Raw genomic sequence first — 60,368 nt, 5'->3', positions numbered from 1 at the left:
GATCTCGGCTTCAGGAGGCCGCAAGCAGCGCAGGTAGGGAAGCATGTAGGATCTTCGGTACAGCCATCTGTCTATCATGACGTACTTGGCTGCCTGGCGATCTACCCTCCTGGCGGCGTTGCGGTCTGCGGGGAGGGTTCCGTGTAGTAGGAAGCTCACGAGTGGATCAATCCAGCTCGGTCTGCTTGGGCGACAGGAGCGACCTCCTATGCCCCCCGGAGAATGCTAGGCCGAGGTAAGTCCTCTATGTACACAGTTCTCATGGTGTTGTCACTAGTGCTGGCTAGCCGGGACAGGGCGTCGGCCTCAGCGTTCTCTGACCTCGGGATTTGCTTGATGAAGTGTGACTGGAAGCTAAGCAGAACCTCTTTTACCTTTGCCAAGTAAGCGATAATAGTTGGCTCGCGGGCTTCGTATTCCCCTGTAACTTGGTTGACCACAAGCTGGGAATCGTTGCAGGTAACTATGTGTTTTGCCTTTACCTCTTGTAGCAGGGCTAGCCCTGCTATCAACACCTCGTATTCTGCCTCATTGTTGGATGCCGCAAACTCGAAGCGTAGCGCGTACTCCAGTTTCATGCCACTCGGACCATGGAGAACTACACCGGCTCCGCTGCCCTACTGATTTGAGGAGCCATCTACGTGAAGGATCCAGGGCTCTTCATCCCAGCTCACGCTCGGCCTAACTAGGAGAGATACCAAACTGGGTGCAACCTTACGGGGCTCGGACTCAACCGGCCTGGGAGCACCGAGCTCACCCGAACTGGGAGCTTTGTGCTCAACCGGGCTGAGGACCTCGGAGTTGAATGTGCATTCTGCAACAAAATCCACCAAGGCTTGGGCTTTGATAGCAGTTCGTGGCTTGTACAGAAGGTCGTACTCACTAAGTTCGATGGCCCACTTCGTCAATCGACTAGAGACCTCAGGCCTGAGTAATACTTGCCTCAAGGGTTTGTCGGTGAGGACGATGATGGTATGGGCTTGGACATACGGACGGAGTTTGCGAGCCGCAATGACCAGCGCATAGGCTAGCTTTTCTATCTCTGGATATCTCATTTCTGCTCCTTGCATTATTTTACTAACATAGTAGATGGGTTGTTGGACCCGATCTGTTTTCTTTACCAGTACTGAACTGACCACTGCCGAGAGGTACAGTTCTAAAACATCGCCCTCTTCGGGCTGGGTTAAAACTGGGATACTGGAAAGGTATCTTTTGAGTTCGTCAAATGCGAGCTGGCATTCCGGGTTCCACTCAAACCCTTTGCTTTTCATTGCCTTGAAGAAGGGCAAGCAACGGTCTGCTGATTTAGACATAAAATGACTCAGAGCGGCTATTCTGTCGTTTAATCTCTAAATCTCTTTTACTTTTCGGGGTGGTCTCATATCTAGGATGGATTTTATCTTGTCTAGGTTGGCCTCAACACCACGCCAGTTGACGATGTACCCTAGGAGTTTACCAGAGGTGACACCGAAGACACACTTGTTTGGGTTTAGTTTCATGCTAAATTGACACATAATTTGAAAGACGGAATGCAAGTCTTGTATTAATTCATGCGAAAACGGTGTCTTGACGACCATGTCTTCTACATAGTACTCTATCTTTGTGCCAATTAAGGATTGAAACAGCTTATTCACAAGCCTTTGAAAGGTTGCCCCATCATTTTTTAGTCCGAAGGGCATAACCTTGTAGTAGTACAGGCCGAACTCGGTTATGAAGGCGGTTTTTTTCTCGTCGGACGGGTCCATCCTGATTTGGTTGTAGCCCGAGTAGGCATCCAGGAAGCTTAGCAACTCGTGTCCCAAGGTCACATCCACTAGGCAGTCAATCCTGGGGAGGGGAAAGCAATCTTTTGGGCAAGCTCAGTTTAGGTCGGTGTAGTTGATGCACATGCACCACTTGTCGTTTGTGTTTTTTACCAGAATGGGGTTGGCTACCTAGCTCGGGTAATGAACTTACCTTATGAAGTCTGCTGCGAGGAGCTTCTCGACCTCCTCATCGACCGCCCTCCAGCTTTCTGGGGCTAAGTTGCGTTTCTTCTATCTAATGGGTCTAACTATAGGGTCAATACTGAGCTTGTGAGTTATGAGCTTAGGGTCTATGCCGGGCATTTCCGCCGCAGACCAAGCGAAAACATCTAAGTTATTGAGTAATAAGTGTACCAGTTCGAATGGCAAGGGTTCCTCCAGGGATGCTCCGACCTGAAGTGATTTGGCGGGGTCTTCTACCGAGACAGAGATAGGAATAGTTTCCTCCGTTGGTGCAGCTCACTCCTCGTTCTATTCCACCGGTCGCTCCAGTTTGAGGTCGCCAGTTACCTTGGCTTTTCCCTTGAGGGCAGCGACGTAGCACTTGTGGGACTCGAACTGGTCGCCCCGTACTACCCCAATGCTGAAGTCCATTGGGAACTTTATGGCCAAATATTAAGTAGACACCACGACCTTTAAAGCATGGGTGATTGGCCGACCTACTATGGCATTGTAGGGGGAGGGGGTCGCAACCACCAAAAAATCGTGACTAAGTCTTACCGTACTAGGCCACGTGCCGACTTCCATGGATACTGTGACCTTTCTCAGGGGTCTGACTTCTTCTCCATTGAAGCCGACCAACGGGGTGTTCGTAGGTTTCAAGTCATTCTCTCGGAACTGGAGTTTGTCGAAGGCTGCTTTAAAAAGAATGTCTGTCGAACTGCCGGAGTCAACGAGTATGCATCGGACTTTGAAGTCGTTGATCTTTACCTTTATGACAAGTGCATCATCGTGGGGGTAGTGGACTCGCGTGCATCGTCTTTGGTGAAGAATATGGGGTCTTCCATCCTAGGCCACTTTGGGGAATTTTGTTCTTCTCTGGCGGCCTCCCAGGTTGATTCCCGAGTTGCTGCTGAGGTGCATCCTGCTACGATCCATCCTCCAATGATCACGTGGATTGTTCCCCGAACTGGTCTTTCCTCCGGGGGCTGCTTCTGCGGTTCGGTTGGTCGACTGCTGGACTCGGGAGCATCTCTGTTGTGCTCTCCCTACCGACCTGTCTTATTACTATTATTGTTATTATTATTATGCTGTACAAAATTTCTTAGGTACCCGCGACAGATAAGTTCTTCTATCTTGTCGCGGAGATTATTACAATGTCCGGTGCTATGGCCGTGGTCTCTATGAAAACTGAAGTACAAGTTTTTATTCCTCTCGTTCGGGTTTCCCTTCAGACGAGGTGGCCATTTCGCGTACGGGGCGTCTTTGATCGTCATTAAGATCTCGGCCCACTTTGCATTTAAGGGCGTGTGGTCCGTCCGACCTGCTAAGGGAGCTCGAAACGGTTAGCTTGGCTTCATCCCCCGAGGTGGGTCTTTCTTTCTCCTGTCATCTGGGTTGGAGGGCTCGCCTTCCCTCTTCCTTTTTTCGATCCCGCTTTCAGTCCTTTGATTGATCTCCTCCTCTGTTCTTATGAATTTTTCCACAAGCTTGAGGAATTCAGCTACGGTCGCAGTCTGGTTGACTACCATGTGCCACTTGAACTCATTGTGTGTCACACCCCTCTTGGCTGTCGTGGGATGTACCGCGGTGTCTAGGCACGATATCTGTAAGCACGCGCCATTGAACCATTTGATATAGCCTCGGATGGATTCACCTTCCCTCTGGACTATCCCGAGGAGACTCTCCTCGGTTCGGGGACATTGCTTGCTAGTAACAAAGTGTGCGGTGAAGACTTGCACAAACTGGGTCCAGCTCCTTATTGACCCGGGGGCCAGGTTCCTGTACCAGGTGTGGGCAACTCCTCTGAAGGTGGTGGTGAAGGCCACGCACATGCAAGACTCGCTGGCCCTTGCCAGGTGCATCTGGGACTAGAAAGCATCGACATGGTCACTGGAGTCAAAGGACCCATCATATTTGTCTAGTGGGGGGAGTTTGAAGTCCTTGGGCATGGGAACAACGAGGAGTTCTGATGACAGGGGGGAAGGGATTGAAAGAATAGGAGCAACCTTTACCTCATCCGAGCTTTCTTCTTCTTTACCTCGGAGCTCGGGCAAGACGCGGGTGGTAGTTCGACGACTTTGTTGGCACCTCCGCTGATGCTTGGAAGGCCTGGTATTGGCACTGTTGGCCTCGGTGTTGCCAAGCTCAATGGGTCTGAACTGCTGGTGGTAGTCCATAGCTAGGACGCCGAATTGGTTCTCTGCGAGTGGGAGACCAAACTTAGAGTGCCAAGGTGCCAACTTGATTGGCTGGGAGGTTCCTGATCTACCGACGAAATGCGAGGCAGGGGTAGTTAGTCTTTCCCTCCTGCTCAGGGATGAGGCCTGGCTTCTGGAGGGGTTCTACAGTTGAGAAGCTTCCCCTCAGCGAAGGCGCCCGCCCTGAGGAGAGGGCTTGACCGGCTTGATAGCAGGGTGCCGAGGTGGGAGCTGTGGTTGGTTTAGAGGTAGTTGGGGGAACTGCTGTTGGTAGTGATACTGAGAAATGTGGTGTAGTACTTGCTACTGATGGAGTTGATGTTGCTGGAACTGTTGCATTTGGGCTTGCATGGCCCGCATGCATTGCATCAAGTCATCAAGCTGATTCTGGCTGGTCGCCATAGGGACAACGGTTGGTTTGACGAAGGTTGTCTCGATAGGGAGGGGAAGGGGAACACTCATAGGGGCCACCATGCTTGACGCATTGAGACTAGGGATTCCATCCGTCGAGAAGGGGACGGTGAATTGTCCGATGCATATAGTGGTGGCTGAAGGTGTTCCCCTACAGCATTCAAGTCGGCGTTGTGCCTATTGCTGCTGGAGGAAGCCATGGAAGCTAAGGTTTCTTTGAGAGAGAGAGAATTAAACGTTAGGGGAGGCTTTTTGAAGTCTTCCCACAGACGACACTAAATGATGATGCGCAATCCGATCAGTCATAGCTACCAGTCACCTTGCCTTTGACAGAGCTGGAGATGCCCGAAACAAGGAAGAAACTAGAGATTTACGGGGAGGAATCCAGTAGGCCACTCCGAAACTCAAGTTATTACTCTTGAGGAGGCAAGGAAAACAATGGGTTTCAAGACTAGAGAGCACAAAAATCACATACCTCCTTCTTTGGGGGAAGGGAGCCTTTTATAATCACCCTGGTACACTCACTCCCATACCTCTACCAGATTGGGTATCATCACCTCTGCCAAATCGGGTGTCATCACCTCTGCCAAATGCCAGTTCGACTATCATAACCTCTGCCAGGTGCCAGTTCGGGTGTCATAACCATCACTGTCTTCCTTGTCAGGGCCATCTCTGCCATGCCTGAGATGGTGGTGGCAGGTGGTCGTTGGAGGGCGACTGTCATGTGTCGGACCCCTAATCAGTCAAGTGCACTGCCTCTGTGTACGGGCTTCCTTGGCGTCAAGTACGGTTTTTCAGTCAGGCGACTTGGAGCCGAAGTGGTGTGCGAGGTGAAGTCTTGAGTTCAAATAGAAGTGTGGCCCAAACTGCCCTGAGGTGGGTTAGCTCGGGTTTTTGCCCTTCGCGCTCCTTGTAAGGCTCAGAGCCTCTAAGGGAGAGCTCGGGTTCTTCCCTGGGGAGCTCGGGTCATGGGTTCCTTTTTTGGGGGAGCTCGGGGCTCCTTTTCTTGGAGCTCGGGTTGTGGGCCCGCTGCCATGCTGAGCTGGCGCTCCTGCCAGGTCACTCTCGGTTGCTTCCACCTATCGCACGACCAAGGGGTCGGGCCAAACCTCCCTCCATCAACAAGTAAATTAGCCCATTGACTAAACTTTCCCCCTTCCACTTTAGGAAAAACAAACATGGCCTTAGCCTTACTTTAACAGAGAATTGAGGATGGCAATTTTGCCATCCTAGTGGGGTATCTGTACCGTATTAGGCTAAATCCTACCCTTTTTAATCTGCATAGTGTTGGAAAGCATATAAATTTTATGTACTAAGTGTTGAATTTAATAATATTTTGAACTTGATGTAAAGGATAATTGATATTTTATGTGTTTTATACATGTTTTACAAAACACTTCTGAACTTGCCCCATTGCAAAGGCTTTGAATTTTGACCATTGAACATGTAAGGCCATAGTGATATTTTATTTAGTTTAACTAGATAAGATGTCTGTTCATTGTGGAACCAATCATAATATTCCACAATAGTAATAAATTCATGGGCCCGTGCAGATTTCATGTATTTTATTACCGTCAATGGAAAATTATCATCGGTTCCACATCGTACTGAACATTCCGCTAATCCTTCTTCCGTGATATTGGGTTAGTCAATTCCAACTTTATAAACCAGATATAACCGAGCCTTGTTAGACTTAGCGCCCGTTTGGTGCATCCATTTGGGAAGATCTTTTGGTAGTTTTGACAATCAAAAGATGCATTGAGCTTTTGTATGAAGATCTGAGTAGCGTGAAGCACGTTTGGAAAATGCATGTCTTTCCGCGCGAGAATAAAACGCAGAAGATGCAAGAAGCTTCATTTGGAGCTTCCCAAAATCAACCCAAAATAGACTTTTTGAGTCTTTTTGGCATTCCGTCTTTTAACAACTAAATCTTTCATATGCCAAATGGAAATAGACTAAAAATTGATTTTTTCTGGCTTGTAAACAACTAAAAGACCACACGAAAAGATATGCCAAACGTGACAGCTTGTGTATACGAAAGATATTGTTCTTCCCTTTTTTCCTTGCATTCGTTCTTTACACTGAATAAGTATATATATACAGCCCTATTCTATCTTTCCTTGTTGTACACAAACTACCCCTAAGGTAAGAATTATCCCTTGGATTAAGGGATGACTAACTACGGTCATGATAAGAATTGTCCCTTGAATTAAGGGATATTCTTCTAGTTTGACATCTCACACCAATACTCCCCCTCACGTTGGCGCGTACAAATCTTGGATGCCCAACTTGCCAAGTGAGCTGTAGAAGTTTTTACTGGATACAATTTTTGTAAGTATATCTACTAGTTGGTCTTCAGACTTGACAAAAGGAAATCAAATGATCTTATCTTCGATATTTTGTTTGATGAAATTCCGGTCCACCTCCACATGCTTTGTTCGATCATGTTGGACAGGATTATGAGAGATATCTATGGCAGCCTTGTTATCACAGAATAGGTCCATCTCAGAGGTTGGGGAGAAACCGATTTCCATCATTAATCTTCTAAGCTAGAGAAGCTCGCAAAGACCTTTAGCCATTCCCCAAAACTCAACTTCAGCACTTGATAAGGCCACCATCTTTTGTTTTCTGCTTCTCCATGTAACAAGATTCCCACCGACAAATGTAAAGTACCCCGAGGTGGATTTTCTATCCAAGATATTTCTAGCCCAATCTGCGTCTATATTGCCTTCAATCTTTAGATGATTATTCTTTGAGAACATTAGTCATGATCTAGCAATATACCTTGCCTTGATCTAAGGTGTATTTCTGTTGAGACAGAAATATACCTTGCCTTGATCTAGCAACTTCAATTCCTAGAAAATATTTGAGCCTTCCCAAGTTCTTCATTTCAAACTCAGTTGCCAATTGCTTTTAAAGTGTTGTCATTTCTCCTGAATCATTTTTTGTGATAATCATGTCATCCACATATATTGTTAAGGTTGTTACCTTCCCTTGTCGGTGCTTTAGAAATAGTGTATGGTCTGAGTTGCTTTGTTGAAACCCATATTTCTTCATTGCAAGACTAAACCGCCCAAACCATACCCACGATGATTGTTTTAGTCCATATAGGGCTCGCTGTAGTTTACACACAACTTTGGTCTTGGAATTCGCTGTGTAACCAGGTGGGATGTCCATGTATACCTCCTCTTCAAGATCACCATGGAGGAAAGTGTTCTTTACATCGAACTGGTGCAGTGGCCAATCAAGGTTTGCTGCAAGAGATAATAAAACTCTTAACCATATTCAATTTGGTCATTGGTGAGAATGTCTCTTGATAATCTATGCCATGTGTCTGGGTATAATATTTCGCGACCAGCCTCACTTTGTATCTCTCGATCGACCCATCCACCTTGTATTTAATGGAAAATACCCACTTACACCTTACAAGTCTTTTCCCTTCGAGCAAGGTGACAAGAGTCCATGTTTTGTTCTTCAATAGTGCCTTCATTTCTTCCTGTATGGCCTGAGTTCATTTCGGGTTTGTCGAAGCTTCTTGAACACTGGTGGGAATATGATTTTAAGATAATTCTCGCACAAATGTTTTGAAAGGTTTGGAGAGTTTCTTTGTTGATACATAATTGGCAATTGGATACTTTGACCTCCGATTCTCAATATCTGGAGAATATCTATTTGGCGGTTTGCCACGATTATGCCTGAAAGGTAAAGTGTAACCAACAGAAGTATTCATATCATTAGAGCTTGAAGGTGTAGTAGAAGATTTTACCTCAGGAGTGTTCTCATTTGCTTCAGGAATATTCTCAGGAGATGGGTCTTCAGGTACTGTGGAGGTTGGGGTCTCTATTTCTGCTGGAAGTGGCGATGTAGATGTTTCTGGTGTTGTAGATGCTCTCTTGAAACTATATCAGTTGTAAAAGGTTCCTCATTCACCACCATTTCTGGTCTGGAGTGTTTCGTATTATCCACCATTTTTGTTGAAGCACTATTATTCAGCCAGTCGGGTAGAAACCAATTTTGTTCTTCAGTCTGACTCTCCCCCTGAAGAGAAGAATTGGATTCGGAAGGAGAGTAGAATGTTTCAGATTCCAAAAAAGTGACATCCATGGTAACATAGGTGTGTTGGGTGGCTAGATCATAACATCAGTATCCTTTCTGATGTAATGCATACCCTAAAAATAAGCATCGAATTTCACGTGGATCAAGTTTTATGTGTTGACTTTTATGCAGATGTACAAATGCCACACAACCAAAAACTCGATGTGGAATCATCAACACGGTTGGTAGAGAGACATGTGATGAAAGAACTTGTAATAGTGTCTTAGAATGTAAGACTCGTGATGGAATTTGGTTAAGGAGGTGCACAGCAGTAGCAACAGCATTAGCCCAATGTCGGTTAGGTACATGTGCTCAAAGTAACAAAGCACAAGCAGTTTCGAGTATGTGCCGATTCTTTCTCTCAGCAATGCCATTTTGCTGCGAAGTCTGTGGATATGAAGTCTCATGAAGTAGTCCATGAATCCGGAAATAATCTTGAAACCGTCGATTCATATATTCCCCACCGTTATTAGACCTGAGAACCTAAATTTTAGCTGAGAACTGAGTCTTCACCATCATATGAAAAGATTGAAATACAGTCAACACTTCATCTTTATGTTTCAGCAAATATAACCATGTCATGCGAGTGCAGTTATCAACAAAGATTACAAACCAACGAAACCCAGGCACCATAGTTACCAAGGATGGCCCCCACACATCCGAGTGAATTAAAGCAAATGGAACTTTACTTTTATTCATACTTAAAGGATAGATAGTTCTATGACTCTTCGCTAAGATGCAAGTGCTACATTGAAAATCACGAGGCTACATATCTGTAAATAAATATGGAAATAAATGTTTCATGTAACCAAATAAAGGATGTCCCAACCGGCGATGCCAGATCCAAATCTATTGCTTTTTGGTGTTACCTTGATGATGTGCATGATGTGCTTGACCCATACTAAGATCATCCATGTAGTAGAGCCCCCCCCCCCCCTCCTAGTACCACACCCAATTATCTCCTTGGTGAGAATATCCTGAAGAAGACAAAAAGTAGGATAGATGAGCACAACACAATTTAGATCAGTGGAAATTTGGCTAACATATAGTAATTTATGGGAGAGAGAGGGAACAAGCAAAGTGTTATTTAAGGATATTGCAGGTGACAAGGTCACAGTGCCTGCTCCTATGACTGGAGATACAACCCCATTGGCATTAGCAATTGTAGTCCGTCTTGGTGGTGAAGTTTTTGAAAAATCAGTAGCATCATAGGTCATGTGGTCAATAGCCCCCGAGTCAAGTATCCATGCATTGCTATCAACAGTGTTATGGGAAAGATTGTTCCTGAGTCTGAGAGGAGTACGTCTCCTTGTTACCTGAGGCTGTTACCATCGCAGCCTTACCACCAGTATTAGCCTTGTCTTGACATTTTCGAGCTTGGAGTTCATGCCACCAGTCGGTGTAGCCATGTAGTTTGAAGCAATTCTCCCGGGTATGTTTCGAGTTACCACAATGAGAACACTTAGTTCCATCAGAAGATGTTCATGATTTAGAGGACATACCAGATATTCCGTTGCTCAAAGAAAGAGAGCCCGTTGAGGATGAAGTAGGTTGTCCAGTTTTAACACTTTTGGAGGCCAAAACAGATCCTGGAGTTTCAGTATTATTACCGGTGATCATGACCTTTTGCCGAATAGCTTCCCTACGAACCTGTGCGTATGCTTATTCAACAGTGGGAAACGGATGCATTTAGAGTACATCTGCTCGAATCTTGTCAAGTCTGTCATCAAGGCCATCCAAGAAAATATATACTCTCTCTTCTTGAAGAATATTATTATAACGTTGAATATCTGCAACACACTCCATTGGATTTGGACAATGAAAATCAATTTCACGCCACAAACCTTGGAGATCATTATAATATTTTTCAAGAGATCCTCCAGACTGTCACAAGCGGGTCACATGGCGTCGGAGATCGTATACTTGCGAGGTATTACTGCCATCAAAGTAAGTAGTAGTAACAGAATCCCACACCATCTTTGATGAAAGGAATCGAATAAAGTTACTGATTAAGGATATGTCCATGGAGTTAATTAACCAGCCCTTGACAATAGCGTTGTTCGTGCGCCATCTCCAAAAGGTTGGGTCAGTTTGAGGAGGATGGGGAAGCTCGCCATTAATATATCCCAATTTGTCTTTGCCGAAGATATACATCTCAACAACTTAGGACCAAAGAGCATAGTTGGTGCCATCCACCTTGATGCCAATCGGAGCCGCGTGAGTCTCTGTAGTTGAGATCGGTCTGTGCAGGATTTCAACCATTCTGGTAGTCAATTCGGTGAGGGTAGGGTTGGATCGTTGTTCCCCAAAAGGATCTGATGTTTCTAAATCGGACATGGTTGTATCTGCTGAAAGGCGTCCTTGCTAATGGCGTCTCAGTGTCCAACAGACCCTGAGGTCATAGATTGGCTGGCCAAGCTTAAAGGTGCAGTATATGATGTGGAGGTCGTGGTGGATGATTTCGCTACAAAAACATCAGAACAAAGGTACGCAATAATCTTGCAAGAATAAAGGAGAAGAAGAGAGGACACTCACTCCTGCGTAGCTGCATCTGATGTTACTGGAAGGAATGAAGAGAAAGAGTATATAATAAAATTGTTGAAGATGCCACGACCCAAGAGGCCACCCAGGATAATGGAGAGAGGCTTCCCTTTTGGGTAATTTTCAAACCTCGTCTTCAGCATATACTCGATGTTATTCGGATTGGCTGTAATTGTGTTTTTGAGCAAATGGACATGGATGGTCTTGCTAGGAGACTTCTTGAGGAGATGGGTATACCGGTTGCAGAGATTGTCGAATTCAATCGACCAACTCGCAGTGAGATAACTTAATCATCCATCGTCTAGCAAGGAAAAGCAGTGGCGTCTGATGCAGTTTTCGTAATGAAGAAGCTTCTGAAGAGCACTGGGAAAGCGGCTTGGATTACAGGAACGACGTTTCTGATCTTGGTGGTTCCTATTAGGATCGAGAGCAGCAGATGAATGAGCTCGAAATGCAAAAGACAAGGTAGACGAATTGGTCACAGATCGATATGCTCTGATACCATAATAGCTTGTATATACAAAAGATATTGTTCTTCCCTTTTTTTCTTGCATTCGTTATTTACACTAATGAGTATATATATATCCAACTCTATTCAATCTTTCCTTGTGGTATACAAACTATCCCGGTAAGAATTATCCTTTGGATTAAGGAATGACTAACTACAGTCATGATAAGAATTGTCCCTTGAATTAAGGGATATTCTTCTAGTTTGACAGCTCACGCAATAAAACGGACCCTTAAAAGAGGCTGAAGTAATCACACTATTCCGCATGTTAGTGGGTGGGACAAAATCTGAACATTTGATGGAAATGGAGTCACGTGGCACAACTGATTAGGAGTCCCTTAACCTAGGATATTCTAGAGGCAGAGAGAGAGAGGGAAAGAGAGAGAGAACAAGTAGCCAAGTAGAAGTCTCTACAGTCTACACCCCTGGAATAGTGTTCGGTGTTGGCAAATTGCTATGGTGGGCCACGAGTGAAAGAGGTCTTATGTGGCGTATCATCACTCCATGAAAGCCATGGTGGCCATGAAAGAGGCGGGCATTATCAGATAAAGGGCTAATAGCTATGTGACATCATGGCTTAGGCAAATCCAATTAAGAGTGGGACCCCACTCAATTGACCCCCCTCTTATCTCAAGTAACAAGTGGAGGATGAGGAGGAAGGAACAACTTGCGGTAATTAAAGTAGAAAAGCTTGGAAATGATTTGAGTTGAGACACTGAAAAGCAGGTGAGATGGCCTTGAACAAGGAACCAAATTAAGCCGGCAACTTAAGATGCTCAGTTCTCACATATTCACCCACTTGCTGAGTAAGTATATCCGATAACTGATGTGCTCCCACCATCACCACCACTAATAAAAAGGAATTAAGCGACTAATTTATTCTTTTTCTTTTTGTGTGACCCGTGAGAGAGACTGAGAGAGAAGACTGAAGACTGAAGATTGGGAATTTATTAATTTCTTAGTCTTTGATGCACAAGGCATACGTGAAGGATAAAAAAAAAGAGTTGAGGACGGCTGAAAACCGAAAACACGAACGAAGCAGAATTGTCGTTCGTTCCATTTTTTTATTTTTTATTTTTTGAGGAAACTATTGGAACCACGCTAACGATGACGACATATCTCGGCCTCTCGGGTCCTGCTTGTCTCTATCTCTTTAGCAAAGTACGCTTTACCTGGAATACCAGTAACTTAAACGGTACCAGCCATGTTTCATAAATCATACATTCGAGTTTCCACGTGTCTAGATATAAACTCCCAGAAAAAGCAAGCCACGTGGCACGTTCTGAGGGCTTCGTGAGATTATGGGCTCATCAGAACCATCAAATCCATGGGCTTCGCAATAAGGCTTCCATCCTCGGTGCACTGCATCTCCTACAATTCAATTACCCATTGGAAGCTTATCCTTTTCCATCGGACGGTCAGAATCGTCAGTCGATTCAATGCATAATATAATATTGCTTAGCATGAAAGCATAACCACTAAAAAACACGCGCAAACGCCAAATGATCAAAGTCATAAAGTGGGGCGGGTCCACTTTCCGCAACTTGAGTAATGCCCTGACTCCTAACGACCGTCCAATGTCCAAACGCTCAATAGTACCCAAAACAGGAGATACCAACCCACTTCCTTACACGAGAAAAAAGCATTACACGCCGATGAATCGTCGCCGATGGCGGCTGGGCGAGTTCGGTTCGGAGAATTCGGACACCTCAACTTTTCTCTCGTCGAAGAAAACATTCCACGTGGAACAGCGGATACCCTCCGGTTTTTAACTTTTTCTTGCAAGTCGGCGGCCCCGCTGGACCCACGTTTCACCGTGGCCCGCCTTTCTGCTGCCACAGCAAAAATACAGTAACACTTCACAGAGAAAAGGAATGATACAATGTAACAGCAAAGACACAGATGAACGTGAATCTCGTTTATTCCATATTTTCATTCCATTTATAGACAAATCTATCATTGCGTAGTCATCCCTAGTCACAAAATATATTTACATTTAATCCACTATCAAAACTTAGGTATATATATTTTCCTTTTAGGTACCTGTAGATCAACCTAATTACTTTTAACTCCTTACATCCCTTTTTATTTTCTCTAATTTTCCAACTTTTTCAGTTTTTCTATTGTAGACTGTTTCTATATACAACAGAGAGAGAGAGAGAGTCTTCACATCAGGTCCCAACACCGGCTTCCTTAGTGCTGTTGGGCTCCCACAGAGTTAAGAGAAAGTGTGAAAGCCTAAAAGAGGGGTGCTACATTTTAGTATTTATAATTTACTGCGTATTCCTGGATATTTCAGTAATTAACTGATACTATCCTACTAATACTGTGTACTGACTAGTAATTCTAATATTCTATGATAAGTCCTCCGAAAGGGGCTCTGTGGGGAATTCCCTTTCTCCGCCTCGCAGTTCTGTAATTTGCGACCGTTGGTGGAGGTGTGGGAGGGGTGAAGCTCCGGACTTTGGACTTCTGGTGATCATGGCTGCTGCTACTGTACGAGTCTTCTGAGTCCGAGGCTGTCGCCGGCGATCGCTTCTTCTTCTGGAAGCTCTTGGAAGTTCCGACAATCTGGAAACCAATATGCAAACTATGCCAATTTAATTTTACATTTAATGGTTTAATCGAACAATGGGCGACAATAGGAAATTCTGATTCCTCGACTATTAAATAGATATCTCCCGGAATTTAATTGAAAGAAATGGTGTATTGTGGTGTTTACCTTGCAGCCAAGAGAACAGAATCGGAAGGCATCAAGGAGGCTCCGCTCGCAGACCTCGCAGGTGTTAGTTACCCCTTTGCCCGGCCTGGGCTGAGGACGTTCGTTCAAGAACACAACTCGGGCGCTGTTGATAATGTAGGTCTGAACACCGCTAATGTCCAAGACCTTCTGAATCTCAGAAACCCTAATCACGTCGTGGTAAGACGACCTTCGAATCTATAAAGAAGAACCGAGAAACCAGAGCACCCTCATCAAAAGCTAGCAATTTTATGGTGGGAGATAACAACGAAGACCCAATGAAGGTAAAATATTTAGGACATATATACGAAGAGAAGACAGAACTCCATCGAGATTACAACTCATAGATTCTATAAGTGACGAGATGTACCTGAATCGCTCTGTGGTCCTTGTGATAAGCCAGGCAAAGAGAACAGAGAGCCCCATTCATGCAATCCAAGCAATACATATTGCATTCACTCTTGTGGGAATCAGCATGGAGCTTGCATTGAACAAAGAAAGGAGTTTGGAGGAGAGGGCGCAACCATTGTGGCCACACGTTATCATCGTCTTCTGGACCTCCAGCTCCCTGATTCCATTGAAGAAGCAGAGCAAGTCAAGCAAACTACTAAACAAATCAACTGAAAAACCAAAGCAACAGCAATGACACTTCGACGTCATTAGTAGAAGAACAGGTATAATGATCATGTGCTTACCATGATTCTTCTGTTCTTGGGTTTGATTTCTTTGACCGTGGATTCTTGATTATCGAACGCCAGTTTGGAGATGCGGAATTGCAGATGCTCTGTTCAGTCTAAGATTTCAGAGAGAGAGAGAGGTGAGGAGAGCTGGAGAGGAAACTAGGAGAGAGATGGACAGATTGGTGTGAGGTCTCAAGGATTAGAGCGGGGAGAAGTGGTGGGAAGGGTTCTTGTAATGGTGGTAGATGGCGTCGGATGGTTTTGGTTTGGGGTCGTTCTTATCCGCTTAAAGTCATCACCCGAACCTAACTCCGAACCCAAACCTCAGATACGTTGATTGCAAGCAACCGACCTCTATGTTTCTTTCTTCCTACTTTCTTTTCTTAATCCTACCTCCTTATCGAATTATTAAATAATTACCGTCTTACGTTTTATTTTGGAATGAAAATTCAACCAAACCAAAAATTAACAGGAATATGAACCTACACTATAAGAGTGGGGCCCAGTATCTCTAAACTAAACAAAATGACCAAAATGACATCAATTCTTAATTTTTTTCGTTTGCGAGTAATTCAACCGATTAATACGGTCTCGGTCTGTTAGTAAACCATACCTGTAATTATGGTGGAGAGACAGCCTGATGAATCACAACCATTCAAATCAAACGAGGGCCCACACCAATAAAATCTGACACTGTTTGCTAAATTCAACATCATTAGATTGGACGGCTGCGGTTCATCTGTTGACTTGTTCACTACATAGAGATAGAGGTCATCTGTGTCACCGTCCTCTAACGTAACGCCCATGACCATTAAATGCTAGTTAAAACGACCCAATTTTATGTGACTGAGAGAATCTTTGAGCCCAAACCATGAAACCAGCCAAAAACAACGCCTTGGAATTTCCCGAACCAAGCCGGGTATGTGCAGCACACTGTTCTCTCCTATTTCCTGCATATGCCAACTTTTTTAGCGGCTATTGGTGTTATAAATACGACGTGTATAGAAAGTATAAAGTCTTGTTTGCTTTACACATTAAAGTTGAAATTCTTGACAAGTTTCTGCATTGACTCTCAGCTCACCATGAGAAATTTTAATGAAATAATTTCCTAACAACAATATTTATTTTATTGTAACGTGACCAAGAAAAAATAATTGCAGGTGTTTCTGGAATTTGGATCAATGATCAAGAAGAAATCAATGGTCCAAAGTTTCAGATTGAAAGCTATATATATTTTCTTGTATTTGAATCCAATGAGGCCTAAGGAATGTGTTTAAGCCGACCAAGAAGGATTGAATATGTATGGGTTTGGAATTACCAAATTTGATGGACAATTATTACTGAGTAAGCTAGCAGTAGATGGTTTTTGCCCAAGTTAGCTCACAGAATTTAGCTAAAGATGGATCTCTGATAATTTTTCATTTCCATATTTGAATTAAAAGTAAGGCTCCTTTGATTCGTGGGAATAAAAGTTTAGAATCCGAATTGAAATGAATTATTCTAATTACAATTGCTTGGTTGGACAGAATCAGAATTCTATTCTGATTTTTGGAGGAATGACATAAAACATTCTAATTCCAAATTATTTCAATTCCAACTGCAAACCAAACGAACCCCAACATAGATTACACCGGTCTTTAAACTGATTTTCCAATACAACAAAACACTGAGAAATTTGCTTGAATAGATATGATGGCTTTGATATTACTCAGAAAGGTAACTTGAAGCAACCCATGTGCCTGTTGACCCACCCTAATATATACATTAATTGATAAAAGAAAATATACGAAAAGAAAAGAAAGATTTCTTTTCAGTTGTTTTGTGGAGTGGGTTATTCAATGTTCACTCAACCTGGACCAACAAGGAGACATCAATTGACAAAGCAGGGATTCAACTAGGGTTTTTTATCACAGTAAAGACTAAAGAGGATCAAGATAATCCGATACTGGATTAGAAGGATGAGATGATAATGGCAATTTAGGATGTCGTCTATCGTTTTATTGTTAAAAAATTAAAATACCTGATACAGGCCTCATAGCATCCTTTATTTCCAGATAACGACTTCTAAGAGTTCTACATTTTTCACATGGAGCCAAAACAGATCAGTGTTTCCTAAGGTTTTCTGAGGAGCTGAACCTGCCGATAGAATCCAAAAATAAAGGGACAGGATTTGAGCTGAGTCCTGTTGAATATTTGGTTATTCGAGTTTGGTTTGTTGAAATTGTTAGACTTGAGCTCAAGCTTAATTCAAAGCTTGCAAGTTCAAACTGTTCTAATATCAATGAAAAATAATCTTTTTAACATAATTTTTAGAATAGATTAACTTTTTCTTTTTAAATATCAAATAGGAGCAAAAACACTGTTGATCTCCTTCTTCCTCCAAACCACCAAACAAATTTTCTCACCTCTCTCTCTCTCTCACAATTTCTATCTATCTATCTATCTCTTCTTCTTCTTCTTCTTCTTCTTCTCTGCATCTGAGTTGTTCCAAACTCAAAGCAGAACTACTATAATTTATTATTTTAAAGCAATTAGAAGAATACATGAAACATCATACCAGGTACACAAATTGACAGTTTGGTTCCAGCTAATAAGCCTGTTAGAGGTATTTGAAGCAATTTTGAATGCCATTAAAGCCTGCAAATCAGGACCGGGGGAGATTTGTTAGATGGTTTGAAGGAGGAATAAGGAGATGAATAGTATTTCTGCCCCTATTTGATATTTTTTAAAAAAAGTTAACCTATTTTAATAATTATGTTAAAAAGATTATTCTTATTGATATTAGAACCCAAAAATTGTTCTTATCGGCTATAGTCCCTTTTTTTAAATAAAAATCATACATGTAATTTTTTTTTATTTTATATATATAATTTATTTATTATATATATTTTTATATGCATGTGTATATGTATGTATATAATAACAATTTATTTATTTATTATACTAGGTTCATAAGCTTCACGAGCCGAATTTTACTAAGATCAAGCTCGACTCAACATTCAGTTTAAACTGAGATGAACCAAGCATGAATAACTTGTAAAAAGCTCGGTTCATTGCCACCCCTAAGAGTTTTTAGTAGCATTTATTGAAATAGGGACGTTTTCAATTGAAAGTTTGAAACCCTTAAATTTGTGGGCCATTTCTTCAATGAACAATAAGATTGGCGGTCGAAGGTATTCATTCATTAATCGAATGATTTGTCCGGTAAGATCAGGATCAAGAGGTGGTTTGAGTCTTGATTAATTGGATGGAATGTTTTAGCAAGCTGATGATCGGCGAATAATAAATATGCTATTTAATTCAGCACTCACTGCACTTTCCATACATGGGCAAACACTCACTAACGACATATATAGAGTGTGACACCTCCTTTTGTATATGTGATCTTATTGCTTTTGAGTTTTGATACTTCCTTTTACCAAGATGCTTGTAAATAAAATTGTTGCAGTTGATTGAATGAATTTTAATTTAAGGCTAGGTTTGGGCACGATGCAAATGAAGTGTAAATCTCTGTTCAGGGTAAATTTGCATTGATTTAGTTTTGCTTGTGTTTGACAATATTGCATTTACGCATTGACAAATGATAGATTAATGCATATTTATATTGTAATAAGATGTAAAAGTACATCAATAAAAAAGAAATAAATTTACATTCAGTAGGCTTTTGATAAAAAAAAAAAAAAAACATATGCTTTATTGGAGTTCATGTTTGCATCCATTACAGCTAAAAGTCTGTTTGATAAGAAGGTAAATTTGTCAGTGCAAAACTAACCCAATTTTACAATTTTTATGAACCGTTTTATACTATATATTTGCATTCACACTAATTTGCATCGTTTCCAAACGCAGCCTAAGGCTCAGTTTGGAGAGTGCAAATACTAAACAAATATTAGGTTTAGGCCCTTTTTGTTTTTCAAGAACCTACTTTCCTAGGTACCAATGTTCTTTTTAATTTAATTTATATGGGTAAATGAATCTTGTGGGCTTTTTTATCATTTTAATTTCTTTTTTTATTTACCTTCTACATGGGAAACTCAACTTATAACCGTATGGTTTTGAAAACTAGATTGAGTAGTCAAACCGGAAAACCTAGGAATCGGCCAGGTAACTAGTTTTGTTTCACCCTAAAATCACTTTTTGGACAAAAACCATTGATTTGGTTAGTGACCCACTGACCCAAGTGGCCAAACTATTGAGCCAGACAATGATTTTTGGCTGTTTTGCATTTTTCTTTTTTAAGTCAGAATGGGTCATCCATTTGAACCGATCAACAATCAGACCGTTCAACCGGGGAACCAGTTCCCAAAACAGTTCCATGTCATGTCTGGACTAGTTTTAAAAACCTTAACTTACCAAGATGGGTATCACTTACCATAAATCTCACATTTTTCTAAAATAAGAATATAGATAAATTGGTCAATATAAACCGCAGTCCCACCCTTCCACCCACTCCAAACCCCCCACCCCCAAACTTTTACCTAAAACCATGATTACTTGGTGGAGGGCCTGGAGGCTAGGTTAAATAAAACATAATAAAGTATGTTCTTGGCCCTTCCAAAATTTGAACTAAAATTGTAAAGGATCATTCTCTAAAATTCCTACAACTCTCAAAATTAATATATATATATATATATATTTTTTTTTTTTCAAAAAATCTATAATAATTCCAAACCAATCCTATTCATTTTTCTCCTTATCTTATCTTCTTATTTAACTTGGCCCTGCAAAAGAAAATTCCTGAGTCTGCCACTGCTTGCATATATAGATGTATATTTACTCTTCTTAAACTGATAAAAATAAAAAGAATGTACAATATAAATTTCCATTTCTTGCAATGAATACAAAATGCATATTACAGCGATTGGCATTTGAGGTGGGTCCTCCCATCTGTGAGCCTCTCTGTTCAGGTGTTCCAAATATGTGCCTAATTAAGATCCATCTTTATCCATTACGAATGGAGCAATTTTTATTTTTTGTTTGAAGTACCGACTGTAATCGGTGGGTAGTAAGTAAGGTTTGTCATCATCCATCTTCAATCTATTATTTTATTTTCTTAAATATTTTTAAACCCAATGAGTTAAGCATGCGCTCGTTGATATACACATGGACACAGGAGATTGAAATAATTTTTAATTAATAATTAACAACATTTTAGACTAATAGTAGAAAAACAAAAGGAAATAAATAACAACATTTTGGGTGGGGTATGACATGAAGGGATTGCATGGTCAATGCATAATGACGTAATGATGGATGGTGATAACACGGATGCTTAATCTCATGATCGGACGGTCAACGGTTAATTCTAATAAGAATTATTAGAATTAACGGTTAATTCTAATAATTAACCGTTAATTCACCTACAGTGTAAATATATATAAAATAATAGAAAATATAAGGTTTTGCATTCTATTTATATTTTTTCTAAATTATTCTAATAAGAATAAAATTTATAAATGGATAAAAGAGAATATAAAGAACTTTTGCAATCAAATAAAGGTGAAATAAATCACTAACATAAGTAAGTCAGTACATTTTCAATCCATCACAAACGGAGTGAGAAAATAGCAAGAGAGTTCCCAAACAAAATTGCAAAGTATCTATAATAGTATGGTTGGAGTAGTTTCACATAAGACAGTAAAACCCTAAATATTATAACTGCCACCAGAGATTGAAACTGCCATTCATAATTGCATCCGCTAAAAAACTGCGAATGGAAGTAACCGTTAATTGCATTTACCCGAGAATTGCAAACGAAAAAACCATGGACGAAAAAATGCAAAGCAGCAGCCAATATTATCAATCTCTCCATACAGGATCCAAGAGAAAGCAACCCCCTTGTGAAAACCCCTACAGAAAGAAAACAAAAACACAAAGAAGAGATGGTAAAATAAAAGAAAAAAAAGAACATAAGGGAGGAAGAACAGATGAGAAGAAGAAAGAAGAATGAAAAGAGTAGAGGAGGAAAGAAAGGAACAAATAAAGAAAAAAAAAAACGAAAAAAAGGAAGAAGAGAGTAATGGAAAGGGGACTCCCCAAAGGGAGCCACCCGAAAAGAAATCTCTAGGGTGGAAAACGAACAACGAACTGAGAGATTGAGAAAAAAACCTCCAGAGGAAATTTCTCTTGAAACAGAGAGAGAGGAAAAATCTTGCATTATCCACACTTAGGGTTCAATAGAGTTGAATTTATATTTATATCTTGGTTTGGTTTGATAAAAATATATTTTTATAATTTATATATATATATATATATATATATTTAATTAAATCAAGTTCATGAATTTTCAAGCTGAACTTTATATTCGTCAAGCTTGAGTTTAAACAATTAATCTAATTATGTCAAAACTCAAATACAAGCCTGAACTATTCAATTAGAGCTTGATGGTTTGACATATTGAGGCATATGAATTTATGACTGTGGAGAGAGAAAAGGAGAGAGTTGTTGCAAACTAATATGTATATATGTACTTTTTATTTTTTATGTAAGGTTTGTGTGATGTACGGAATTTGTTGTAAACTGATGTTTAAAACACATGATGACTGAAAATATAAAAAATAGAGACGACGGATCACAATAGAACGAAGGAGGTTTAAGTAATATGATGCATGGGATTTGTAAATTAGATTAATGAAGTAAATTAAGTAAATAAGCAATTGCAAGTTAATTAAGCTAATTGAGTGAATTCACCAATTAAGGTCCGTTTGATTCGTTGTTAGAATTAAAATCGGAATCGAAATGGTCTGTTTAGTTTAGACAACTGGGAATTTAATTTAAAATTAGTAGAAATGGAATTTCATTGCAGGGAAGAACAATGAATGACCATTTCCTCAAATTGAAGAATGTCATTCCAATAAAAACGGGAATAAGATTTCGATTCCGCCCAACCAAACGATTGGAATTGAAATAGCCTATTCCGATCTACGAAGCAAATGGACTCTTAATTAAGTAATTTAAGTATGAATATTTGTATTTTTCGGCAATCAAGAATATGTGAACAAGCAAAATCAATCTGATACGTACACCATGTTCGAAACAAGTAAGCGCATAGGAGCGACAAGCGTAGCTGGTAGCCCCCCTTCGTCTTGACACTTCAGCAACCACGTGTAAAATTTCCACATATTAACATTTGCCTCGAAAAGAAAAAAGAAAAAAAAAAAGAGCTGGTTAAAATTTTGGTTTTGATAATCCGTTACTGGTACGGAACTGGAGTGGATGAGTGATTGGGTTTGGTCAAAGCCAGAGTTGAACGCCGCCGTGACGACATATGAAGAAGGACCGTTGAAATGGTCTCCGACTCGGAATCTCATTCTCGCCGCCCCAGTCAATACTCGCTACTCGCCCACAAACATGAAACGCCATGAATGGATGATCTATTTCTTACGTCACTTCTTGTACTTCCTTCCACGTTGGACCCACACCTTCGGGATAATGGACCCGCACAAAGAAGTACGTAGTGCGTATTCTGTGGCTATAGTCGTCGAGACCGGATCTACTACTCCTCACAGGGCGCTTCACACGTTCCATAGTCGTTCTTTTGACTCTTTTCCATTCTACAATTTCCCTTTGTTTTTGTCCTTACCCTCTTGCCTCTCTGCTCCTTCGTCTTTTGTAATTCGCGAGATCTTGGTCTGGTCCTTACCCCTTTTGTCGGCCTTGCTACGTTTTCTTCTCTCTTCTCTCCTTTTTCTGGGATGGAGATTACGAAGAAATGACAAGAGGGACCTTAATTAGAGTAGTTATCAACACTCCTTTGAATATAATTATTAATCAGAAAAAAATAATAAAATAATGTGGATAATGACGGAGGGCACCATCTGTGTCAGGAACAGTAAAGTAAAATCTTGCCCAGGCCAGCTTTAATAATATAGACTCTGATGCGGCACGATTCAGGCATTCCTAGCTGCCTATTGACTGGCTCCTTGCTGGAAACGGGTAACACCTAAGAAGATGGAAGAAAAATGATTCCCGAGAATTTACCCGGTAGGAATACTCCATTGTTTAAGTCAGAACGTAGGGGAAAGAGAAAAGAAGTGTGCGAAAGCTAAGAGTGTAGGTCGCGCTTTATCACAGTGCTCGAGAGATTAGCTCGCGAGCAAAGATGTATTCAGTTAAAGTATGAGAGTGCGAAAGTATTCAAAAGTCTAAAGATCATTTTCCCTTCTACCTCAAGGGCTTTTATAGGGGCGTTATAGTCAGACCGGGCATAACCGCCACTGAGCCCCTACCACAGCTGTTACCTGCCAGGGCTGCACAGGTGGCCGTTGCAACGTACTCCTTGCTCGGATGGGTGACACGTCTCCAAAGGGCAGGCACGCCTCTGCCTGCTGAGAGATGTGGGTACAGACTGTCGAAAGGATAGGGACTGTGTCGTTGATCAAGGGACGTGGTGCAGTTTGATTGGTACGGTCCGTCAAATAGAAGCTTCCTGAGAAACGCTCGCGCTGCTCACTTGCGAGCTACTTTGTAGCGAGCTTAGGAATACTTCAGGGTTACCCTTATTAGAATCAGTCTCTGGAATGAATTGTCTGCTTAGGGGCTTGAGCGAGCTAGTTTCCCTAGCTCGCAAGCTAAAGTAGCCTCGGAATATCCCCTTCGGGGTAGCTTGGAGAACTCGAAGCTCGTGTTGTAGCGAGCTCCCTCTTCAACGAGCTATGATATAGAGAACTGCTTTATAGGCTCGTTACTTAGCCGTTACTAGGCTATGATGCGGAGCTGTTGCTCGCATTGAGTCAGGTTCACGTGTCATCGTTTCGTGGGTCGGGCCAAATCATCCTCCATCAATTGCCCCCCACTCCTTGGGATGAGAGTGTTGCCTTAACGCATGTAGTTCACGAAGTATGATGGACTGATTTGACCGAAATTCAAACTTGATTGACTACTCACATTAAATGTGTTCACGGGAATCAGGAGATTTTCTAACTTTTCGAATTCTGAAAATGTGCTGTAGTGGCTCTTGACTCCGGATGTCGTGCAGCCATCATTACCTCAATCATGGGAGACGTGCAACCAATCGCTTTTCGATTTTCAGAAGGCGTGCGGTCAGTACACCTGCAAACTGTCGGATCTGCCTTAATCTGGGTCATTGAATCGGAGGCGTGGAAGCTATAAATAGAAGGGCCCTCTGGGTCTCATTTTCCCTCACGCCATCTTGTTGTTTTTGGATTCTGAGATCGTGCATCTGTCAAGTCTACTCGAGTTCCTCAGTTCACTTCGTCCCGTCCCTTTCGGTGAGTCTTGATTACTATCAGTCATGTCTGGGTACCCGTACTACACTTGTCATCGGGGCGGTGACCAGGATGATGATGCTCCCTTGAGCTGGGGGGGAGCTTGGGAATAGGCCCTGGGGGCCCGAGAGACCTCCAGTGATAGAGCCTCCACTTCCTTGGGAAGGGAGCCCGATACTTTCGGCCCTTCCTCCATGACAGAGGGGAGACTTAAGTCTCTAATTAGCTATTTCCACCTTCCCAGGGACCTCATCTACTATCTTCCCACTGGTAACTTTCCGTGGGAGCATGGTCCCAATGAGATAGTCATCTACCAGGAGTAGCTCGAGGCTGGCCTATGTCTCCCCCTGCATCCCTTGATAGTGGAGGTGCTAAACCACGTTAACGTCACCATCGATCAGCTTCATCCCAATGCCATTCGGAACATGGTTGGGACTATATCCTTGTGTTGTGAATACTGTCTTCCCTTGAACCTCGACATTTTTTCTACTATCTTTTGTATAAAGAATGCCATTCCCGGGGCTCCACCGGAGAGGCGTCTCTACTACTTCTCTCCCCGCTGTGGCTATAAGCTCTTATACGAGCTTCCCAATAAAATTCTCGCCTGGAAGCGGGATTATTTTTTGGTCCGCAACCTTGAGGGGTGACCCTTCCCTACTTCTTGGAGGGGTGCCATCCATGACTCCGGGGTCGAGCTAGACCCCGACACTCAAAAAATGATGTTGTCCTGGGCATCAGTTGGCTTCCTCTGTTTGGATTACTTGATCAAGGAGAAGCTCATGCAGGCCGGCCTGAGCCCGGGTAGGTTGCCTCTTTAGGTCGCGTAGCACCTTGTCACAATGTTGTATATATACGTGTACTTTGTTCTTACTGAACTTGACACTTTATGGTTTCTTCTTGGCAGCCATCATGTCTGGTGTTGATTCGCACCACCTTCTGTCAAGCAACCAGAGGCGCAAAGTAAAGAGGTCGCGCCCCGACCAGACTCCTCCTCCGGGGGTACTGAGTTCGGGTCTGCCAAGCCGGGCTTCACCTCTCCGCCGCCCGAAGTTCCGCCGCCTTCACCTGAAGGGGGTGCCGACAAGGTCTACCTCGAGGAGGGCGAACTTCCGCAGCAAGAGGTAGTCCCCCCGGGTCCCTCTCGGTCGTTTCCCTATCCATGGCTCCCAGTGGGGAATTGGGAGGGCGTAAACGACTTCATAGTGGCTCACAAGAGGAGTCAGAGAGTGATCTACAATGAGGAGGTCACTAAGTGGGGAGCAATGGAGCCTGGGGATCTTGCCGCACTCGCTGCTTCTCACTATATGGTGGTAAGTGGTCCTTCTATCTTTCTTTGTCCTCCTTTCCTTTTTTGTTGTATTTTGACTCTTGTCTCTCGTTGTCAGGTAAACACCGTCATACACACCATGGCCCTCCAGACGCACGTCCACTCCTGCAACGCTCATAACCAGAAGGTCAACATTCAGAAGCTTCAGGGCGAGCTCGACCAGACTCTAGGCGAGCTCCTTCACACTCACAAGGAGAGCGAGTCCCAAGAGCTGCTCGTCCGAGACCAGGAGGCGCAAATTGCTAGGCTTTCTAAAGAGAGTGTGCGTTACAGGGAGGAGTCATCAAGGGTGGCAGCGGAGAGGGAGCTCCTTCGCCAATAGGTTTAGGATTTGGAGTCCACTCTGTTGGATCGAACTCGGAATTTTGACAACATGGTGGAAGCCGAGCAAGAGAAGGCGGTCTGGGACTTCAAAGATTCCCAAGAATATCATGACCTCTAGGTAGAATATGGCTCGAGTTCGTACCGCTCTGGGTTTAAGCTCTGGTGGTTGGTCCAAAAGAAATTCTCCGGGCTCAACTTCGATGGCATCACCATGAAAGGTCTGTCTTCCAAGACGCAGACCAGGCGGAGGAAGAGGAGCCTGACTTTCCGGAGGACGAGGAAGAGGAGGTGGATCCCTGAGGCTTCGGTGGTGTTTGTCTAGACTTCTGGTGGCTCCCGGGTGCCATAAACCCGGTCTTGAAAAAATCTTTTGCTGGGCGGTTGTGCCCTCTCACCTTCTGTCAGACTTTCTCGAGCTATTTAGCTCAGTTATTGATTTGTCTTTTGCTATTTTTCTTTCGTGTATTTTTTTTTGAAGCAGTGATGAATTTTCCTTTTTGCCACAATGTTCTCATCATTTCAAGTAACTTAAAGCTACTTACTCGAAGTAGGATCCTTCAGCAATTGTTGTTTCGAGCCGTCTTTTGACATTTTAAGGCATCCCTATGGTGCCACGCATGCCCGAGCTACTTGTTTATTGTGTCGAGATCGTGTTAGCCCGGCATTTTGGCCCTTAGGCTTTGAGAGTGACTCGTGGTCTACTTAGTAGTTCGCCCGTGCCATAGAGGCGACTGGGTCTTATTGCACCGAGATCATGTTAGCTTGGCATTTTGGCCCTTAGGCTTTGAGAGTGACTCGTGGTCTACCTAGTCATTACAGGTAATATTGTCTTAAGTTGACAATATTCCATCCCCGAGGTACTTGTTTCCCTTCGAGGGTCTCGAGCTCGTATGTTCCTTCTCCGAGAACTCGTTTAACTCGGTAAGGCCCTTCCCAATTTGGTCCGAGCTTGCCAACGCCAAGTTTGGGTACCATAACTTTCCGAAGGACTAGGTCGCCAACGCGGAAGTTCCGCTTCTTGACCCTGGAATTGTAGTATCGGACTACTCTTTGTTGGTAAGCTACAGTTCTGATATATGCGAGGTCCCTTACTTCGTCGAGCAGGTCGAGGTTGGTACGTAGCTCGTCTTCATTTGCCTTGTCATCGTATGTTTCCAGTCGAAACGAGGGAATCTCAATCTCGACTGGGATGACTGCTTCGGTGCCATGGGTGAGGTTGAAGGGAGTTTCTCCCGTGGCAGTCTTTTCTGTAGTTCAGTAGGCCCATAAAACGCTGGGTAGTTCGTCTGCCCATTGTCCTTTAGCTCGATCTAGGCGTGCTTTCAGTCCACGAAGGATAGCTCTGTTTGTAACCTCTGCTTGTCCGTTTGCTTAAGGGTGTGCAACCGAAGTGAAATTCTATCGTATTCCCATATCTTGACACCAGTTCTAGAATTTTACATCTTTGAACTGCTTGCCGTTGTTAGAGATTAACACTCGAGGTAAACCAAAGCGGCACACTATGTTCTTCCAAAAAGAAGTTCTAGACGTTTCGGGTTGTAATCGTTAAAAGGGGTTCAGCTTCTACCCACTTAGTGAAATAATCTACCGCTACCACTAAGACCTCTGGCCTGTCACTGGTGGGAACGACCCAAGTTTGTCGATACCCCATTGTGTGAAAGGCCACGAGCTGGTGAGGTATTTGAGGTCAGTAGTGGGCTGATGATGGATGTTGGCGTACTTTTGGCATTTGTCACACTTTTTGACGAACTCAACAGCGTCCGCTTTGATCGTTGCCCAGTAGTACCCCTGTCGTAGTGCTTTTTGGGCAAGGGCCTTGCCCCCCAAGTGTCCGTCGCACAAGCCTTCATGAGTGTCGCGGAGTACAAGATCGGCTTCGGAAGGTCGCAGGCAGCACAAGTAGGGGAGCATATAGGATCTTCAGTACAACCGTCCATCTATTATGACGTATTTGGCCGCCTGACGCTCTACCCTTCTGACGGCATTGCAGTCTGCGGGGAGGGTCCCATGTAGCGGGAAGCTCGCGAGCGGGTTAGTCTAGCTCGACTCTGCCTGAACGATGGGAGCGACCTCCTCTACCCCCCGAGAATGCTAGGCCGAGACAGGTCCTCTATGTACACGGTCCTCATGGTGATGTCACTGGTGCTGGCTAACCGGGACAGAGCATCGGCCTCAGCGTTCTCCAACCTCGGGATTTTTCCTGATGAAGTGTGACTGGAAGTTGAGTAGAGCCTCTCTTACTTTCGCTAAGTAGGCAATATGGTTGGTTCGCGAGCTTCGTAATCTTCTGTGACTTGGTTGACTACGAGCTTGGAATCGCTGCAGGTGACGATATGCTTGGCTTTTACTTCTCTGGGTAAAGCTAACCCGGCTATCAATGCTTTGTACTCTGCTTCATTGTTGGATGCTGCGAACTCGAAGCATAGTGCGTACTCCAGTTTTGTGCCACTTGGGCCGTGTAGGACAATTCTGGCTCCGCTGCCCTACTGGTTTGAGGAGCCATCTACGTGAAGGATCCAGGGCTCCTCATCCCAGTTTGCACTTGGCCTAACTAGGAGAGATGCCATACTGGCTGCTACCTCATGGGGCTCAGACTCGGCTGGCCTGGGAGTTTTGGGCTCGCCTGAACTGAGGTCTTCATGCTCAACCGGCCTGGGGACTTTGGAGTTGAAAGTGCACTCTGCAATGAAATCTGCTAAGGCTTGGGCCTTAATAGCAGTTCGCGGCTTGAATTGGAGGTTATACTCACTGAGCTCAATGACCCACTTTGTTAGTCGACCAGAGACCTCAGGCTTAAGTAAGACTTGCCTTAGAGGTTTGTTGGTGAGGACGATAGCAGTATGAGCTTGGAAGTACGGGCGGAGCTTTTGAGCTATGATGACCAGTGCGTAGGCTAGCTTCTCTATCTTTGGGTATCTCGTCTCTACTCCCTGTAATACTTTACTAACATAGTAGATGGATCGTTGGACACGGTCTACTTCCTTTATCAGTACCGAGCTGATCACTTCGTCACTTATCGAGAGGTACAGCTCTAAAACATCGCCCTCCTCGGATTGGGCTCAGGGCGGCTATGCGACCATTCAACCTCTGAACCTCCTTCAATTTCTGGGGTGATCTCATATCTAGAATAGCCTTAATTTTATCCGGATTGGCCTCAGTGCCACGCTGGTTGACAATGTACCCTAGGAATTTGCCCGAGGTAACATCGAAGGCACACTTGTTTGGATTTAACTTCGTATTAAATTGTCACGGAATTTGAAAGACAAAATGTAAGTCTTGTATTAATTCATGTGAGAATTGGGTTTTGATGACCATGTCATCTACATAGTACTCTATTTTTCTGCCAACTAATGGCTCAAATAGTTTATTTACAAGCCTTTGAAAGGTTGCCCCAGCATTTTTCAATACAAAGGGCATAACCTTGTAATAATACAGACCAAACTCTGTTATAAAGGTAGTCTTTTCTTCGTTCGCCAGGTCCATCCTGATCTGGTTATAGCCTGAATAGGCATCTAAGAAACTCAGCAACTCGTGCCCCAAAGTCGCATCCACTAAGCGGTCGATTCTAGGAAGGGGGAAGTAGTCTTTTGGGCAAGCTCGGTTCAGGTCGGTATAGTCGACGCACATGCACCACTTGCCGTTAGTCTTTTTTACTAGAACGGGGTTGGCTACCCAGCTCGGGTAATGGACTTCTCTTATGAAGTCAGCTGCAAGGAGCTTCCCGACCTCCTCGTCAATTACTTTCCATCGCTTTGGGGCTAGGTTGCGTTTCTTCTGTCTAACAGGCCTAACTACAGGATCAGTATTGAGTTTGTGAGTTATGAGATTAGGGTTTATGCCGGGCATCTCTACTGCAAACCATGCAAAAACATCTAAATTTTGAAATAGGAAACTTACTAGTTCGGATCGCAAGGGCTCCTGGACTGAAACTCCGATCTTAAGTGTTCGAGCTGGGTCTTCCGCTAAAGCTGGAATAGCAACTGTTTCTTCCGTGGGTGCAACTTGTTTTTCGCCTTCCTCCGTAGGTCATTCCAGTTCGAGATTGTCAGCCACCTTGGTCTTTCACTTGAGGGCAGCGGCATAGCACTTGCGAGACTCAAGTTGCTCGCCCCGCGCTACCCCCACTCCAAAGTCTATAGGGAACTTCATTGCCAAATAATAAGTGGAAACCACTGCCCGTAGGGCATGGGTGATCGGCCGGCCTATTATGGCATTGTACGGGGAGGGGGTCGTGACCACTAAGAAGTCATGGTTGAGCCTTACTACGCTGGGCCATGTGCCAACTTCCACAGGTACTGTTATTTTCCCCAAGGGCCTCACTTCTTCTCCGCTAAAGCCTACCAAGGGAGTATTCGCGGGCCTTAAGTCACTTCTCTGCAGCTGAAGCTGGTCGAACACGGCTTTGAAGAGGATATCCATCGAGCTACCTGAGTCAACGAGGACTCGCCTGACCTCGAAATCATTGATCCTTAATTTTATGACAAGCGCATCGTCGTGAGGGTAGTGGACCCCACGCGCATCGTCCTCCATGAAGAAGATCGGTTCCTCTGTCTTCGACTGCTTTGAAGGATTCTGTTCTTCTCTAGCAGCTTCACGAACTGATGTTCGAGCTGCCATCGAGGTACAACCCGCAACGATCGAGCCTCCAACTATCATGTGGATGGTGCCCCGAACTGCCCTCTCTTTCGGGGGCTGCCTCTGTGACTGCTTTGTCGGCTTGTTGCTAGACTCGGGAACATCCTTACCGTGCTCCCCTTGCCGACCTGCTTTATTATTATTATTATTATTATTATTATTATTATTATTATTATTATTATTATTATTATTATTATTATTACTTTGTACAAAATTCCTTAGATATCCGCGATGAATGAGTTCCTTTATCTCCTCGCGGACATTCTTATAGTTCTTGGTACTATGACCGTGGTCTCTGTGAAAGCTGCAATATAAATTTTTATTCCTTTCATTAGGATTCCCCCTCAGGCGGGGTGGCCACTTCATGTATGGGGCATCCTTGATTGCCATTAGGATTTTGGCCCGCTTAGCATTCAGTGGGGTGTAGTCCGTTCGGTCCGCTATAGGGGCTCGGAATGGCTGACTCAGCTTTGCCCCCCAAACTAAGTCCTTCTTCTTTCGGCTGTCTCCTTGGCTGGAAGGTTCCCCTTCTCTCTTTTTCTTTTCGGGCGCGCTTTCGCCCTTTTGGTTGATCTCCTCTTCTATGGCTATGAACCTGTCTACAAGCTTGAGGAATTCAGTTATGGTCGCCAGTTGGTTGACAACCATGTGCCACTTGAATTCCTTGTGCGTCACGCCCTTCTTGGCTGCTGTTAGGCGCACTGCGGGGTCTAGGCGTGGTATCTGCATGCATGCATGCATCATTGAACCGCTTGATGTAGCTTCAGATGGACTCTCCCTCTCTCTGAACTATATTGAGAAGGCTTTCCTCAGTTCGCGGACACCGCTTACTGGTGACGAAGTGGGACGTGAAGGCTTGCACGAACTGTGTCCAACTTCTTATCGATTCGGGTGCAAGGTTCCGATACCATGTGTGGGCCACTCCTTTGAAAGTGGTGGAGAAGGCCACGCACATGCAAGACTCACTGGCCCTTGCCAGGTGCATCTGTGACTGGAAAGCGTCTACATGATCATTCGGGTCAAACAACCTGTCATACTTATCGAGAGGGGGGAGCTTGAAGTCCTTGGGCATTGGAACGACTAGGAGCTCGGGAGACAGGGGGATGGGACAGAAAGGAGATGAGCTTTTACTTTGCCCGAGCTTACCTCTTCTCTGCCTCTGAGCTCGGGCAGGTTGTAGGTGGCAGTTCGATGAGCTCGGCGGTGGTGTCTTTGCTTCTTGGCGGGCTCCGCGTTGGTGCTGCTCGCCTCCGTACTATCAGGGATAGTTTTCGCAGGAAGCGACTCGGATTGCTGGTGATGGCTACGGACGGAGGGGTCCTGCTTAGAGTCTGCAGTCAGGATCTCGAACCGGTTCTCTAGAAGTGGGGCTTTGAACTTCGATTGCTGGGGTGACGTAGGCCTGACAAGTTGGGATCCTCTTGACATGACTGCCCGCAGCGAAACCGGAGTGGTTGGTCTTTCTTTCCTGCAGCGGGAAGAGGCTTGGCTCTTAGGGGGGTTCTGGGAAGCCTCTTCTTGGCGAGAAGGGCGCTCATTCTGGCGATGAGGCCTAGTTTGTTGCGAGGCCGGGTGCCGAGGAGGGAGTTGAGGCTGAGGTAGCTGAGGAAACTGCTGCTAATAGTCATATTGAGAGACTTGGTGCAGCACCTACTGCTGGTAGAGCTGGAATTGCTGAAACTGCTGCATCTGGGCTTGCATGGCCCGCATGGACTGCGCCAGGTTGTCGAGTTGGCTCTGGCTTGTTGTTGAAGGGACGATGGAAGGCTCAGTGAAGGTTGTCCCAACTGAAAATGGTAGGGGGACACTCAAGGGTGCCGTTACTTGCGTTCAGGTTGGGGACCCCATCCGCGAAGAGGGGAATAGTGAACTGCCCAATGCAAATCACAGGAACCTGGAGTTGTTCCCCGGCGATGTCCATCTCCATGCTGCGTCGGGCGTTGCTTGAAGAAGCCATGGGTGCTAAATCTTAAAAAGGGAGTTGCAGAAACTAAGGGGAGGCTTTTTAAATCGCTCCCATAGATGGCACCAAATGATGTGGCACGATCTGGGCACTCCTAGCTGCCTGCTGACTGGCTCCTTGTTGGCAACGGGTGGCACCTGAGAAGATGGAAAAGAATTATTCCCGGGAGTTTACATGATAGGAATACTCTGATGCTTAAGTCAAAACGCAGGGGAAAGAGAAAAGAAGTGTGCGAAAGCTAAGAGTGTAGGTCGCGCTTTATCATCGTGCTCGAGAGATTAGCTTGCGAGCAAAGATGTATTCAATTAGAGTATGAGAGTGCAAAAGTATTCAAAAGTTTAAAGATCCTTTTCCCTTCTGCCTCAAGGGCTTTTATAGGGGTGTTCTAGTCAGACCGGGCGTAATCGCCACTGAGCCCCTGCCACAGCCGTTACCTGCCAGGGCTGCGCAGGTGGCCATTGCAATATACTCCTTGCTCGGATGGGTGACACGTCTCCAAAGGGCAAGCACGCCTCCGCTTGCTGAGAGACGTGGGTACAGACTGTCGAAAGGACAGAGACTGCGCTGTTGATCAAGGGACGTGGTGCAATCTGATTGGTATAGTCCGTCAGATAGAAGTTTCCTGAGAAACGCTCGCGCTGCTCGCTTGCGAGTTACTTTGTAGCGAGCTTAGGAATACTTTAGGGTTACCCTTATTAGAATCGGTCTCTGGAATGACTTGTCTGCTTAAGGACTTGAGCGAGCTAGTTTCTCTAGCTCGCGAGCTAAGGTAGCCTCGGAATATCCCTTTCGGGGTTTAGTTCGGGGAACCCGAAGCTCGTGTTGTAGCGAGCTCCCTCTTCAACGAGCTATGATATAGCGAACTGCTTTATAGGCTCGTTACTTAACCGTTACCAGACTATGATGCTGAGCTGTTGCTCGCGTTGAATCAGGTCCACATGTCATCGTTTCGTAGGTCGGGCCAAATCATCCTCCATCAGACTCCATTGTCCAACATAAACCGACTGATGCATGTTCCTTCAAGTTGATGGTCACTCATATCCGGCACGTGAGCCATATATATAAATTATAAGACAAATTAAAATGGGGTCTCCTTATGTTAGGTTGTATTTAGCATTTCTTAATTTAAGGATTTATCTTTTTTTTTGCAATTAAAAATTCTTCAAATTATTTTATTAACCACCCGACGACCCATCATTTGTAGGGTTTTTGGGGTTGGAACAACAACTGTATATGTTACTCTATACAACACGGAAAAACCAGAATGAAGTTTTCTTGTGTAAATGTCAATCTCCATTGGATACCACCCAAACCGACAACCAATAAGAAGTCGTCAAGCTAGGGAAAAGTGGTCGAATGGACCTAGCCAAGCTTACCTAAGCCCATTTGACCTGACCCGTTGGCCGAGCTAAACTGACTACCAAATTTCAATAGCAATTGGTAACCAATTAACTTGGCCGAATGGATCTAATTGACCAAGCCGACCTGATACCAGCTCATAACACATACAATATTTGGTCAACCAAGAAAGCAATATGTGAACATCCATCAAAATGCCACCACATTCAAAATAGGTTAACTACTTGCCACATGTACATATAACGTGTCAACCTAAGGTGTAATAAGTGAACCGAGTGTGTGATATGTTTATTCTTGAATGAAACTCCTCTTCCCATAATAGGTGAGTCTCTCATTTGTTTCAAGACGTTATATTAGATAGTATAGACAAGATACACATCAAACACCTTGGCACATCTCACCTCATATCATGTCTAAGCATGCCCCCAAGATCTGATGTTCCTTTATCATAAAAGATAATAAACCCTCTAGTAACCTTTCTGTGGGGATGGTTTATTTCCTCAACTTACCAACAGATAATGACCAAGGACATGAATAGGGGTATCTCACCAATCACCATGTGTGTGTTAGGGAAATGTCTACTGGGCCCCAGCCCAACAAACTTTTGGCACATCCAACCTCTTATATCATATTTAGATCAAGAATTAATAGTCACTGTTTGTTGGACAACCCTGATCTGTTTCTGATATAAAACAGTTTCTGAGGTGGCACTCGTTGAATGGTGGATTCTGATTCCCATGCATGTGAACCATGCGATGGAATCTCTTCCGGTAGATGAGGATGATGCTTACAATCTACCAATATTTAAATATGAATAAATATCTTGTCCAGATTCCGGAATACAAACTTAATTTAATTTAATATTACCCCATCTTTTGTAATTTATCAGCCAAGTTGTGTATTGCTTTTGACATTCTCGGTATGTGAATTACAAATCTATCCAATTGGAAATACGCTAGATCGGGTCGGGTAGGGAAGTTGGTGCCACAACCCACATAAACGCTCCTAACTGACTTGGAAAGGAAGTGGCAGACTGGCAGGTAAGGTGTGGATAAATTGGACGGAGAAGTACGGACAGGTTCAATGAAGATTTTTGATTTCCACTAGATAGATATAAATATTCAAAATGTCAAAAAACTTCACTCTATACATTAATGTCCGTTCGTGATTTGGCATCAATTCTAAGTTAGCACCTACTCCAACTGTACTTTAGGCTTAAAAATTCCCATCCTGGGCTGAATTTTAGATGGGTCACTCTTAAAAGATATTAAATTTGTGTTCCACATAGGGGTGGATTTGAGTCGAGCTGAACTGAGTCGAGTCGAATACTTGGTTATTCGAGCTTGGCTTACTAAAACTGTGTTAGGCTCGAGGTTGAGCTCAAGTTCAATTCGAGCTAGAAACTTGGCTCGAGCTTGGCTCGGTTCAAAACTCGCAAGTTCGAGCTCAACTACAAGCCAAGTTTTTTTTTTCTAAAAATAAAAATATACATATAAAATATATTTCTATTTTACATGTAAAAACTAAGAATTATAAAAATTATTTTTTATTATTATACATATAAAAAATGAAAAATGCACATAAAAAATGTTTTTATTGTACATACAAAAAAATAAGAATTATAAAAATTATTTACTATTATATATAAAAAATATAATATTATTATATAAAATAAAATTATTTATTATTTATATTTATATGTATGTATGTATGTATGTATGTATGTATATAATAAAAAGAGGCTCACGAGCCTAACGAGCCGAACTTCATTGGGCTCGAGGTCGACGCAATTAGAAAACAAGCCTATATATTAGGCTCGAGCTCGATTTAAACCAAGCCAAACTGAGCTTTTCACAAGCTCAACTCGAATAACTTGTGAGAAGCTTAGCTCGTAGCCACCCCTATAGGGCACATACATGAATTCCTCTCAAAACAAAGTGGTCAAGAAATTTTCTCCTTTTTTTGAATTTTTTATTTTTTTATTCTATGTCATTTTTGAAACAACCAATGAGATACACTTTCCCAATAACCTAAATAAGCTCTTTTCCTAAAATACCTCCCTCACTTTCTCCAAATTTATCTCTAATGACTCCGGATTTCCTGCCCATGATAACTCTACCCACGCCTATCCACAATACACTACCCCCGTGAATTGGGAACATCTCCCCTTCATAATAGTATGCAGAGGATGAGATATTCTCCATGTGTAACTGCGATAAATGTGGGCAGGAGATTCGAACTCATCTTTAATTCCTATTTATCTCCAAAATCATCTCAAATTTAGTTGGGAGTTTCTCTCCTAAATTATATCTAATTCCTATTTATCCTCTCCCCTACTTTTTATCTATATCTATCTAAAGAAAGTTTGGATTAAAAAATTTAAGAATTATTTACATATTCTAATAAAGTTATATAACAACTTTAAAATATTTATTAAAAACACAAAAAATAATTTTATATTTTTACAAAATACATCACAAAATTATGTAATAACAATTTAAATTATTTTTTTGGGATTATCAATTTAAATGCTTTTTAATTATTTAATAATATATAATAGCTTTAAATAGATAAAATTAAAATAACAAAAAAAATATTTTATGGATTATTTAAATATTTATCATAACTAGATTTTAAATAGTTAAAATAACAAAATTATGTAATAAATTAAAAAAAATTCTTCAAAGTAGAAAAATAATTATAACCTAATATTTAAATTAATAATTACTTAATATATTATAAAATTAATAATAAAATTATGTAATATATATATAAACAAAGCGGTCAAGAAAGTTTCTCCTTTTTTTGAATTTTTTTTATTCCATGTCATTTCTGAAACAACCAATGAGATGCACTTTCTCAATCACCTAAATAATCTCTTCTCCTAAAATTTATTCTAAACTACCTCCCCCGCTTTCTCAAGAATTATATCTAATTTCTATTTATCTTCTAAGTTATCTCTAATTCCTATTTATCTCCAAAATTTTCTCTAATTCCTATTTATCATCTTCCCTACTTTTTATCTATATTTATCTAAAGAAAGTTTGGAATAAAAAATTTAAGAATTATTTAAATGTTCTAACAAAATTATATAATAAATTTAAATATTTATTAAAAACATAAAAAAAATAATTTTATATTCTTAAAAAATATATCACGAAATTATGTACTAACGATTTAAATTATTTTTTTCTGAATTATCAATTTAAATGTTTCAAATATATAATAATATTTAATAACTTTAAACAAATAAAATTCATATAACAAAAAACTTTTGAACATTTTGTAGTTATTTAAATATTTAAATAACTAGATATTTATCATCACTAGATTTTAAATATTTAAGATAAATAAATTTAAAAAAATTCTTTAAAGCAGAAAAATAATTATAGCATAATATTAAAATTAATAATAATTTAATATATTACAAAATTAATAATGAAATTATGTAATAATAGTATAAATTATGATTTTAGGGATAAATAAATTCAATAAATAATTAATATTTTAAAATTTAAATATTTTACATATTATTTAAGTGTTTAAATAACTGGGTATTTTAAATAACAAAATATTTAACATAACTAAATTTTAAATAGTTAAAATAAAGAAATTATGTAATAAATTTAAAAAAATCTGAAAAGTTGAAAAATAATTATAACATAATATTGGAATTAATAATAATTTAATATTTTCAAATAATATTGTAAATAACTAATTTCACTTATATCAAACAATAATTCGAGAAAATAACTTTTAAAAACATTAATATTTATTAATAATAATTTTAAACTCTTAACCTGTATTTATTATATAATTATATATACTAAAATCAATGTTTATTGTATTTTAGTAATTATTTATTATTTTTTGTGATAAATGTATTTTTAATGATTATGTATAAATTTATTTTGTTTTGTTCTTTAACAGAAAACTTTCAATTTTTTTTTAAACTACTATTATAGAATTATAAATTTTTTGTTATAAAGTTGGAGATTAAACTACTATTATTGAAATTTTTAAATTTAATTTGTTGTACTTATTGTATTTTTGTTATAAATTATTGATTAATATTTATTAGAGATTAAACTTTTATTTGAGATTATACTATTTATTGACTAAGTTAATATATTTTTAATACTTATTGTATTTTTTCATTATCAATATATTTTCAATAATTGTTATTTTTGCTATAAATTTTCAATAATTATTGGAGATTAAACTATTGTTATTTATTAGAGATGAAACTATTAATTTAGTTGGAATTCTGAGTGTTCATGAATAGGTTCAGTTCGGTCATAGGCTATTTGGCTAACCAAATTGATCTCGTCAGGTTGGGGAGTTGGTCAGCTGAAACCGACTGACCTTTTGTGAAAATTGACCCACTCAAGTTGTATTGGTTTGAATCGATTTTTTTTGTTTGGCTAGTCAGTTCAAAAGATTTAAACTTTAAAATTAAATTTAAATTTAAAGTTATAGTGCAATTATTAAAAAATAAATTTAAAAATTAGATTTATAATATAAAACATTTTAGACTATGAAAATTGAGAAATTTCCCACATTTCCATGTTAAAAAATATATTTAAAAAATAAAATATTAATATATATCCATGGTTAGGTCGTTCGATTTTGGTTGGTTTACAAATGGGCAAAGGGAAATTGATCCAACTTGGTCCAATTGGAAAATTTTTGAACCAAAGCCGGCGTAAAATACAAGAGAATCGGCCAACTTGAGTCGAGTTGATCGGGTTGGTCGGTTTCATCAATTTGATGAATAAATTTAACTGAAATTAATTATTGCTATTTTTGTATCATAAAAATTTATTAAAAGTAGTATATAAAATATGAATAATTATTAAATATTTAAAAAGTTAAAAATATTAAACAATTGTATACTCTTATGTGATTCTATTAGGGTCATTTATTAGAGCACATCTTATAATTTTACATATTTACTTAAACGTAACTTATAGTTTTCATTTTATTAAAACACCTCATATATTTTACAACGTATTTACTTAATCAACCTTTCATTAAGGATTGCCAATAGGCCCATGATTTTTTATTCTAAAAATACCCTTAACACTTTTTTTTTTGTACAGAAAATAAAATTAACCAAATATAGCTAATAGAATGGTTGTCTATGCCTTATAAAGGGTAAAAATGGTATTTCTATTTTTATTTTCTTTTGATTAAATTTAATTAAATGAACATTATGATCAAAACTGTCATTTTCCACTATCGTCTAATAGAAGATTGATTAAATTCATTGCAAATTATAAGTGATGTTTTAGTAAAATTTTAACTCTCAGATAGATTTTAATAAATCCTTAAAACTATAAGAGGTATTTTAGTAAATAACCCTTTGTATTATTTAGTTTTTACTTAATAAAATCCGTACATCGCACGAACCCGCTAAAAAAATGCACATATGCCTAAAATACACGATGCATACGTGCAAACATCGATGACATTTAAATTATTACAAATAGTAACCAGGTTAATAAAAGGATTTGCGAATTAAGTATCCGTGGCCTAATGGATAAGGTGTCTGACTTCTAATGAGGCGATTGTGGGTTCGAGTCCCCTCGGGTATGATTTTCATTTCATTTCGTCCAATCAGGTTATGCTTGAGGATGCTGGATGCTCCACCTTTTACCTCTCCCAGAAGTGCTTCCTTCAAAAAGAGAATCATTTACACAATAAACCAAGTAAGAAAGTTGCACAAGAATATAAAAGAGCTACTAGCAGTTACTAGTCATAACTGCAATCCTTTTTCTGTGTGGCAACTTTTGTTCTAATTTCTAACATCAAGCACCAAATCACTATAGTACTTTTTTGTTTTCTACTTATACTGTTTACCACTCTCTAATTAATACACACCATTTGAATGTACACCGGCTGCCATGTCTGCATCATTATAGAAGAGAAGGGAAGATGAAAAAGAAAAGGGTGAGATCAAGGGGGATTCTCTTTATTGCCCTTGAGTTTAGTTTTCTTTTATTAGTAACCCAAGAACAACTAACCAATGACCGACTAGAGACATTAATGCCCACAGAGAACCTGAAAGACAGACATAAGACATAGCAGAGGACTAGTGTACCATCAGAGACCTCAATGGGACACTCACTTGTGCCGAATCATGCGTCAATGGATTTATGTATTAAAAACATTTAATCCAATAGCAACTGTCATAAGATGGGACTATCTATTTGTTTGGTTCCGTGGGAATTAATTGTTTTAAATGTTTATTTTAACAATGTTATTTTAAGGCTGTGTTTGGTTTGAAGGAAAAAAATAGGAAAAGGAATTGAAAGGTAGGGAAATTTTTACAACCTTTGTATAAGTTTCTTTACCTTTTCCTTCAAACCAGACATAGTCTAAACGTTGTTTTTTGCTTTTATTATTTGATTGACATAATTTTAAATGTTTTTTTACTTTTCAGTTCAGATTAGCACTCCATAAAATATGTCATATACGCATTTCATTTCATTTCAAAAAATGCATGTATTACGAAAAACAAAAATTTATCGTTTTTCCAAATGTATCGAAACATTAACATTTTTTTTAGTATTTATTTGATAAAAAGTAATTTCATGTTTAATAAACACAAACCTCCATATATAATGCTGATGTAGTGACATTTTTTTCATAAATGCAAATGAAACCAAACATCCCCTATACCATACGATTAAGTTATCTCCAATCATCATAGTACCGAATAACCTCTCAGTTGTTGCCCTACATTTACTTGCATGGACGTGATATGACCTGACCCTAGTATGGTGTATGAGACAATAATGAAAATCCATTCGTCTGCACACTCCATATATGCTTGATTGGTCATGTAACGGTTCTAACGGCAATAACTACTGCAAAGGTTTTGGGGCAATGCAATCTTGAGATAGAAAGAGAAATCAATTTCAACAAAAAATCAATTGATGTGATCGATGTGTAGAATATATTGGAAACACTGTACTGGTGTATTAGGGGTCTCCATACCACGATTGCAGGAAATTCGAGCTCCTCTAGAAAAGCATGAGAGATGGAGTGAGTTCAAGTAGCCTCTATTGTCGACTTTCATATTATTACCTGATGCTATACGTTGTCGGTGGCAGGCCAGACGAAAATAAATACATTTGGAAATTTGGACCAATGAAGTGGGCGTTAGTTTGGATCATTTATTTATGTTCACGCTTTTGCTTTCAACCACGCCAATCGCCAATGCAATGAACAGACAGGTAGCAATACATTCCAAGAATAATCCCACCAATAAAACGTACAACTTTTTATGGGGGCATTTGTTTTCCAGTAAATGGGAGCGGGTATGTTGATGGGCCGGTCTCACAGAAGTAACATACTCACGTTTTGACTTTTCTATATATTGATTTTTCCATAAAAAAAAAAAAAAAACTTGAAATGGTTCATTCAAATTTTATACCTATTGATTTGAGTTTTATAAAGAGGGGAGGATATGTGGATACGATGTGACCAAGAGATAAAAATTCAGCCTAATATGACCAGTTTGCAATAGATCGAGTTTGGATATTTAACCATCTCGGGATAAAGTTATTTTGGAATAAGGTTACCTTGGGATGAGATCACCTCGATACAAAATCGCGACAGGATCACCTCGAGTCCAAGGCACCTCGACATTAAATCCAGTTCGGAACTATAAAGCATAAGCTCGGGGACACCGACTCAGACCACTATGTGATGATCCCGAAAATCCCTCCAATGGATTTCGAGCCTCACGGGATCACGCCATGTAACGGCAATCCTTATCTCCTCCCTACCCGGTTCGGGCGGAATTGATAAGCCTTATCAGTTGACAACATTATCCCCCAATTAACGCGGAAATGGATCCCATCGTGACGAAGATCCCAAAACCGATCCGCAAAACCCGCGAGGACTCAACTATATAAAGGCTCCACCCCCGATGGTTCAAGGTACACGTGATTTCTCTACTCTCTAGCTCTCTACATTCTCAAAGCTATCTTAGCTCGTAACAGTCTACTAACTTAAGCATCGGAGCGACCTTGCTAGGATAGCCATATTGGGTTCTCTGATCTTATTTTGCAGATCCACCTAGCTCGTTGTTCGACTGGAAACCCGATCATCCTCCAGCAGGGAGCAGTCAGATCGCGCTACATCAATTGGCACCGTTTGTGGGAAACACTACAAAAAGTCTTCTCCACACTCAACAACTAATCCAAATTCAATGGCATCCTCCAGTCACGCCGGACAAAGCACTGAAATGAACATCTCTAGAGGGCAACCTCGACTTCCGACAGTCTGCATCGGTCTGTTCACCATACCGCTCACTGTGGCTGGGGTTCCAATACGGACCATGTCGCAAGTTTCTACGTAGGTGAACGCACCACTCCCTCCTGTAGTTGGCGCAACATTCACTTAACCATCTATGGTTCCCCTTGGAGTCGGGCAGTCCCAGTTCGATGACCTAGTACGCTGCGTGCAGGCCATTCAGGTCCAAATGCAACAAGTCCAACAATTTCAGCAATACCAGCAACAAGTCTTCTACCAGTTCTACCAACAGTAGTTCCCTCCATTGCAGCAAAGCCAGCAGTTGGTTCTACCCCGACATCCAGCAATTCAGCAAAACATGCCTCGTGCATAGAACACTCGATCTCCCCACCGAGGTGAGGAGACTTCCCAGGTTCCACTTCCTCTCGAGAGCCAAGTCTCACCTCACGGTAGGAGAGACAGGCAGGTCACTCTGTCCGCTTCACAGGGCAACATCAAAAACAGGTCTGGAGACACTTAGCTCGCTAGGGCCAATCTTCCTCGGCGATCGCATCAAGAAGATTCACTTGCAGGTAACCAGTTCGAGGTTCTAGTCGCGAACTCAAGGCAAGGCCCTTCCATCCATGGTAGTCAGGCTCAACATCCAGAGAACCAAGAGCCACCTCGCGCCAAAACAGTACCGGACCACACAGAGGTTAGTAGCACCAATGCGGAGCCGACAAAGAAGCAGCAGCGAAGGCGTCGCAAAGCACGCCGAACCTTAGCTCAGAACAGCCAGCTCGCAAGGCCCAACCAGCAGGAACAAGTAAAAGGTAAAGAGGAGGTGAGCTCAACAGCCACAAAGACCGCTCCTCTCCTCTCCGGGTCGTCCCCTTTGTCCTCCGAGCTATTGGCGACCTCGATGCCCAAGGGCTTCAAAATGCCACCCCTCGACAAGTATGATGGATCTTTTGATCCTAACGACCATGTAGACTCCCTTCAGTACCAGATGCACCTAGCTGGGGCTGACGAGTCCTGCATGTGCGTGGATTTCTCCACCACATTTAAAGGAGTAGCTCGCACATGGTACCGGAACCTCACGCCAGGAACAATCAAGAGTTGGGCGTAGTTCGTGGAGTTGTTCACCTCGCACTTCATCACTAGCAAGAAGTGCCCGAGGTCCCAAGAAAGCCTCCTCAATGTAGTCCAAAGAGAAGGGGAGTCCATCAGAAGCTATATTAAGCGCTTCATGGCACTTGCTTGTAGATCCTTGATCTAGATCCAATGGTGAGGCTCATGACAGCGAAGAAGGGTATAACTCACATGGAGTTCAAGTGGCACGTGGTGGCCAATAAGCCAAAAGACATCACAAAATTCCTCAAGCTCACTGATCAGTTCATTGGGACCGAGGAAGAGATGAATCAGAGGACTGATAATCCAACAAAAAAGAGAAAAAGAGAAGGTGACAACACAGGTAATGACGGGAACAAGAGAAGAAAGAGCAAGTCCTCGAACAAGGGAGGAAACAAGTCTGGGAGACTATCTCCTTCGCGATCTCACAAGTCGGGTCAGCATTCTAGAACTCCGCTTGTTGAAAGGATGAGTTATACACCCCTCAACGCGAAGCGAGGAGAAATCCTGATAGTAATCAAAGACTCCTCCTACGTGAAGTGGCCACCTCGATTTAGGGGAGATCCCGCCACCAAGAACAGGAATGTTTATTGTCACTTCCACAAAGACCATGACCACAGTACAGAGAACTATAGGAACCTCCGAGACGAGATCGAGGAGCTCATCCATCGCGAGTATCTTAAAAACTTTATACAAAGAGAAGACAAAAACCAAGTAGACTGCCAAACAGACCAGCAAGGGGACCAGAGGAGAAACGCTCCTGAGTCCAGCAGTAGATAGAGTGAGCAGTTGCCATGGCAGTTGCTCGAAGAAAGGCCAATCCACGGAGTAATCAATATGATTAGTGGTGGGTCCATCATTGCGGGCTGCACTTTGGCAGCAGGTTAAACTTTAGTTCACAAATTAAAAAATGAGGAGCAGAACCCGCCGAAGCGACCTAGGCTTGAAGACCCTATCTATTTCACGGAGGATGATGCACGCGGGATCCAATATCCTCACGATGAGCACACATTCTATTGCAAGGTTCGAGCACACATTCTTAGTGGTCGCAACTCCCTCCCGTACAATGCCATAATAGGTCGGCCCATTTCGCACGCGCTACGTGCGGTAGTATCCACCTACTACTTGGCAATGGAGTTCCCTACGAACTATAGAGTAGGGGTGGTGCGAGGTGACCAGCTCGAATCTTGCAAATGTTACATTGCCACCCTCAAGGGGAAAGCCAAGCTAGCGGCTGACGTCGAGCTCGGGTGACCTACGGAATATGCCGAGGAGCGAGCTACACCAACAGAGGAGACAATTCACATCTTGGTCTCAACAGATGATCTAGCTAAGACCCTCCAGATCGGCGCTTCGATCGAGGAACCACTTCGCTCTCAGTTGGTAAGTTTTTTATTTGAAAATTTAGATGTATTTGCATGGTCTATGACAGAAATGCCCAACATAGATTCTAAAGTCCTAACTCACAAATTAAATACTGATCACTTAGTCAGGCCCGTTAGACAGAAAAAATGCAACCTCACCCTAGAGTGCTGGAGGATAGTTGACGAAGAGGTCGGGAAGCTCTTAGCGGCGGACTTCATCAGGGAGGCCCATTACCCGAGCTGGGTAGCTAACCCAATTCTGGTAAAAAAGGCCAACGGTAAATGACGCATGTGTGTCGATTATACCGACCTGAGTAGAGTCTGCCCAAAGGACTGCTTCCCGCTGCCCAAGATCGACCGCCTAGTGGATGCGACCTCAGGGCATGAGTTGCTGACCTTTCTGGATGCATACTCGAGTTACAACCAGATTAGGATGGACCCTGCCGATGAGGAAAAAATGACCTTCATAACTGAGCTTGGATTGTACTACTATAAGGTTATGCCTTTCGAACTAAAAAATGCCGGGGCAACCTTTCAAAGACTTGTAAATAGGATTTTTGAGCCATTAATCAACAATAAAGTTGAATGCTATGTAGATGATATGGTCGTTAAGACCCAATTTTCAAATTTTTTATTGAACAACATGCAAAATGTTTTTGAAATTTTACGAAAATATAACATAAAGTTAAATCCCAACAAATGTGTTTTCGGCGTCACCTCGGGTAAATTCTTGGGCTACATAGTCAACCAACGTGGCATCGAAACCAACCCGGAAAAGATAAAGGCTATCTTAGATATGAGATCACCTTGCAAACTAAAAGAGGTTCAGAGGCTGAATGGCCACAAGTCGGCAGATCACTACCTACCTTTCTTTAAAGCTATAAAGAAAAGCAAAGACTTCGAGTGGACCGTGGAGTATTAACTCACCTTCGACAAGCTAAAAAAAATACCTAATTAGTATCCCGGTTCTGACCCGACCCAAGGAAGGGAATATTTTAAAGTTGTACCTCGCCACGAGTGACGAGGTGGTCAGCTCGATATTGATAAAAGAGGTAGATCAGGTCCAATGACCCATCTACTATGTTAGTAAGGTTTTGTAGGATGCTGAAACAAGGTATCCAGAGATCGAGAAACTGGCGTACGCACTAGTCATAGCAGCTCTGAAGCTTCGCCCATACTTCCAATCCCACACCATCGTTGTCCTCACCAACAAGCCTCTGAGGCAGATCCTGCTCAAGCCTGAGGTGTCCAACAGATTGACGAAATGGGCTATCAAACTTAGTGAGTACGACATCCGGTATAAACCTCGAACGGCAATTAAGGCCCAAGCCTTAGTCGATTTCGTGGCAGAATGTACATTCGGCACCGCAACCCCCAAGTTGGCCAAGCTTGAGCACACGAAGGAAACTTCAACCAGTGCGGCACCAATCCCAATTAGACCAAGCCTGGCCTACGATGAGGAGCCCTGGATCCTCCACGCTGATGGCTCGTCCAACCAACAAGGAAGCGGCACGGGCATAATTATGTATGGTCTAAGCGGGGTGAAGCTGGAATACACCCTCTGGTTCGGGTTCATAGCGTCTAACAACGAAGCAGAATACGAGGCATTAGTATCCAGACTCACTTTAGCGAAGGAAGTAAAGACTAAACATCTTATCATCTGCAACGACTCCCAGCTCGTGGTCAACCAAGTCAGCGGCGAGTATGAAGCCCGCAACCCCATAATGGCTACTTATTTAGCAAAGGCCAGAGAGGTTCTACGCGACTTCATATCTTATTTCATCAGGAAGATCCCAAGATCCGAGAAAGCTGAGGCTGACGCCTTGTCCCGGTTAGCTAGCACAAACAGCAACACCATGCGGACCGTGTACGTAGAGGACCTACCTTGGCCTAGCATATTCGGGGGGGCAAGAGAGGTCACTCCTGTAGCACAAGCAGAGCCGAACTGGATTAACCCACTCTCGAATTATCTACTTCACGGGACCCTCCCGATAGACCGCAATGCGGCCAGAAGGGTAGAGCGCCAGTCAGCTAAGTACGTCATTATAGACAAATAGTTGTACCGAACATCTTTTACGTTCCCCTACTTGCGCTGCTTGCGACCCTCAGAGATCAAGCTCGTTCTCTATGACACCCATGAGGGCTTGTGTGGAGGACACTTGGGGGCAGGGCTCTCGGCTAGAGGGTGCTACGACAAGGTTACTACTGGCCCACAATGAAGGCAGATGCACTCGAGCTCATCAAGAAGTGGGACAAGTGTCAGAGGCACGCCAACATCCACCATCGACCTGCTGCCGACCTCAAAAACCTCACTGGCTCGTGGCCCTTCACACAATGAAGAATCGACATTCTTGGCCCATTCCTGCTGGTGACAGGACAGAGGAGGTTTCTGGTGGTAGCAGTGGATTATTTCATGAAGTGGGTGGAAGAGGAACCCCTAACGAAATCACAGCTCGCAACATACAAAATTTCTTTTGGAGGAATATAGTATATCATTTCGGGCTACCTCGGGTACTCATCTCCGACAATGGAAAGCATTTCAAAGACATCAAGTTTCAGAATTGGTGCACCGAGATGGGAATACAGCAAAAACTTCACCTCGGTGGCACACCCTCAGGCAAATGGGCAAGCAGAAGTTACCAATAGAGCTATACCCCATGGACTGAAAGCTCGCTCAGCTCGAGCCAAAGGACTGTGGGTAGACGAATTGCCCAGGGTGCTATGGGCCTACCGGACTACCGTTAAGACCTCCACGAGTGAGACTCCCTTCAACCTCACTTACGGCATGAAAGCGGTGATCCCAACAGAGATCGAGGTGCCAATACTACGCTTAGAGGCCTACAACGAGGAGACAAACAATGATGAGCTTTGTACCAACCTTGACCTAGTGGAAGAAGTACGAGACCTAGCATACATCTGGACTGCAGCTTACCCGCAGAGAGTGGCTCGGTACTATAACGCCCAGGTCAAGAAGTGACACTTCCGTGTCGACAACCTGGTTCTTCGGAAGGTTATGGTACCTAAGCCTGGTGTCGGTAAGCTCGGACCGAACTGGGAAGGTTCATACCGAGTAAGATGGGTATTCGGGGAAGGTACGTACGAGCTTGAGACCTTGGAAGGAAAACAAGTACCTCAAGCGTGGAACATCAGCAACTTGATATGATACTACCTGTGATCGCCGAACTGGAGAGAGGACTACGAGTCACTCCCAGAAGCCTATGGGCCATGATGCCGAGCTAACACAAGAGCTCGGCACTATGATAAGTCCCAGTCACCTCTTTAGCATGGGCAGACAAGTCCCAGTCGCCTCCTCGCCATGGGCAGGCAAGTCCTAGTCGCCTCTTCGGCATAGGCAAATCACCCCTCATGCCTAAGGAATAGACAGTTCAGGTGTAAAGCCTATGACGTCTAGCCCAGTTCGACATATAATAATAGGTTGGACCCACTAGCTCTAAGGGACAACCGACATCTAAGCAAGTAGCTCATGCGTAGACAGGTCAGGGATATACCCTACAATGTTTGCTCACCTCGGCGTACATTATGCAAAGTTACCCCTACTAGTAGTCCACCTCGGCAGCTCGATAGTTCGGGGTAACCTCCACTTGGAAAAATTCTATTTTGGTTATCCCCACTTGTAGTCTAACTCGGTAGCTCGATAGTTCGGGGTAACCTACACACTTCTACTCCTACTTGGTTAGTTCGCCTGTTTGAGAGTTATTTGCATGGAATATTTTTGAACAAAAGAGAGTCAAAAAGTGTATTTCATTGATATAAGATTTCAATACATTAAAATAAAGAAAAAAGTTCACTATAGACCTTGTCCAAGGCTTTGGCAGGAGGGTCCATGCACTCATTAGCATCAGTCTCCTTGATGTCACCAAGCAGGTTGCTATTGCTTTCTGCCTCAGAATCTGGATCTTCAGCAGCTTTAGTAGCCATTTCCTCTGTGACCCTCGAAGTAGTAATGGCGCTAAGGTCGAGCTGAGGGAATTCACGTCAGGTCAGCCACCTACTAAGCTTGAAGCCCTTACGGTATCTTTCCGTTCCGACCTTGACCAGTTCCCTCCGGAACTCCTCCGAGGCCTTGTATTCTTGAATGGCCTTAACCTTTGGCTCCTCCACTGCTTGAAGGAGTATCTCAGTCCGCTCCTTTACGTGGGCTTCGAGGTTCTCCAAATCCCTCTTCAGTGCCACTTTCTACCTCGCGAGCTCCTCCTTCTCGGCTATCAGTAGAGTGATCAACTCCTTTTTAGTCCGTGCGTCTTTCTTCCACTGGTTAATTTCGTTTCGGGCCAGATTTAGCTCGGCGTGAGCCTCGCGAGATGAAGACTCAGCTGCAAGACCTCGCTTCTAGTACACCTCGGACTAGTACGTCAGAGCATGTATAGCAAAGTTCACCTACCAAGAGAAGAACACAAGACTTAGTACAAGAAAAGTTGAAGTACAAAATTGAAGAAGTCAAGATAGAACTTACCACCATGCAGTGGGTAGCCACTCGTGCTCCGAGCTGAGCGACCGGCATCTCGGCCCAGCTAGCGACCTCCTCGGCGTATACTGTATTTTGGCTCTTGAGGAGGCTATACCTCGGAGTCAGTATGTCTGAGTTGCTTCATCACTGCCTGAAGAAGCGGTAGCTGTAGGGGCAGGCTCTGAAGACGTTGCCTCCTAGGGCGCGCGGGGTGGGGAGACCTTCCTGGATTCCTCCTCGACCAGATCAACCACTGGAGGATGCTCGGTGGAGGGTTGTTTAGCTCTGGGACAATAACCCACGGAGACTCAATACGACTCTTTTGGAAGCTCGCTTCTTCTTTCCCTTCTTCATGCTACCAAGGATTTCGGTCATAGGGATCTTCATGGTTGCCGCAATAAAAGCAAACTATCAGAAACAACACCAAAATAAATTAAAGGCAACACAACAAGTAATGACCTACCAGGACTCAAACTTGCCTACACGAGCTTGTCTTCGGTCACCTAGTCCGCGAACTTGAGACCGAGCTCCGCCCAAGATCGGAGCACTTCCCTTGTCTTTAGGTCCAACCTGACACCGAAATCTTGAATGGCCGCCCTCCAATGGGTCGGGAAAGGCTATCTCTCAGTGCTATGGACCATAAAGTAGCCCCTTTTTCAGGCTGAGACCTTGTTTGGGAGCTCGTGCAAGAGTTTGTAGGCCGGACGAGGGCACTGGTAATAAGTTCGCCTGTGTTCGAGCAGAATGCAGGAGGAGTTCTTCTTTATTGATAGAATGGAAGAAAAGATATCAAGGTTAAGAGGAAGGTTATAGTCGTGGAAGATCGAGATGGTTCCTACTACATTACGGATAGATTTCAGGTGCAGCTCATCTATGGTAATGTTAAAAAGTTTTATAACTTCGACGATCAAGGGGTGAAGTGGAAGATGAAGACCAGCTGCAAGCTGCTCCTTGAAGATCACGATTTCATCATGATCGTGCTCCCAAGGAAAGTTACCAAGGGGAAGACTGTAGACAAAGTTGCTCGGAAGCTTATACCGAGCTACTAAGGACTGAAGCATGTCCGCCGTCATCGTCGATGGGCCAAAGTTATTTGGCTGCCAACCTCGATGCGAGGTGGATGCTAGACCACCTGAGGCCTCTCGCGCCTCCCTGGGTGATTCCACCTCAAGTGGATCACGGAACTCACCTTGACCCGAAGTAGCTTCTTCGATGTGGAGATCTACGACCTGAGCCGAGGTACCCACCTCGGCCCCAGCGGATTCACCACTCCCATCTAAAAGACTGTCAAAACTAAAGCTAGACATGGAAAAAACACATAATCAAAAAGGAGAGCTAGGGAAGACTCACCAAAGAGAGACCGAACTTTAGATATCGAGCTAAGGAACTTGAGTACGAGCTCAAACCGAAGGCTAGCGAATTTATGGCGAAGAAAATGAGTCTCGAGCCCCCTATTTATAGCCGTTGTATCCAAGAATCAATGATCGAGATCGAAGCAATCCAACAGCTCCTAGGAAAACCGGCTGCGTGACACCCGAGGTTGAAATCGGTTTAGCGCGTTTTTTGATGTCCGCGCATAGACTAGACGCGATCTGGGTTATTCTTGGTTGAGTCGGGTGGCCGAATAGGTCTGACCAGCGATTTGCCCGATAAGCCGCCTAGACCTCAGGCCAAATCCACTTGGACTCGTCATGAACTCCCCGCACCGGGTCGAGACCCCTGGCTTGGGGAGTGGGGGGCAATTGATGAAGGGTGATTTGGCCTGACCTAGTAAAGAGGGGACACGTGGACACGACCTGACCAAGAGATGACAACTCAGCCTGATATGATCAGTCTGCAACAGATCGACCTCGGATATTCAACCACCTCGGGGCAAGGTTACCTCGGGACAAGATCACCTCTGTACAAGATCGCGACAGGATCACCTTGATTCCAAGGCACCTCAACATTCAATCCAGTTCGGAACTATAAAGCATCGGCTCGGGGACACTGACTCAGACCACTACATGATGATCTTGGAAATCCCTCCAATGGATTTTGAACCTCACGGGATCACGCCGTGTAACGACAATCCTTATCTTCATCCCGCCCGGTTCAGGCGGAATTGATAAGCCTTATCAATTGACAACATTATCCCCCAATTAACGCGGAAACGGAACCCATCGTGACAAAGATCCCGGAACCGATCCACAAAACTGCGAGGACTCAACTATATAAAGGCTCCACCCCCGATGGTTCAAGGTACACGTGATTTCTCTGCTCTCTAGCTCTCTACATTCTCAAAGCTATCTCAACTCGTAACAGTCTACTAACTTAAGCATCAGAGCGACCTCGCCGGGCTAGTCACCCCAGGTTCTTTGATCTTATTTTGCAGATCCACCTAGCTCACCGTCCGACTGGAAGCCAGATTATCCTCTAGCAGGGAGCAGTCAAATCGCGCTACATCAATATTGATGATTTTTTTCATTGAAACAAAACATAGATATAGAGAAGAAGGATCTCCAAGTGGTTCATTTATCTAGAGAAGTAATGAGTTTAAATCAGCCCCCCACAAGATTGTCCCCATAATGTCCCACGACATATCACCACCGTGTATTGGGAACACTTCCCAATGATGACATCATTGTTTCTGGGATTATCATAGGGAGATGTTCACAATACAAGGTGGGGATGTGCTATGGGACCTTGTGGGGGGTTGATTTGGTCACATAAGTAATGCTCAACTAAGATTTGGGATAATATTGTCCCTTCAATAATAACTATTTTATACATAAAATGATAATTAGGTAAATGCACTTATCTGGATAAATGTTTTCTAGGAAACACTTGCCCAAAAAAGTAAATTTATCTAGTTCATGATTTATCGAAAAATGAACAAAGCCTGCGACTGAACCAACTACCACCAACACCTCTTATCTTTTGAGTGAATTCATCAGGTTGACTTTTCATCGGAGCACATCACATTTTTCATTTTTGTAAAAAGGAACAACCCTAGTAAATTTGGAAACACAAAGGAACAATTTATTATGTCCTAGGTTCAACTCGCTAAATACTCGAACTCGGCTCAAAGTAATCGAGTTCAAGTCAAGCTTCACTTGAGTTGAGCTGTTGGTCGATCCGAATTTGAGATCATTATAAAATGCTATTTTTAATATATTTGTATTTATAATATAAATAAATACATCTATAATTAATTTTAATAATGTATTTTCATTTATAATATTTGTAATATTAATTTATCTATAGTTTTTAATATATTTTTGTTTTAAATATTTTTAATATACTTAATATCAAATTTTTTATAATTTTTAATACTAATTTATTTATAAGCGACTCGAGGCGAGCTGAGCTCAAGTAGCTCACGACTATTGACTTGAGTCGAGTTCGATCCGAATACATGAAACTCAATTGAACTTGAGTTGTGTTTCGTGGTTTGTATTTTTGAGTCGACCTCAAGCTTGAGTAGTTTGATACTTGGCGACTCGACTTGATTACACACCTAGTACAGGACTTGGCATCAAATTCCACCGCCACTAAGGGTTATGAGGTTATGGGTATGGGAGATGGGATTGAAAAATAAAATATCTTAGGTTGGATTTTGATAGTGTATTAATAGTTTTTAAGGTTGTTTGTGCTTGACCAAGCCCACACTATGAGCTTTATAATATTTGTTTGGGCCTAGGATAGGTATAGGCTTCCTTGTTTTAATTATAAAACTATGATTTGTTATAAATTAAAGTTTTTATTTAATTTTAGTTAATTATATATACATATATTTGTTATCTACATATTAATATATTATACCTTGTATCTATACAAAGTTTATTATCAAAACATTATTCTGGGCAATCTTAGGGATTTCTTATTTTGGTTCCAGCCTGCATTGTGGGCTTGGTGCAACCCAAGCTAGGGATAGGTAGAAGAAAATAGTTGCCAATTTGCAAGTCTAGCTAGGCTAGTCTAGGCCATAAATAGACTTGTTCTTGGGCCGGTTAGCCCTACTGGATGGCCTGACCAAACCTAGCCTGACCCGTTATAAGTCGAGCTTGGTCATAATTTTAAGCCTATAGGCTTGGGCCTAAAGCACCGGGCCTGACATTTTTTTGGTCAAGCTTAGACTTTCTCAAAAGAGCCTAGCCTGAGCCCAAGCCCAACTTAATACTATATATTAAATAATAAAAATACATATACAATATTTTTTCTTTGTTCTTCTTATCTTTTTTAAGTAATAGTGAGATGTTTATTATTTTTGGGTTTTGAAGGTTTTAATATAAATAAAACACTTTTTTATTGAATAAAAAGAAAAAAAAATCTATTTTCAAATTTTTGGTCGGGGTTGGGCTCGGACCTGTGCTTCGGGCTTTATATGAGGGTTGGGCTTGGTCTCAGGCCTGATTTTCTTGATACATAGACAAAGCCTGGCCCGAACCCGACCCATGAACGGGTATAGCCATAAATGAAAATCCCTAAGTAGAAGGAGCTTTATGACATTTCCAGTTGAGTCATTATTATTTTTATTAGTTTTATATGCAATGCAAATAGTTTGTTTTTATTTTGTTTAATGATTTTTTATTTTTTATTATTAGTTTTAAATTTCTATTAATACTAGTTATTTTAAGTGGAAATCATGTGTAGAGAACACTGATGTGGGCCCCACAGCTATGGTCCCACTGTGTTCATAGGGTAGAATGTGTTCTAGTCATCCTAGGGTTAGTAGGTTGTCAGTTGGTTATTTCAGTTGATATTTATTTCGATTTTATTTTGTTTTATTTATTATGTAAATATTAAGGGCTGATCTATCCTATCCATGTAATGAGCATAACCTATAAATACTAAATAGAAGTGGTGGCGACAAAACATTAAGATTCTGTCCCTCCTTTCAACCCTTGTGTTCTATTGCTCTCTCTTCTATTTCTCTTCTCTTCTCTATACTTTTTCTTCTATTTTCGAACCTGAAATCTATTAGGGTTCAAGGCTGATAGCAGTCTTGAACGTCTACTATGTGTATTTTAATTTTTTATTTATGAACTTATATTTATTAATTTCTTAATTTTTATAACTGATAGATAAAAGCTTACTAAACTTTAATGTTTTTTTTAACATTAGTAATTTTTATTAATTTTAATTATTGGAATCTAAACTATAATTTTATGATAGTTAACTAATTAAATTGGATTTGAATATGAAACCAAAAAAGGGAATTTGAGTTATAGTAAAATCCTCTCTCTCTCTCTCCCCCTGGCTGGCCCCCTAACAAACGTCTGGGAGGATGGTAACTCTTGGCATTCAAATTGTTGGAATTCCAAAAATTAGTGGGACTCACTCATTATTTGTTGTTTCTATAATTTGACGTGGAATAAGATAAAAATTTCAAATAAAGGAGAAAAAAACATACTTGCCCTTGTTTTAGTGTGGGTGTGTGTATAAATTTCTAGTAGGGATGCCTACGCTTTGTTAAGTGAAATTAAAGCAAAAAAAGTCCCTTGTGTCCAACCCAAGAATTATTTTTGGGCTATTGGGAATTAGGAGTGTTTGTATTTAAGTGCTTATTCAAATAAACATTTACTTTGGACCGGGACCACATTAATAAGCACTTTGCATTTGGGAAATAAGTCCAAATACGTGCTTATTCCTGAAAATAAACACTTATTCAAGAAGCTCAAATTTTGAGATTATTTTTAAGTGCTTATTCAGCAAATGCTTATTTCCTATCTGCCATCTTGGCCTACCATGCTGTTCTGAAAATACCTCTACTACCCCTATTTGAAATAAGAGCTTCACACTAAACACTCATTAGCATTTATTAGGAGAAGCATTTCTTTATCAAACAAGGGCTTTACTATTTATGATATTTTTCTATTAACTAATTTTTAAAATTTTATTTATTTGTTAGTTGGGCCAGGCCCGTGTTGGAATTGAAATATTAAGCCCTTACACAACCCTAAAATTTGTGGCCCTAATTAATGTGGGTCCGAGCACGAGCCAAGTTGAAATGATCAGCCTTAAGAAAAGTGTGTTTTGTTTATTAATCATTTTCTAAAGAAAAAAGAAAAATTTAAAAAGGTAAAAAGAGTCAATGAATTTTAGACAATTTAACTAAGTAATTAAGAGGCGAGAGAATTAGTGGAGTGACTTGGAGGAGAGAGTTGATATAATGATTATTGAGGAGAGATAATAAAAGGAGTTAATGAGAAAGGTGTATGTGTGTGTGTGAGAGAGAGAGAGAGGAGTGGGGGGGAGATAGAGAGTTAATGGTGATTTAATGAGGAGAGATGAAAGTCTTAAGAAAGATTGGCTACTTAAATTATTTTGTTCAATTTCAAAATTGAACTAACAAAGATAACCAAAGGCTTATATTAAGTGTTTTTTTACTAAATTTTATTATTGAGCCAAAACAAACCCACATTAAATTAATATGAAGGAGAGAAAACCTTGACAACCCATGAAAAGGAGCAACACTTTCTTTAAACTTTTATAGAAGAAGAAGATTGATTCACCACATGCATTGGGTGGGCAAATTTGGGTTTTGGCATTAGTTTGGGTCGAAACTAGGGTTCACATTTAGAGTTTGGCCCTTGACCCTGATCCCTCTCAAGGATAAAAGTTATCATCCTTGATCCCCAACAAAGATGGGTTCCCCATGTGGACCAAAATCCATGAATATTTTTTAATTAAAAGTATTTTTTTTGAAAATAGATTTTCTTAAACTAAAAGAAACTTTTAAAATATAAATAATATCTTAAATATATTTTGATATATGTAATATAAATAATATTTAATACATACATCTATATCTATATCTATATTACTATCAAAAGTACGAATAGTCTTGTGTTTTTGGAAATTTTCTTGATAAATAATGCCCTTCTTTTAAAATATGATCCCCTTTATTGTGAGGGAAAAAATGTAATTTGAACACCATTATAAAGTTCATTTAAGTCCCTTTCATTAAGTCCTACATTTAAAGTATTAATTCCCATTTACCTCATTGAATTATATATTTAAAGCAGTTTTATTTCTCATCACTATTCCACTAATTAAATCAATACACAATAATTTTTATAGTATAAAAACTTATATTTTTAAAATCAACCTAGAAAAAATCGTATTTTTCATCTAGGATGTGGTAAGAAGTTCAACCATTTTGGGTTAAGTGGGCCAACCCATGGTGTCATAATTAAACAATAAAAATTCATTCAAAAATAAATAAAAACAAACACACAAAAGAAAAAATAATAGTTGTAAAAGATTTTGAGCACATCTATGATAAATAATAAGTATTTTTATTAATAATAGAAATGAAATATAAATTTAAAACCAACTAGGAATGAAACCATTTTCCAATTCTCTATCATTAAGTCCCATATATAAGGTATTAACTCTAATTCTCTCATTAAACCCTATATTAATGTATATTTGTTTCTCATCATTAAATTCCACTAATTAAATCTATAACAATAATTTTAATAGTATAAAAATCAATCTACCATTAAAAGTGTAAATCAGAGTGTAGAACTTTTGTATGACTAAAATACCCCAATTTTTGAATTTGATCCCTCTCTAATTGTAAGGACTGAAATGTAATTTGCACAACAACTTTTCTTCTCATTTAAAATCCATTTCATCAAGTCTTATATTTAAGGTATTAACTCCCACTGACATTCATTGAATCCCTTCTTGACTAGAACAACTTTATTTTTGAATTCGATCTCTCTCTAATTGTTAGGTCACAAAATGTAATTTGAACTACTACATTTCTCCCTCTCTAATTGCGAGGTCACGAAATGTAATTTGAATTACTCCATTTCTCCTCATTCAATTCCCTCTCATTAAGTCTTATATTTAGGATATTAACACTCATTCTTTGAATGAAACCTATATTAATTAACCATATTAAAGAAAAATAAGTGTAAATAATAATTGTTTTTATTGATGATACAAATAAAATACCATTTTAAACCATTTCCTATTTGGTGGTGAGTCAACAATTCAACTTTTTGGGTCAAAATGTGTTGGCCCTTGATGTCATAGTTAAATAATAATAAAATTAAAAAGAAGATGAAAACACACAAAAAGTATATAAATACAAGAAATTTTTTAAAAAACATTGAGGCATTTCCCTAATGTCACATATTCATCATATTAAACAAAAAAGTGTAACAAATAAGAATAATTTTTATAGGTATAGAAATATAAAAAAAAATTGTTACATGAAAAGCACATGCACACTTACTAGTAAATAAAAATTGTCATCCTTAATTTGCATCCGTACTTTATTAAAAGGAAAAGAAGGATTCAATGGGGAGGGGTGATGCTACAAACATTAACTATTAGGGTGGGTGAGAAAGAGATTGAAATTTAGATTTAAGAATGATCTTATTAGAGATTAAATGTGGATTTTATGAGAGACAATGAAGACCCATGACATTTTAATTTTGATTTGTTACCTAGAAGGTATGTGTTAACTATGTGGTGAGAGAATATATATACACAATTGGATCAATTTTCAAAGAAAAATTAGAATTTAATCCCATTAAGGGTGACCAAATTCTATCTATTTATAATTAGATGAAATATGGGTTTACTCCTATCTGATCGACTGGATTCAGTTTAAATATAGACGCTCATATATAATTAAATTTGATATTGTATCTATTAGTAGAGTTGATTTGAATGTGGTGTTTTAAGTTTCATACAAACATTTTTCAATTCATTTTATTTATAAAATATGTTGTAGGGTTGTAACTGATTCGTAGAAGCAGAGGGTTCCTGTGACTGTTGGATCCGTGGTGATCTGAGCCATTGCTTGGGCCTCATTTTGCCTTCCGAGGATGAGCGTCGGGTGGTGCATTATGGTTGGATGGTGGATGATGAACCTACAATTTATCTATATTTTATGAGGTTTTTGCATGAAATTTTATGCTAGTTTAATTAGATTTTGCCCTATTTTAGCTTGATTGCAAGAAAGATTTCAGGGGGAGCCAAATCAACAAAAAGAAGGCAAAAGCAAGTCCAAAATTTATCAAGTTCAGCCCGGCCCAGCCATGAGAGAAAGAGAGTTTCATTCAGCCCAAGTAGTACAAGCTAACTCTTTGGAAAACCCAAGGGAAGAAGCCTAGCAAGAAGGAAATTTTGGCCCAGCCCATTTTTAGCCCAAATAACAGCCTAGAGTGTATCCCACATGAGCTCAAAAGCAAGCTAAGTTGTAGCCCAAATAGCAGCCCAAAGGGAGCTAGGGGCGGCAACTCCTAGAAGTTTCTTGAAGAGAAGGAGGGAGCACTCTAGAAGGTTCATGAGGGGTGTAATACACCCCATTCTAGAGGCTTCAAGAAGGGGCTCTAAGGGGGGAGAGGTGTTCAATTGCTTGAGAGAAAGGCTCTCCCACTCTTAGAGGTTCGGCCACCTTGAGAGAAGAGAAGAGAAGAAGGCTAGGCGCAAGGAAGAAGAAGAAGAAGGGCTGAAGGAAGTTCAAGACAAGCAAGCTAGAAGAAGAAGGTGAGTTCGAATTGAGGGATTGTGATTCAAAGATTTTTTGTAATAAATCATTTGTAGTTTCATTCTCTTTTGATTTGAATTCAGTTTCTTAGTTATATGTTCTTTCTTCTTTCTCCTTGTTTCCATTCTTCCTTGATGTATTTCAGCTTGTAAAATTTCAGTTCAGCAATCTAATTCTTTTTTGATTCATTCAAATGGTCATGCATTGTACTTGAAGTTTCTTGAATAAGGGTGTGATTGTAGAGTAATTCGGCCAACTAACCTTCAAAACTCAGATCTGAATTCTCAGATCTGAGATTGCAAGATCTGAATTGCTTGAAAGAGAATTCAGATCTGCAATTTTCAGATTGGGCGAATTAATCTACAGCTTGGAATTCCTAGAGTGCTTGAGAGAGACTCTAGGAATTCAGATCTACTATTCAAGAACTAAATTAAGTGCAAGGTTAGAGATAAGTTGCACAATTCAGTTGGTGATCAATTCAGATTTGAATTGATGCCTTAGAAGTGTTTGAAGAAATGCATGCATGGGGATTAGATTCTTGCTAGAGATAGAAGAACCGTCACTCATGCATAGGATGAGCATGCGCTTGAGAGAGGCTGTTCATGACCTTGGGGTTTCACCAAACCAAGGCTCAATCATGATTTATTCGAATGATCCAAATTGATAGATTGCTGAATTCTGAGATTGACATTTACTGCTTACTCTTCTAACCTGAATTGAAGGCAATTGGGCCAATGATTTAGATAGATTTTAATTTAGGATTTCTTAGCTTTCATTAGAGTTTTGATTTATTTGTTGATCAGATAAGAAATGCTCAATTTAGTATTGGTAATTGTTTCCTAAATCCTCGTGGGAACGATACTTCACTCACTACTTTATTACTTGAACGGCTTGTGCACTTGCTAGTGTCACAATGAGCCACACATCAGTGGAAGCGGAGGTGTCTTAGCCGTTGGATCCAATGAGACCTAGGCCATCCATTTTCCTTTAAATAGGGGCCCTGGTGGTGATTTTCCCCATCATTTGAACTTAGACGCCCTTGTTATCAAGTGAACTCATCTCCCAAGCTCTCGATCCTTCAGGACTTTTCTAGGTTCTCCATCCTTCAGGACACTTGTCTTCACCTCCTTCTATTTAGGTAATTCACTATGTCATTCTCGAACTCCAGCCCTGAATGCCATTAACTCCCCAACACCTTGGGAGGAAGTTCTCCTGAAACCCCTTCTCCTCTCTCCTCCCTAGGTTCTTTAGCCGTAGCCCCCCTTTGGTGGGAGGTGGCCATACTAAGAGAAAGGGTATCCTTGGGGGGTGCCAGGGCTGCCGCTAGGGTAATAACTCTCCCCATGAAAGCAAGGTGTCGACATCGCCAAGGGAGCCTAAAGGGTCTCCTCTTCCGAGGAGGAAGATGTATATACGCTGGTCCTATGACCTTAGGGTCCCCGATGTAAGTGATCGGCCTTGGACCCCATAGGAGGGGGAAATCTGTGTCTACCAACATTTTTTGGAGTCTGGCCTTAGGTTTCCCCTCCCTTCTTTAATCTTTGAGTTGCTGGAGTGGTACAATATCACTATCAATCAACTCATCCCCAGTGCCCTTAGGATGTTTTGTGCCATGTTTGCGTCGAGGAAGCATGCTTTCGAGGCCAACATGTATTACTTCCACCCTCGGAGGGGGAAGCCGATGCACAAC

General features: G+C 41.5%; 2 protein-coding genes and 1 long non-coding RNA gene across 4 annotated transcripts; 1 reads left to right on the top strand and 2 right to left on the bottom strand.

Annotated features, from left to right (window-relative positions):
• Positions 1–9,344: 9,344 nt before the first annotated feature.
• On the bottom strand, positions 9,345–11,755 carry LOC148848536 (uncharacterized). Its single transcript, XR_016100974.1, has 2 exons — positions 9,541–11,755; positions 9,345–9,444 (listed from the first exon to the last, which is right to left on the bottom strand). It is a non-coding gene; the product is annotated as an uncharacterized LOC148848536 (long non-coding RNA).
• Positions 11,756–13,623: 1,868 nt separating this feature from the next.
• LOC148848535 (protein RGF1 INDUCIBLE TRANSCRIPTION FACTOR 1-like) lies at positions 13,624–15,591 on the bottom strand. 2 transcript variants are annotated; one of them, XM_088950807.1, is made up of 4 exons: positions 15,156–15,591; positions 14,831–15,028; positions 14,443–14,658; positions 13,624–14,291 (listed from the first exon to the last, which is right to left on the bottom strand). In XM_088950807.1, the coding sequence occupies exons 1-4, from the start codon at positions 15,156–15,158 to the stop codon at positions 14,067–14,069; spliced, it is 642 nt and encodes a 213-aa protein (XP_088806933.1). In that variant the 5' UTR covers positions 15,159–15,591; the 3' UTR covers positions 13,624–14,066. The 2 variants fall into 2 exon arrangements, with proteins under 2 accessions (XP_088806933.1, XP_088806934.1); XM_088950808.1 differs by having other exon boundaries at positions 13,624–14,310; positions 15,156–15,522.
• A 31,650-nt stretch (positions 15,592–47,241) lies between these two features.
• Positions 47,242–47,691, top strand: LOC148848534 (uncharacterized). Its single transcript, XM_088951331.1, has one exon. It carries the CDS (start codon positions 47,242–47,244, stop codon positions 47,689–47,691), a length of 450 nt encoding a protein of 149 aa, XP_088807457.1.
• The last annotated feature ends 12,677 nt before the right edge of the window (positions 47,692–60,368 follow it).

This window comes from Nelumbo lutea, chromosome 6, assembly GCF_056320005.1.
Source record: "Nelumbo lutea isolate HS-2025 chromosome 6, American lotus-T2T, whole genome shotgun sequence".
NCBI classification, from domain to species: Eukaryota; Viridiplantae; Streptophyta; class Magnoliopsida; order Proteales; family Nelumbonaceae; genus Nelumbo; species Nelumbo lutea.
The sequence above is the reverse complement of the archived record's forward strand: the minus strand, read 5'-3'. Positions and strand labels throughout refer to the sequence as shown.

What these genes read in the sequence shown, in the direction of transcription:
- LOC148848534 (XM_088951331.1), top strand. Translation starts at nt 47,242, where the DNA reads ATGGAAAGCATTTCAAAGACATCAAGTTTCAGAATTGGTGCACCGAGA.
- LOC148848535 (XM_088950807.1), bottom strand. An exon ending in AGGACCACAGAGCGATTCAG is followed by an intron (nt 14,659 to 14,830) that starts GTACATCTCGTC and finishes TCTTCTTTATAG; the next exon opens with ATTCGAAGGTCGTCTTACCA. An exon ending in TCTGTTCTCTTGGCTGCAAG is followed by an intron (nt 14,292 to 14,442) that starts GTAAACACCACA and finishes ATTGGTTTCCAG; the next exon opens with ATTGTCGGAACTTCCAAGAG.